At 42.1% G+C, this 72089-nt stretch overlaps 2 long non-coding RNA genes across 2 annotated transcripts; both read left to right on the plus strand.

The window, feature by feature from the left end:
• Positions 1-19817: 19817 nt before the first annotated feature.
• LOC307211420 lies at positions 19818-53660 on the plus strand. The gene is made up of 3 exons (XR_013836440.1): positions 19818-19849; positions 43378-43447; positions 53602-53660. It is a non-coding gene; the product is annotated as an uncharacterized lncRNA (long non-coding RNA).
• On the plus strand, positions 29877-36974 carry LOC307211430. Its single transcript, XR_013836448.1, has 3 exons — positions 29877-29941; positions 36495-36569; positions 36958-36974. It is a non-coding gene; the product is annotated as an uncharacterized lncRNA (long non-coding RNA).
• Positions 53661-72089: the final 18429 nt, after the last annotated feature.

Consider the following 72089-nt stretch of genomic DNA (forward strand, 5'->3'; position numbering starts at 1 on the left):
GTTTTATGATCGCTTCAAGGTTAAATACATTGATTTTTTTTTTAAAAAAATACTACTCTGAATGTCTGGCCATGTGTTGGGTTGTGTTCCAATGATGAATCTTTGTTGTATCAATTGCACTTGCATTAGCAGCATCCAGCGCTATCTGCCAACCAATGGCCAGATGGTGTGAGGAATTGACATTAAGTACATTCCCCAAGGCCCAGCATATAAACTCACTCTGCATGCTTCTTGGACATTAAACACAGCTGGGATACACATCACAACGCTTGTAGTTCAAAGACATCCAGCTTTACCGTGTGGGAAGGAAGGGACCCTGCCCAAAGATAAGCCTGGAGTAGAGTTAGCTAAATGAAACTCCTCTCCTCAGACATTCTCCCTCTCTGCATATCATAGGACTCCCTCCCAGAAAGCACACAGTAAGTGTTGGCCAAAAACAAAACAAAAAAACCCAAGTGGAGAAAGTGCTCTTTGTTCTCTGAGCTCCAGTTTGATAACAGTTTGATAGGACAGAACTATCACTCTGGTGGTGATACTTATCTGTAAGCAGTAAACAAATATTTGGCACAGCAGTTCCATGAATCGAATGGAAAACGCTCCACATTTTGCGCTTTGTCAGAAATAATAAATCAAGTTGCATCATACTGTAATTCAATTATTAAATAAATGAAGTAATAACCAGATTGGAAACTGGGGGAAAAGCCTGGTGTCACTGAAGACTAACTTTTATGCACCTGATGTGAAATGCATTCATTGGTTAGGGCCATTGGCCAAACTGGACAATACTCATGACTCTCCTGTGTTGGTATTTTAAAGTTCAGAGCAGCAGCAGGAAGGAGAATTCTGATGGAGAAATGGCTCTGGAGTTCATGCTTAACCCTTTCCCTCTGCAGTTTCCCCACATAAATCTACTCGCTCCCCCACAAACTGCTATTTGCCCAATGACCAATATACTAGTACCTCTGTGGTGCCAATATTCTTCTTCTTTGGCAATCACTTTGCCGAGTAAGATTGTCTTCCATAAACATGGTTTTATCCGTGAGTCCATAAGTGGAGGCCAATTGTGGATCCTCACGTCTTTCCACAGTGGGGACATAGGTTCCGGGCGGGTGTTGATCATGGTGAGGGTTTGCGAAGCGTGCCTTCTTCTTAGCATGTTTCTCCCTTTCGTCCTGTGTTCGAGCGTCTTCAAAACCCATGGCACCTTTGGTAAAGTTGTCGTCTGCCAATATGTTTTGCCCCATAGGGCAGATATCAGCTTTGGAGGGAAAGTTTGTGTCAGGAGAATGGCACTAGGAAAAGGTTAAATATCCTATCCTCAGTGCTGCTCTCCTGATTATAGCCAACTCCCCACTCTTCCGTGGTTGTGTGGTTGCTCTGAAACAAACACACACACACACACACACACACGAGAGAAATCCCATCACAGTCCTCTGAGCATGTTGTCTACCTTGGGTCTTAGTTAACATGTTATCAAGTTAGTGGAATTATTTCCTAAATGTCATACCTGTTCAGAAAGAAACTAAGTTTTTATATTATTAAAGAAACAGATCCAAAAAACATGGAAACTTTGACTATGCAATGAATTCCAGTTAATCTTTGCTTACATGATAAGTTCCAAAAAGGGAAATAATTTAGAGGTGTTTTAGGTTCAGCAACAGACAAAATAGGAAATTAAGCTCCTATGGCTTGAGAGCAGTACATTTGAAAAGGATCTAGGAGTCTTGGTTGACCACAAACTTGACATAAGCCAACAGTGTGACGCGGCAGCTAAAAAAGCCAATGCAATTCTGGGCTGCATCAATAGGAGTATAGCATCTAGATCAAGGGAAGTAATAGTGCCACTGTATTCTGCTCTGGTCAGACCTCACCTGGAGTACTGTGTCCAGTTCTGGGCACCACAGTTCAAGAAGGACACTGACAAACTGGAACGTGTCCAGAGGAGGGCAACCAAAATGGTCAAAGGCCTGGAAACGATGCCTTATGAAGAACGGCTAAGGGAGCTGGGCATGTTTAGCCTGGAGAAGAGGAGGTTAAGGGGTGATATGATAGCCATGTTCAAATATATAAAAGGATGTCACATAGAGGAGGGAGAAAGGTTGTTTTCTGCTGCTCCAGAGAAGCGGACACGGAGCAATGGATCCAAACTACAAGAAAGAAGATTCCACCTAAACATTAGGAAGAACTTCCTGACAGTAAGAGCTGTTCAACAGTGGAATTTGCTGCCAAGGAGTGTGGTGGAGTCTCCTTCTTTGGAGGTCTTTAAGCAGAGGCTTGACAACCATATGTCAGGAGTGCTCTGATGGTGTTTCCTGCTTGGTAGGGCGCTGGACTCAATGGCCCTTGTGGTCTCTTCCAACTCTATGATTCTATGATTCTATGAATCCCACAGAATTTGGTTTTTGTAAATGAACCTATTGATCCAAGCTAAGGAAAATGTGTACCCAACAACCAATCGCTGGTCAGAAATTGTTCCTCTAAAAGAAATGTTGAAAAAGACAGTGTAATTGTACTCTACAATGAGACCTATTCCAGCAAAGTACGGTCACATACAAGGGCTGCTGCATTGCCACAATCCAGCTAGTTCCCATTTTGTGTTTGCCACAGTAAAGCTCCAGTACAAGAACATTATTGGAATTTACTGGTCAGTGGAAGCAACTATTCCCCCTCTTCTTCTTTTTTTAAAAAAAGCTAAGAATTCAGGAAACAATGAAGGACTTGAACAATGTTAGGCAACCATTTCCAGAGGGGTAACTGTGTTAGCCTGTTGCAAGTGAAAGAACAAAAAGCCTTTTGGTGCCTTAAAGACTAAACACATGCATTATGGCACAATCCATTTCATCAGGTGCATGAACCCACCAAAAAAGCAAAAAATGCAAAACTGAAGCAAGTCCTACCCTAAACTTTATATTGTTCCATTGATCAACATGAAAGCTTTAGCTCTAGGATGCAACATGCGGCAGTGCTACAACCCCCACCCCTCAAAAAAAATCTGCAGAAATGATAGGATACTTTTGAAACAACCAAGAAAGCATGGGCAGATCAAAATTAGATATGCACAGTATATTAATCCAGCTAAAATCCATGAAGTTACTGTTTTGCTATAGATAATGTTTAGGCTACCATGATTTACATTTAGAATATAAGATGCCCAGTTTTTCATTTAAGTTATTAATGTTTGTCATAACCTAATGCCTCAATCCTGAGCTTAAGCAAGATGTTTTGCCTTCATTGCCATTATTGCAGTTCTATATCATAAGAAAGATCAGTTAAGTAACAGTTGTATCCAATCTCCACCCATACCACAGTGCAATTTTTGTAATTGTCTTTTTAAATAGAAATGGAATGCAATTAAAATAGTGTAGCCCCCTAAGGTGAAATGGCTCTCACTCCTCTAGATATAACAATGCTGGCATTAGGAATTAAGAGATTTCAGAAGAAACATGTCAGTACAGTGGTACCTCGGGTTACATATGCTTCAGGTTACATATGCTTCAGGTTACAGACTCCGCTAACCCAAAAATAGTGCTTCAGGTTAAGAACTTTGCTTCAGGATGAGAACAGAAATCGCGTGGTGGCGGCACGGCGGCAGCAGGAGGCCCCATTAGCTAAAGTGGTGCTTCAGGTTAAGAACAGTGCATGTAACCTGAAGCGTATGTAACCTGAGGTACCACTGTACAGGGAAAAACCTCATGAGGTAACTGGTGTGTTATTGTTTTCTTTCAAAGCACAGACAAACAAGGAGGCTACATGGCAGGGGAGGAATGTTTAATGGGAAGAAAAATGTACACATCACTCTCACAAAATCAAGACAAGCTCAACCCCACCCCCACCAAATTATAAAGAAATTTTAAAGTGTCCTGAGAATGAGGTGGAAAAACAGAAGCCTCCTTCATGAATGCAAAAATGGTCCAAGAAACTGAAGAACAGATTTCAGCACCACAGCATTCATTTCCACCTTTGGAGACATTGTGATGACTGGAAAGTTGGATCTGCCAGAGGTACACAGCCAGGCTTCTTATGATGGCATGACAGCATGATTGATTGTACTGCCTTTGTTTGCCACTTTATACAAAAAATAATAATTCTCAAAGTGATTTAACAACAGGATGAAATACAAACCAAATCAACTAAAAAAACCAAATAAAAAAAAAGAATTGCGTACAAAATGAAAATTTCCTAAAAGTGCCCATCCAAAAGTATGTTCAGAAGGGCAAAACCTACCCCACTCCACCATAAACCTTGCAACCTTGTGGTTAAGGGTGGACAAGGAATCAAATTACAGTGGTACCTTGGGTTACAGACGCTTCAGGTTACAGACACCGCTAGCCCAGAAATAGTACCTCGGGATAAGAACTTTGCTTCAGGATAAGAACAAAAATCGTGTGGCGGCAGCGCGGTGGCAGCGGGAGGCCCCATTAGCTAAAGTGGTACCTCAGGTTAAGAACAGCTTCAGGTTAAGAATGGACCTCCAGAACGAATTAAGTTCTTAACCCGAGGTACCACTGTAATGATAATAATAATTCTGGTGATTATTATGATTCAAAGAAGGGGGGGGGATAGTGCATTTATGAACAAAGAGGTCCCTTTGCTGGTATTAAATATGGGAGGGCAGCACTGTGGTATAGGTGCTGCCTCTGACTATCACATATGCGTTAGAATGGGTACAGAGAGCTCCTGTGCATATTCAACTTTTAGCAGGTGTGCAACATAGGAGAAGACAGAAAGAAATAATGGGAGGACATGGAGACTGGGTGAAGAAGGAAGTAAAGGTTTGTTGAGGAAATGGAAAAAGCAGGAGGAAAAGAAAAATGAGAATGGAGCTAAAGGAGAAGAGGCTGGAGGGAAGAGAAAGAAACAGAAGCAGCCGTGCCCAGTTTTCAGCCAGATGGAAATTGTTGCACGCAGCTCTTTGGGATTTAAGAAGATTGATCATCCTTGAGTAGAACACATAAAAATAAAATAGAAGTAGAGAAAAACCCCTACTCCCTTACTAATAATGTAACAAAGCACACAAATCCTCCAATCCCCAAAAAACAGAAACAGCAATAACAGTGCTATGAAAATGAAACATGCCAGCAGGCCCAATTCAACAGGCCAAACTATTGTTGCTTTCCTCGTGGCAATTGTTGTAGAAATAGTTCTGACCCAGCTGTTTATTTCTTTATTTTCTCCATTTACAGACTGCTCTGTGAAGAAGGGGGCGGGGGGAGAATTTGTCACAGTGGCCAACAGCAAGTCATCTGCAAAGTCTGTTTCAGTGACAGAAGGTAGATTGTTGCTCCCTCTCCCATTGTGTGGGCCTCTGCTTCTTTTCATCAAGGTAGACATCTCTGGAATGTCAGGATTAAAATATGCAGGAGGTCATTTCGTTTCCAACCACCGCTGCCCAGTGAATCAGTGCACTTCATCTTAGTATGGCTTCTTTCCTTTTATTCAGCTGAAAGGCATCTACAATAAGTAGCATACTTCGTCCGATCTGCTGAAGTACTTAGCCAAATCCTTTTGCACGTTTTGAAGCAGTTGCATTTCAAACAACAACAACAACACACTTTGGTCCTCCTCGCAACATTCATTTTAATCTCAGAGGACTTTCCTGGATCTTGATACAAACAGATTTTAATCTGTACAGTGGTACCTTGGGTTACAGACGCTTCAGGTTACAGATGCTTCAGGTTGCAGACGCCACTAACTCAGAAATATTACCTCGGGTTAAGAACTTTGCTTCAGGATGAGAACAGAAATCGTGCAGCAGCAGCGTGGCAGCAGCGGGAGGCCCCATTAGCTAAAGTGGTGCTTCAGGTTAAGAACAGTTTCAGGTCAAGAACGGACCTCCAGAATGAATTAAGTTCTTAACCCGAGGTACCACTGTATATCTAAGGGCCCAATTTTATGACTTTTTGTACAAGCCAATGAATGCTTTGCCCTTGCATTGCTGCACTCTCCATGAGGCAGAGCAGAGCTGGGGAGCCTCAGGCCTGTGTGTCACATCTGACCCCCCGCAGCCTCTCTGTCTATCCCTCAGGACTCTCCCCAGGCGGCACCCTTCACCAGCCCAGCTTTGCCCCCTCCTTGGATATTTTTGCCTGGCTGGAATGTGTCCTTGAACTCTGATAATGCCTCTTGCTTGCCTGGAAGGGGGGAAGTCTGAATGAACTAGCCTTCTGTTCAGAGATCAAATCTGCATTTGCCACTCCAGCCATTTTTGCCTCTGGCACTGCCCATCAAAAAGCCACCCACCCCCCAAAAGTTGCCAACAAGGGAATGTGGCCCTTGCTAGGACTGAAAAAGTGTCCCCAATTCTGCTGTAGAAGCTGAGTAAGTCTTTACTACCATGCCTGTGAGCAACATGCAAGCTGTTCTGAGATCCTCAAAGGAAGAGAAGGCAATAAGCAGAATGAGCACGCAAACATAAAAAAATGGATGTTATATCAGCCCTTCAGAGATGGCATAGCTGGTTAAGTGGTAGGCCGTCATGTTTGGCACCGGCTGTAAAGCATTTGGGCTGCCGGGCTGCCACTTGGTTGAACAAGCATATCACTTGTGGAGGGAACTGGTAGGAGAAACCACAACTGCCTTGTCTCCTGCTACACTAGGAGATTTAAAGTTGTATGCCAACCGTCTTGTTTTCAGTCTGGCTGGCAACCCTATAAAGCAGGCATTCAGAGGGGTCTGCAATTATATAAACACTAGGACATATTTTAAAAATCAGCAGTTTTAAAAGCAACATCACATAGACTAACAGTTTCCCCCCAACCCAAAATAGTAATATTCTTTCGAATATATGATGAAAAATGGTTTTGAGGACGTAGGGCTGACATATTTCAAAGAGTTAAGATCCAGAAAGTTGTTGAGCTTTCTTTAGTTTAGCCCAAAGTTGTTGAGCTATTTTAAAGAAAATTTGGCAAAACAATGATGTTTTTGAGCTATTGGGGGAGGGGTGGCAAAGACGACACTGCTGACATGGGTTGACATTTTCCAGGACACGTGTGTGTGTGTGTGTGTGTGTGTGTGTGTGTGTATGTGTGTGTGTGTGCTGATTTCTGCCCTGACACTGTAGTTGTAGTCCAACATCAGGAGACAATTCCCTGTTCCATATTTCTTAAGGCTGCTTTCGTTTGCTTGTTTTATGTCTTAGGTTTCCCCACCCACCCATGATTTTAATCATATATTATTAGAAAGTTGGAAACCCTTCTTCCTTATGTGCAATCACATTAAGATTTTGATTCATTTATCTCGATTCATGTTTGATACTAAGGTAGGCTATCTTACAAGTAGACCTTAGTTTGATCAGGCCACAAAGAATAAACACTGAACTTTGACTGGATGATTTAGTAGCTACATATGTCAATAGACTTGTATAAAGTCATTCTAAAGCCAATACAAATAACAGTAAAGTATATATCCTCCAGCTGTGTGCATCATGGGTTTTGGCAAGCAAGCCATGCATACAGAACAGCAAAATAAATAAAAATGGGTTTTTGTGTTGTTGTGGGGTTTTTGTGTGTGCATGTGTGTTAAAAAAACAATTTAAAAACACCACGGAAAATAATAGCACATAAATTTAAAAACAATACACTGATACCCATGGTAGTTGGGAAAGCTTTTTGGAACAAAAACCTCCTCATTTGTTTTCTGAAGGTGCAGACAATGGGCACCTGATGTATATTGACAGGAATGCTGTTCCATGTGGCTGGGGCAGCCATACTGAAAGTCCTAGTCTGGGTTACTGGGAAACAAACTTCTGATTTCCTTGAAACTTGCAACAGATGCTCTGCTGTTGACCACAGTGACCTATGTGGTATGTAAAGGAATAAGGTGGTCTCTCACTTCCATGATTTTCCAATAAAGGTAGGGCCTCCAACCAAATGTTACAATGTGGAGGGCTGCTGTTCACTAGTCAGTAAGGCATGGCTTCTTCCACAATATTCCCCACCCCACACATTTTCCAGTCTCTTGCCCTAGTTGGTGAGGGGAGAGTTTGTTTGTTTCCTTCTGTTAGGTTTGCCCCACCAAGCCTGATGATCATTCCCACGTGTGTGCAGGTTATATGAATTTGGTTGCAAAAGCAATAGCACTCATCTGTGAACTCGAGAAACTGAGAGAGAGAGAGAGAGAGAGAGAGAGAGAGAATCACCACTGTTATGCAGAAGAAGAAAAAGAACCACAAATACAGCTATTTCCAGTGTTTTTCAATATATTATAAACCCATTTATCAAGCTGTATGAGGAAGTAAATCACAATAAGGTAATCTCTTGATTGGTTGGAAAGAACATGAGCCAACACCTGTGTGTGCCTTCAGATAAAAGAACATATTTCATTCAGTTGTCTTCAAAAGAGGTATGCATCAGAGTTCTTAAGGAAATCCAGCTGTAGCATTTTGTGAATATACTAGACATTTTAGGATGATTTCACAGGGCTGCAGAGTTTTGCACTTTGAAACAATTACCAAAAGCCCAGACAAGTACATTAATAACTCCAAATCAGAGTTTAGCAAATCAGCAATCAGTGCTGCAGCACTGCCAGCAATCGTGCTGCAGCATTCTGCACTAACTGCAGCTTCAGGATCAAGCACAAGGGAAGCCCCACATAGAGCACACTGCAATAATCCAATCTTGATGCATGAACGACTGTGGCAAGACTTTCCCGGTCCAGGAATGGCCATAGCTGACGAACCCGTTACAGTTGGTAAAGGCACTTCTAGCCACTGAGGCTACCTGAGCTGGAAGCACCCCCAAACTGTGAACCTGCTCCTTCAGGGGGAGTGCAACCCTATCCAGGGTAGGCAAATGTCCAGTTTCTTGGACACAGGAACTGCTCACCTAGACTGAGTGGAACCCGAGCACATCTCGATAGGATTCAAGCTCAGCTTGTTTATCCTAATCCATTTCAGCACTGGGTCCAGGCAGTGGTCCAAGGACTGCCCAGCCTTTCCTGATTCAGATGTTATCATGAAATAAAGCTGAGGGTCATCAAGATGGCACCTCACCCCAAAACACCAAATGACCACCACTCCCAATGGCTCCATGCAGGTATGAAATAGCACTCAAGATGCGGCACCCCATGATATAGCTGCCAGGAGGCCGAAAGGCACTTTCCCAGTGCTACTCTCTAGACCCAGCCCTGAAGGTAGGGTTGGACCCACTGTAATACAGTGTTTCCAATTCCATTCCCTGGAGCTGGTCCAAGAGGATAGCATGGTCAATGGTGTCAAACGCTGATGAGAGATGAAGCAGGAGCAAGGTTGCACTCCCCTGTCCCACTCTCTGCAAAATCCATCAGGGCAACTAAGGCCAACTCAGTGTCATGCCCAGGCCTGAAACTAGATGGATCTAAATAATTGTCAGGGGCTGGCTGGATGAGGGGGAGTGGCAGGAGCCTTCCATCCAGGAGCCCCCCAGGGAGAACAGGGAATATTATGACTTAAACTCCAGGTCTTGATTGTGGGACTGTTGAGATTTCCATTCCACCTTCAGGAGCAGACGTGTGGAACTGTTGCGTGTCACATGTCTGTTTACATTCCAGCACAGCTTGCTGGGAACTTCTGTTGTGTGTATAGCTTTTGCTTTTCCCTGTGTCTCTGAGGAGACAAAGAGAGAGAGACATGTTTCTTTGTCCTGATTTATGATTAATAAATCTGTAGTTGTAGTATACTTTCACAAGCTTCACGCCTATCCTGTGTGTGCAGTTCAATCTGCTGATAGTGTGCTCTGGCGTTGAAGCAGAGGCCGATGGGTCTTTGCAGCGGGACAGCTGGAAGGAGGCAGCCCAGCTGGGGCTAGCCAGCTGGCCTTTGCAGCCCTCTGCATGTTGACAGGGACAATAGAGAGGAGTTTGGGGAAGGGACGAGCTGGGAGATGCTAGAAGCAGGAGATTGGAGCAATCAAGGGGGGCTCAGAAGAAGAAGGCCCTTCCAGGACAGGACTGGAGGCTGAGTGTCTCATTGTGAGCGCAGACACAGACAAGGAGGAATCAGAGGACACACCCGACATCCTGCAGCAGGATGGTCTCAGTCCTGCTGGCTCTCCTCCTTTCACACCTCACTCCAGGAGAGTCTTGCATGTTGCCGAATTAAGTTGTACGAAGAGTAAATCCATTTGAATCAGTGGACTTGACTAACCTCAATCTATCAATTTCAGCTAATCTACTCTCAGAGTGACTTAGCTGAATGTAACCCATTGGCTGAAGAACACTGTGAGCATGCAGAAAGCTGATATTAGCTCAATGTAGGTTTGCAGTTATTGACTCACTGCAAAGGGTTTTCCAGAGAAAGAAAGAAACAAAGAAAAACTGCACGGGGCTGCTGAAGGCTAACCATGCCAGCTTCAACTTATCAGATGAACTTGCATTTTTGCAGGTTTTCTGCTTGACTTGAACGCATTTGTTGAATCCTGGCAGAATCCGTGCATTTTCTCTTAACAAGCATGTCAATATTAGCAGAGCAATAACCACTGAGTCTCATCATTTTCCATGGAAAGTGATTCTCCTGGTATGTGGTATTTATATTATTTTTCACAACAACAAAGAATTGAAAAGTTACTCATCTGCGGAATAAAACAAGATCTTGTACTCAGTCCAATGGCATTTTAAAATCTGTGTTTAACCATCTGTAGTAGCATAGCATCTCTTCAGAAATCCATTCTTTAATTCTCAAAAGGCTGTTTTATGTGTAAATGGCATGGAAATAACATATTTCTATAGTACAGTGCTATTTAAAAACAACAACCTGGAAATGAGAATTCTTGAGAATCCCAATTTCTGTACCCCTAAATTAGCCAACTCGTTTATATCTCAAAAACTAGAAGTAAAATAAAATTTCAATTCAGAATGAAATTTCAATTGCTCGGTCAATTGCAAACAAATTAAAAAGAAAACAGCTAGTATTAGTAGCCAACAAAGACCGCAAAAAATAAATGAATTTTTAGGAAGCACAGAGTTTAGAAGAAAGAAGTTATGACAAAGAAAAATATAGTACTATCACTAAGAGAAATACTATTGAGCAGTCTAGATTGGTACCCAAATAATACTTTATTTGGGAGAGATTGTAACAAAAATTAATTTAAACCTTCTTTTAAAAATTTTGTCATCAACTGAATTTTTTAAATCAATAAACTACTTAGAAGCTTATTTTGGCCTTCAATTGTCTATAAATTAATAAATAAGACTAAATTATTATTTTTTAAAGTTTTAAAATGGGGTTATGAGGTTGGGGTACCACCAACAAAACACGTTTTTGGCATCACAACAGGGGACCTACAAAATCAGCCAATGATTATTTTTTTTAATTAAATAACAAATTTTGTAGGATCTTGGCAGGGGCACAAAACCCTTTTGTGGGCCTGGATATGCTGGTGAACATGCATGTGCAAAAGAGCCTTGCACTCCTCAATTCTAAGGGCTGCGTCACATGGTTTGGTTTTCAGATTCTGCAATGTCAGAATCTCCTCTCTAGAATCTCTTCTCCTGGTTTCCTAAGGAGACCACTAATACCTTCTGCATTCTGATGACAGCAGAAGTAAGGTTGAAATACTCCTTCTTTCATCAGCTTGAGTGTAATAAAACATGTTTACTAGTCGCTGTGCTTATGGGAAGAATTCAAGGTCACACTAATGTGATTGTTCGGTCAGGGCAAGCATTTCTTGCTGCGTGCTGCTCAGAAGGTGCTCCTGACCTCAAGCCAATTTCAGGGGTTGTGAGGGAGTGGGGGAAAGCCCCATTGCACAAGCAGAAGTCCTTGCATAGGGCTTCTTCTGACAGACCCACTAGTTGAATCCTGCCCTCAGTATCTCAGAAGATGATCATTTGCTCTTTCGGGCACAAGAGTAGGAATGCTTTCTCACCATATATCCTATATATGTGTTGGTTGATCTCCATAAAGAATGTGTGGTCCAGAGGTTGCTGGACTATAAGTTCCATCATCCTTGACCAGTGGTCAGACTGCTTGTGCTTGATGCAAGTTAAAAGTTCAGCAACATTTGGAGGACCATGGGTTCCCCAGTCCAGCCACAGTCCATCTCCTCAACCACAGACCCTCAACTCCCATGCACACCACTCTCCCACATGTTCCCACATGCTCCCACACTTACTGGTTATTAATTTCAGCACATTCAATTTTGAGTACAGCTCCATTTCTAAATCAGAGTCAATGTGAAAAAGATAATCACTTGGTTCCAAGCAAACGGGTTAGGAACAAATTCTGAGATGGGTACGGTACTTGAAATTTTACTACATGCAAGCTCCTGCTTGTAATTCTGTACTTCACCCAATAAAATATTGGAGTGGATTATGCTCTTGGGGACTCTGAAAACAGAAGGCGCCATCATAAATTCCCAGACTTTCTTTCAATAGAACTTGGTGTGATGTTTGGCTTTCAGGGAGATCAAAATAAAGGCCACATCTGATCTGGGCAGTGGAATTCACAGCACTTACACTGTTTCAGCACCTTGATATAAGAACTAGGCATGCCATCGCTAGGTGGGACTGTCATACTCACTGAACAGTAGGGGATGGGGATATGCAGTGGTGGAAGCTTGTTATCTTCGTGCTCTTCTTGCGAACTTCTCAGAGATATCTGACCGGCTGCTGTTGATTCAGCAAGGCAGTTCTTATGGTCTTGGGTGTCTGCCAAAAATAAATACAAAGAGGAAACAAAAAAGAGGCATTAAGAGGAAAGAGTAAAACAATTTTTACCTGATAACTGGAAAGAAGCCATACTAGCTCCTTCATTTATTACAGATCTTTGATTCGTTCTTTCAGAGGTGTGAAATACTGATCATAATGTTAGCTTTAAAAAAAAAAAAACAGCTGGTGAAGTCAAGGTTCTTATTACGCAAAACCAAAGGGATAAATAGCAGGCCGTCTTTTATGCATATTCAATGGATAGCTACTTCTTTTCCTTTGAAACAGAAAATCTCGTGTTGGTCTCAGGCTCTGTGATCATTGTGGACAACATGGGAGTTTCATGCAAAGCTTGTCAGTTGTCATACATAAATTTTGCTTCACTTTTCTGAGGAGAAATTAGTACTCCACAGTTTTTAAACCAGTTCATAAAAGGCCTTACTAAACCTGTTAACTCTGAGAAGACACAATCAATGTGTTTTTAACAGTTTATTATACAACTAGGAAATGCATGCATATATCTCCAGCTCTTCTACATTGCTATAGAAATGGCTGAATGCATCAATGTGAATCTATAAATGTGACTGAAGGCAAAAGATAATGACTTGTTGTTGGATGCAGACTTAGTTATGCTGATAGAAGACACACTATAAACAGTGGGATAGCTTTACAGTGGTACCTCGGTTTAAGAACAGCCCTGTTTACGAACTATTTGGTTTACGAACTCCGCAAAACAGGAAGTAGTGTTCTGGTTAGCGAACTTTACCTCAGTCTACAAACAGAAGCCGAACGGTGGAAGGACATCAGTGGCGGGAGGCCTCATTAGGGAAAGCACACCTCAGTTTAAGAACGGCTTTGGTTTAAGAACGGACTTCCGGAATGGATAAAGTTCATAAACCGAGGTACAACTGTACAGGCCAGTGTTGGCACCAGAAAATTGGGGGGGGGGGGGATGAGCACAGAAGATGAGCACAGAAGGGGCAAAGTATGTTAATGACAGGAGTTCAGACTTGGGTACAAACCAGTTGGAAATAAGCTAAACAAACCATGGTTTAGTGTTACATCCAAACACAGTAAATGAGGGAGAAATGGTATAACAATACGGTGGGGCTAGGGATAGCTTCAAAGGAGTTTGTGTGGGACATGGACAGGCATGTGAAGTCAGTGAAGGGCTCTGAGGAGGTGCAATGTTCTGAGCAATGGGAGAAGTGAATAATTTGACAACAAAGTTTTGGAGAAAGGTAAGAGGAAAGCCAGAGAGAAGAAAGTTGCCATAATTGAGAGTGGGATCTGCTGCTATTTCTAGATAGATTATTCTCTACTGAACAGCTCGGGGTGCACAAGCAATCAAGTGTATTCATGCAACGATGAGGAAAATATTTCCTCTAAAATGTTTGGTTAATTTATTTTGTATGGAAAACCCTTTTAGTAAGCTAGTGGTGTGGTTTTGTGCCCACTGAATTCAAAAGGAAAAGAAAGATTTCCTTCTTAGAATCAGGAATGAGCAGGGCCAAGATGACCAACTCATTTCAATATGGGGACCACAAAAATTTGTATGGAAGGATAGACACGCTCTTCCAAGGAAGTAATACACACACACCCTTTCTTGTTATTTTAGATAATCCAGTTTGTTATATTACAGGATAATAAAATAAAGCACCTTCTCAAAACAATTAAAAGCTGTGTGAAAATTAAGCCTACATTAAATAATAATGCAAGGTAAGCAGGGAAATTCCAAGATAAGCGTCGGTAAAAATAATAATCTGAAATCTTCATTGATACACGGAATATTTATCCATTGTGGAACTGTCTATTGCTAATGCCCAAGGGTAGTCTGATATTATATATCTGTGACAAGATCAAACATAAATCGAATGGCATAGGCCGTGATTTTTGCAGCTCTTTTGAAACAAATCCTGCAGCAGCAACAAAAGAGGTTTTGTTTTACTCCAGTATATATGCTATTGATTTATTTAAGTTAAATTACAAAATAAATAGAATCATTTTTCCTCCAATGGATAGGCTCCTGCATGTCTTTGTGTCATTATATCTCCATATCCTGGTAGTTGTCAGCAAGTCAAGATGAGTTGTCTCCTGCTTTGGAATCCCATAATTACATATCCCATATCAACATATCATCATATTAATTTATTGCATCAACACTGTGAAGGAAATCTCTGTTCTTCACTTTGGATCAAGGGACTGAAAATTGTTTTATATTTGGGAGGATGCTTCCCATCATGTTCCATCCCTGAAATATACAAATGGAAATAAATGTTGTCAACAGCCCATCATCTCCTGTATTGTCATTATCATGGATACTTTCTGAAGATCAAACCACTGATGAAATCCCCAAGCCAATGCTAAAACTATCTGTTTGATCTAGATCTCTGAAATAAATGGGTGCTATATAATACAGGCTTTAGTACTCTTCTTGCACAATCTCCATTCATTTTAGTGAGACTTTCATTGAAAAGCTTCCTTTTTAAATGCAGCTATATAGTTTTTTCTCGAGGGCAACTCCATGAGCCTCGCTGAAGAATGACCCATTTATTCTTTTAGATTTTTATATACTGTCCTTTCTCTCAGGCTGGCAAACAAAACTAAACTAAACAAAAACTGTAAAAACTGTAAAAACAACACAAACATTAAAAAACTATCACGTATCCTCACCACTAAATAATTTGAAGGTTTCTAGCCACAATATCTTTTCAGCCATCAAATGCTGAATGGGGGTGTTTCTGAATCCTGCCTAAGTGCTAATCATGAGATGAACGGATGCACCTCACCAAGAAGGGCAGAAGTGGTAAAACTGCAACAGATAAGGTCCTATCACAAGAAGACCTACAAATGTTCTAAATAAAGTGTTAAAAAAATATCATTGGAGGTGTTTATATGCAGCACAAATCTGACTGCATTGCAGCACAATTCTAGACATGTATACCCCAAAGGCAGAAGCAGCCATTGTACAAGCAGAAGTCCTTACTCAGGGCTTCTGCTAACAGGTCTCATTAAGTGAATTCCCACCTTCTCATATTTGTATGGAGCACACATGTTTTCTGGGTGGCTCACAATAATGTTTTTTAAAGATACAATATTCAAAATACAATATACACAAATATATAACTCCATACCCTCCAACATTTCTCCAGTGAAAATAGGGACATCCTACAGAAAAGTGGGACATTCTGGGATCAAATCAGAAATCGGGTCGGGATGGCTTCTCAAATCAGTGACATCCCTGGAAAATAGGGACACTTGGAGGGTGTTCAATAGTGGGCCCTGCATGTACAAAACAAAAGCTGCATAAAATTGTGTACTTTCTGACAAACTCATAGGCTCAAGAAGACCAGATTTAAAATGTAGGTAGTTTTCAAGGCCTGAATGAATAAAAATGTCTTCATCTGGTGCCAAAAAGACCTTAAGGCAAACCCCTCTGTGGAGATTGTCCCCAAACCTCATACCCTGCAGGTGTCCTGGAAAATATGGGATATTCCATTTTCTCACATGAAAGCATGGCAGCCATTTTGGGCTCCGTGATCTTGCATAGGTGGTAAGACACACATCTGGTTTCAGACTCAATATGTTGGAGGGTATGCAACTGGAGTGCCATCACTGAAAAGGCCCTCACTCTAGCAGGCAACTGTCTCACTTCATTTGGTGAAAGTAATCAGAGCAGGGCTTCAGACAAGGATTTCGAGAATCAGGTAAGAAAATACAGCAGGAGGCACTCTCTACTCACAGGAAGTCTGAATCCAACCCACAGAGTTCAGTAGGGCTTACTCGCAGGAAACTGGCCATAGGATTGCAGCCTTAAAAACTTTTTACAACATCTCTGCAATGAATTTAGAGGGCCCATTTATCTAAAGCCAAAATATATGTCAAGTCCAGCTTCAAAAATACATGCCACCCTTAATACATGCCACCCTTTTCTAGCATTTAATGAAACCAAACAATTAGATAACTTATCAGGAATAACAGTTTTTATTTCCATGGAGCCACAGTCACTTTCCAAGAAATATAGACAGCCTTTCCACATTTCCTTCTGTGGGCTTGAACTTGGGGCCAAGGAACTTCACATTTATGTTATTTTTTTAAAAAAATAATTCATTTCCTTATTCACTTTGGCCATAACTCTGGCATACCAACACACACGCAAAACCCGGTTTACAGTTGCACAAAGGCCTTATACACAACATTTTGCATGAGACTATTTAATGCTGTCGTAAATGAACGGTGCTGAGAGACTCAAGTCTCCATAAAAGCCATGCCTTTGGACCTATGAGGAAAGTGACTATCTTCCCATTACCAGATAGGTGAGGACTGGTTACAACAAGCAGGAAAGGAAAGGCTGAAAATTTGCATATTGGTTTGTAGGGATTCCGCATTAGTCACAGACATATTAGGAGCAGCTTTCTGCTGCTTCCAGGAAAAAAAATATTTGCCAATGGTTAGATCTGCAATCAGTGTCATATCTCAACAAAGCCATGACCTATAACTTCCTCTTGTGGGTGATACACATTTATGGGTAGAAAGACAACACTGACTGCTTTCTGAGCCTTTCTACTGAATAAAAACGTGGAGAAATATAAAGTTCCCCAGATCACATTAAATACAATGTGATGACAATGTGATGTTGAATTAATTACTCCCCAAGAGCTCCTTACTCCCTCTTTACTATTATTTCACTTTTAAGAGCAGTCCGGAAGGAAGAGGAAACTGCTCAACATTCCCTAAAACCGCATCTGGATGACAGCCCACCTGCACATGAAGCTTCCTTATATTGCGTCAGACCATTGGTCCTCATAGCTTGTTATTGTCTCTCCTGACCCTCCAGGGTCTCAGGCAGGTGCCTTTCATGGCCTACTGCTTGAAATCCTTTTGGCTGGAGATGCTAGGGACTGAACTTGGAGCTTTTTGCAATCAAAAGAATGCACTCTGCCACTGTGCTACAGCCCCTCCCAGGGCCAGCCCATGCATGAGGCCAGGTGAGGTGACTGCCTCAGGCAGCAGGATCCGCAGGGGCAGCACATCTTTCTTTCCCCCTTGTTTTCGATGATATATAGATATTCACTCACACCTTCTTTCTTAGCGGGGAAGAAAGCACCATTTTGTGGTTCACCGTCCTCTCTCATGGCACCTGAAGAGTTTGCCGGGCTCTGTAAAAATCAACTTTTGCTCTTTTGAAAGTTATGTTTTGATATCACCAACCTGGTTACAGAAATAAGCTTAGAAGCATAACAGCAAAAATCTGAAAAGTCTAGGGGACATGTAAAAAGTCAGGAGTGCCAGTTAAGTTGATTCTCAGTTTTCTAAATTTCTGTCAGAATTCTATAGGTTCATATGACAGAAGGAGGGTCATTTCACACACTTACCATATTTTTCTGTGTATAAGATGCCCCTATGTATAAGACAACCCCTATTTTTTTAACCCAAAATTAGGAAATCAAGTTGTTTAAGGTTTTTTGGGGGGAGGTCACTTTTGCCAATCGCTCACCCACCTCTCCGCCACTGCTGATCGCACACCTCACCACAGCCACCAATTGTCTGCCGGCTCGCTGCTACCAACAGCCCACCTGCCCACTTGCCGCAGCTGCAGCCACCAATCACCCGCCCAATCGCCGCTGCCAATCTCCTGCTTCCTGCTGCCATTCATTGCATGCCCCCCCCCCTTTGCATTCACTATCCATGTATAAAACAACACCCATTTTTTGCCTTTTTTTTTTTTTAGCAAAAAGCATCATCTTATACACTGGAAAAATACGGTACTTTACTTGTGCTCTGAGTTGCCTCCAGGTTCGTGCTCATTAAGACAAATGATTATCACAGAGATAATCCTTAGATCAGAGGTTTTCAACCTACATTCTTTCTGCAGCTCCCCTGGGGCTCAGGAGCCCAGCTATGTTACCCCTTGCCTGCAGAGCTGGCAGCCCCTCACCCTTTTTCGAACACCCTCCCTTGTGGAGGGTTCCCTCAGCCTCCTCTTCTCTTCCCTCTCCTTGGGAGTCCTCCAGGCAGCTGCTGCTGCTGGACCTGCCCCCACCCTACCCCAAAGAGAGGTGCTCCCAGAGACACTATTTGCCCGCAGAGCTTATAGCCAGGGCTGCTGCAATAAACAGCTGTGCAAGCCTTTGGGAGGCAGAGACAAGAGAGGGCATGAGAGGAAGAAGGAAAGGAAAGAGGGGCAGAGGCTAGTGTTGCCCGTGGCACCCCTTGACCATCATTCAAGGCACCCCAGGGTGCCATGGCACACTGGTTGAAATCCACTGCCTTAGAGTATAGCAGGTAGAAATACAGTGGTACGTCTGGCTGCGAACAGGATCCGTTCCGGAGGCCAGTTCGCAACACAAAAAGAGCGCAAGCCACAGCGCACATGCGCAAGCGGCAAAACCTGGAAGTAACCCTTTCTGGCACTTCTGGGTCACCACGTGACGTAACCTGAAAGAATGTAACATGAGGTATGACTGTTAGTGCTTCTGTATTAGTAGAAACACATCCATGATTTCACAACTCTAATGTTATGTTTAACCACCTAGGAGAGTAAGTGATTGCATGCGTATTGGGGTCATGCATAGTGGGGTCATGCATGTTCATAGCTGTGAAAAGAGTGTGTACATACCAATGCTGTTAAACCATGAAAGTTCAGCTCTTTCTTGAATACATAGGCCATGAGTCAATGTGCTTCTGGATCCCACATTTTACCAATTTATGGTGGAAATTCTATCATTGTGGTGTGGGGTGTATTACTAGTAAATTATGGCTTAGAATTAAACCAAACAGTTTGTACCATCAATGGACCAGAGAGAGCTATGGAGAGGAACATAAGCATGAAAAAGATGAATAGCTTTGAAACAGAGTCTCTGCTAATGAGATGACAAAAACATACCCTTTGCATATTTTGTGGGTTTTGGTTTTGATATTCTACTTATGTCAAATATATGTAATTTTCAACCCTCATTTTATGAATTCATATACTATTCTGTTTCCTGTGTGGTTAGTAAGCATGCCAAAATTGACACTGTAGAAGTCTTGGAGATTTTCACGTCCAAGACATATTTTCAGGGGGATGGGATTTCTAAATCTGGCTTCTTCATTTTAGAAGATACCAACGGATATTTGGCTCAGATGCTTTCCAAGTTGGGGTGTCTACCACAAAAGATCAACAGGCAAACAGAAAAGTGTAGTCATATTTTTGGAAACTCGGGTTTGCTCCACCTAAAAGGCAAAAAAGGTAATGACTTTAGCAGATTTAAATCAAATGCTGCTGGACAAACGTATACAAACTATTTCCTATTAGAAATATTTTCTAGTTGGCTAAGCTTCTCCATGTTTTATTGAAAAAAGGGGGAATTGGATTGCTCATTTTATATCAAAAGGTGGGGGGGGAGCATACCGTATTTTTTGCTCTATAACACGCACCTGACCATAACACGCACATCGTTTTTAGAGGAGGAAAACAAGGGAAAAAACATTCTGAATGAAACAGTGGATATATCATTTTTGTGCTTCATGCTGTGGCCACAGACATGTGATCTGATGGTGAATTTGGGGTGACCCAATGCAAAAATCCTGAGAATCCCTGTGGATCCATGCTTTGTAACCACGTTTTTGCACCATTGCAGCCCCAGGCAACAGTGGGTGCGTGATTTTTGGGGGGCAGGCTGTAGCCATGGACATGCTATGTGCTCTGATGGTGAATTTGGGCTGACCCAATGCAAAGATCCTGAGGATCCATGTGGATCCATGTTTTGTAACCATGTTTTTGCACCATTGCAGCCCCAGGCAACAGTGGGTGCGTGATTTTGGGGGGGCAGGCTGTAGCCATGGACATGCTATGTGCTCTGATGGTGAATTTGGGCTGACCCAATGCAAAGATCCTGAGGATCCATGTGGATCCATGTTTTGTAACCACGTTTTTGCACCATTGCAGCCCCAGGCAACAGTGGGTGCGTGATTTTGGGGGGGCAGGCTGTAGCCATGGACATGCTATGTGCTCTGATGGTGAATTTGGGCTGACCCAATGCAAAGATCCTGAGGATCCATGTGGATCCATGTTTTGTAACCACGTTTTTGCACCATTGCAGCCCCAGGCAACAGTGGGTGCGTGATTTTGGGGGGGCAGGCTGTAACCATGGACATGCTATGTGATCTGATGGTGAATTTGGGGGGACTGAATGCAAAGATCCTGAGGATCCATGTAGATCCATGCTTTTTAACCACGTTTTTGCACCATTGCAGCCCCAGGCAACAGTGGGTGTGTGGTTTTGGGGGGGCAGGCTGTAGCCATGGACATGTTATGTGATCTGATGGTGAATTTGGGCTGACCCAATGCAAAGATCCTGAGGATCCATGTAGATCCATGCTTTTTAACCACGTTTTTGCACCATTGCAGCCCCAGGCAACAGTGGGTGCGAGATTTTTGGGGGCAGGCTGTAGCCATGGACATGCTATGTGATCTGATGGTGAATTTGGGCTGACCCAATGCAAAGATCCTTAGGATCCATGTGGATCCATGCTTTTTAACCACATTTTTGCACCATTGCAGCCCCAGGCAACAGTGGGTGCGTGATTTTGGGGGGGGCAGGCTGTAGCCATGGACATGCTATGTGATCTGATGGTGAATTTGGGCTGACCCAATGCAAAGATCCTGAGGATCCATATGGATCCATGCTTTTTAACCACATTTTAAGTGGGGAGGGAAGGAAAAACACAGAAGGGACAAGGAGCAGGAGAGGGGTGTGCAGAGAAGCAGCTGGCTAAGAATGCAGGAGAGGGGTAGGGAGAAAAGGAAGGCAAAAGTTTTCCCTCACCTACCCACCCAAGCCAGCCAGCTCGTGCTCTCTCTCTCTCCCTCCCTTCTGCATGTTTTCAGCTTTCCCCTCTGCTTGCCTGGAGGGGAGGGGCTTTCCCTGTTCTTTGTTCCGTTTGAGCAAACACAGCAAGGAAACAGAGGTGGGTGGGCAGTAAGACCCTGAGGCAGAATGCTGGAAAGCAGCTGCTTCCTCTTTTCAAGTTTCCCTTCTAGGAGACGCGCGGTTTGATTTTTGCCTGCTTTTTTTTGCCTCCCCTTGCACTATTTGGCTCCAGGGACCACGCATTCGCTCAATAACACGCACAGACATTTCCCCTTCCTTTTTAGGAGAAAAAATCTGCGTGTTATAGAAGGAAAAATACGGTACTTCAAAATCAATAGAGCGATCCTGAGATATGTTATTGCTCAGTAAAATGTGGTGTGTCAAATAAATATACTTTATTATAAGACATCTCATTTTGAAATATCCATTGTAATTGTTCAGTACTAGCAAATCATAAATTATCCTTGATACCAGTTAATCTGAACCAGATATATGTCTGGAGCAGTATTGAAGCATGTATGTGTTATGAAGAAGATCAGATTTGCCCTTGGTTGCAGCAGGAGATGCTGAGGAAGGCAAGAAGCCAACGTCAAAGTCAGGAAGGTAAATCCAGATTATCACTAAATAAGAAAGGTAGTACAACCATGAGTGAAGACAGGTGGAGGCTATATGCATCAATGGAAATAGGTGCAGGAATGCTGTGTTCAAATAGGCAGGAGCAGTGGTCAAAAGAGTGGGTGGGGCAAACGGGTCTAGCATACTAGATAGTCATAGTGCCATTTTATGTAGTGTTATGAATTTATGGAAGTAGGCTATATGCCAAACCTCTCTAATCCCTAGATCCACCAAGTGCTAATTCCAAAAATAGCCAAGCTAGCTTCCTGGTGAGGTGGGGGGGATTAAGGGGGTCGGTGTGAGACAGCTAATGGGTGGGCCCCCTCCCTGAGCAGAGAATGCCAGAGTTTGGAATAAAGTTTTGCAGTGATGGGACCTAGAAGTAAAACAGCAAGCTGGAGAGGAAGAGCAACGTTTGAGAGCAATATTTTATTTCTGTTTGAATCCAAGGCTGTGGCTATTTCAGAAGCGAGATACTTTTTGCAGATGGACTAATAATACAGACTTAGCTTCAGGGTTGTTGCAAGGATTACAACTAGATAATGTGTATGAAGCACTTTGAGAAGTTGAAAACATTGTGCAAATACTAAGCATTAAAAACATGGGTATATTTGCTATAGTGAAAGTAGAGATGATAATGATGATGATGATGCAGATTTAGAGGGGGGGAAATTAAAGCCAACATTACCACTAAATATTTGCCACTGGCAACTTTGGGTTGAGTAAATGCAAATAGTATATCTCAGTCTTTGCAACCAAATGCCTGGAATGCCCTCCCATGGGTAATTCATGAGGTGAAGACAGTAATGACTTTAAAATATACCTGTTTACCCAAGCTTTCCTGGACTCTGAGTCTTTATTTGTATTGTTTTGTTTTGTAGACTACCCAGTTTTATTTGAGATAAAGGGTTGTTTTTCATTTTCATCTTATTTTAAGGAAATTTTATTGAATGTTGTGATGTGTGTGTTTAACTGCTTAAGGATTTTTATTATATTAAGCATTGCAGTGATAAGGCTGTAATCAACAAACCACTCAATTACAGAAGATTCCAATGAGGGCAACAGGACTTCCCCTGCTCTCAGGAGAACCCCCAGAAAAGAACAGGTGGGGAGGAGAGGGGAGATTGTTCTGTGAAATGCTTGCGCCGATAGAATGACCTTCTTAGCACAGCTAAGGGGTGGGGAATCTATATTTAATAAATAATTACAGTACATAAGTTTCATGAGTAAATAGATAAGATGAATTCAGTTCTCTCTTTCTTAAGAATCCTAAAGTTGTAACCCTAAACACACTAGACAGTAAGCTCCGATGAAGATTGTGGTGCATACTTCTGAGTATAAACAGGATTTTGCTGTTAAGGTATTACTACATCTTTAAATATCTCTAAAGTACACACCTGCATACGCACCCAATTTAAATCAGCAGGTGATCTGCTGTCCCACCACTGGTGAAATTAATAATAGTAATCATCATCATCATCATCATCATCATCTATTCATACCCAGTCTTTTTACCTGACAGGACTCAAGGCAACTTACAGATAAAAACAAGAACAATTGAAAACAGAAAATGGGACCAGCAGTCTATAACGTAAAGGACTGTACAGTAAGACATCTGTATCAAATGAAGTGGGGGGGCAGAATTCTTATATTTTTATCTGCAAAAAAGACAAAGGCTAGGAAACAGTGATGCAGACTCTGCAAATACACCTTAATTTGACTGTAACTTTGAAGTGGCTGTAGCTTTGAAGCCATTTCCTCCCCAGAGTCTGCTCTGCTAACCATGTGACATGGCTCTCGCCTTGAAAGTCTATCAAGTTACATAATCCATCTAGCACATTCCTCACCATTCCTGTTTTTAATGACCTAGACCGGATTCAACCCAATGGCCTCCTTAAACATTCCTGCGGCTTTCTGTCACTTACAGTATCGAGTTAGGAGCGTGTGTTTTGTGTTTGCTTCTGCACTATTAAATAACACAGCGGGACATGAAGATGTTTCACATATTTATGGCTTTTTCGTTATCTTCCCGGTTCAGATTCCTTTTGCACATGGTGCCAGTGGGTGAGTGACTTCCCCACATCCATTCTAAAATTCATTTTCCACTATACTGCTGTAACCTTTAACCTGTCAAGAAAAAACTCTTGTTGATTAAAAGACACAAACATTTAAGGGTCATGTGATGTCCTGGAATTCCCCCTCCCCACACCCTAGTTCTGTCAATGTCTCTCAGTGATTTCGCCAAATTTCTGCTAAAAACCCAGCCAGCACCTGTCTTTCCTGATTAGTTTTTTAAAAGAAAGAAAAGAGATGGAGAATACAGGTAGACCTGGAGACACCTGATCTGATTTTTTTGAGGGTAACCAACAATCTGATACCTGTGAGAAGCAGGGCACATCAGTATGATCTGCAGGTGGCTTTTGCAGTATCAGCACATCTCTAATATTACTGGAGATTTTTGTGCGTGTGAAGAAAAGAAATACATTAACAAGACCTGTACTGGACAAAAGACATGGGATACAATGGATCTGTCAAGTTAATCCACTATTCTGTCCTCCTTATCCCCTGACGGTAACCAATATCCCTTACATCGTTAAAGCAATTTGCCATTTGTAGCCCTAAAGAGGCAAACATCTTCTTTCCCCTCTTTGTTATAGGGACCACTGTTCCTAGATCTAGAAAACTGCGGTAAAGATTCCACTGTAAACTCACTTTGAGGCCTTCCCTGGAAATAGGGGTGGAGAAGACATTTGGACCTGTTCATATTTAAATGCGGACCTATCTAATTTTGTACTTTCTGAAACAATATGAAAACCAAAACACAGCTCTCCTTTGAAAGGAACCTTTCTCTGAATTTTGCAATTCTGTTCTCCAACCAAATAATGTGTACAAAAATGTGTTCATTTGGGGAAGTGTGCATAAAAATGCATTTATGAGCAAAAATAACTTAGAAAATGTGTTCCTTTGGTAGACATTGCATGAAAAAATGTACATATTGTGGAAAATATGGACTAAAAACAATTGCAAACTGATGCAGGGCTGTGGAGAACTGAGGACTGGAAAAATGAGAAACCACTATTGACATATTTGTCCATCCCTAACTATAAATAAGCAGAATTTAAAAGGACAACATGTTAATGTGACCATCTGGCTTACAGTTCTATTGTGTGGTTGTTGGGCAGGGGGAGAGGCAAAGAGTCTTGACTCACAATAGACCCCATTACAAAACATATCAGTTAAAGGGCACATTCTCACTTTGTATGATTGCAATAAAACATGGCATGGAGGGAAAAAAGCACTTTGGTGACTTGTCTTGGTGCTATTTTCATAGGAGAGTTTTGAACTCCACAAGTACTTTCATGCTCTGTTAAAATGCTTAGCTTGACATCTAAAAATCATTACGGCTTCTCATGTTTTAAAAACCGTTTTAGATACTATTGACACTTTATGAAGAAAGAATATCAACTTCAGTTATGCCCTGAGTGTGTGTTGGTGGGAAAGAGGGGTGCTAATATTCTTGACTGTCATTTTTCAGAAAGCCCCAGAAGAGGATGAAGGTTCCATGGATTATTACAAAGAGTAATAAATATTCAGTGAACCATTTTTTTTTTAAGCCTAAAGAGCTCTGGTTTATGGAAATGCAGTGTGTTGCATGTTACTACTCAAAATAACAGTAAACCAGGCAAGATGGATTTATATTCAAGCTGCCGTTCTTAAGTAGCAGCTGAAAAGAAGGAGCACTCATGTGCTTCTCAACCAGTGAAGGAGGAGTGGGTGCCATTCAAGTGGTACAACCATAGAGACACTCTACCTACAGAAAGGTCTGTGTTAGCCTTCAAATGCTGATTACGGTACATCAGCCACTCAACTGCTGAATAGTAGAGTTCTATGCAAATACAGAGGGACGCAGGTGGCGCTGTGGGTTAAAGCCTCAGCGCCTAGGACTTGCCGATCGAAAGGTCGGCGGTTCGAATCCCTGCGGCGGGGTGCGCTCCCGCTGCTCGGTCCCAGCGCCTGCCAACCTAGCAGTTCGAAAGCACCTCCGGGTGCAAGTAGATAAATAGGGACCGCTTACCAGCGGGAAGGTAAACGGCGTTTCCGTGTGCGGCTCTGGCTCGCCAGAGCAGCGATGTCACGCTGGCCACGTGACCCAGAAGTGTCTCCGGACAGCGCTGGCCCCTGGCCTCTTAAGTGAGATGGGCGCACAACCCCAGAGTCTGTCAAGACTGGCCCGTACGGGCAGGGGTACCTTTACCTTTACCTTTATGCAAATACAGTGGTACCTCGGGTTACAAGTACTTCAGGTTACAGACTCCGCTAACCCAGAAATAGTACCTCTAAAGAACTTTGCTTCAGGATGACAACAGAAATCGTGCGGTGGCAGCGCGGTGGCTTCAGGATGAGAACAGAAATTGGACAGCAGCAGCAGGAGGCCCCATTAGCTAAAGTGGTATCTCAGGTTAAGAACAGTTTCAGGTTGAGAACGGACCTCCAGAATGAATTAAATTCTTAACCCGAGGTACCACTGTATATAATTTTTTTCTTAGATTTTCTCTTTTACAATTTAACATACTCATTTTACATCATTAAGATATCAATAACTTCCCTTCTTATCTTTCCATGCTTCATTTTACATACCATAAATCCCTGCATATTTTACAAAAATTATACATTTCAGTATTCCATTATTGCATCCATCAAAACTTATTTACACTATTGAATTTATCTTAATGCTGCCAGCATTTTCAGCTGTATAGTGGTACCTCAGGTTACGGACACTTCAGGTTACAGACACTTCAGGTCACAGACTCCACTAACCCAGAAATAGTACCTCAGGTTAAGAACTTTACCTCAGGATGAGAACAGAAATCGCATGCCAGTGGTGTGGCAGCAGCAGGAGGCCTCATTAGCTAAAGTGGTACCTCAGGTTAAGAACAGTTTCAGGTTAAGAATGGACCTCCAGAACAAATTAAGTTCCTAACCCAAGGTACCACTGTACAGGGTTGCAGTGTTTGGACTACTGTGGTGAGTTTATTAGACTGTAAAACTGTAAGCTGGGACAGTTGTGAATTTCATTTCTTGGAAAGCACTATACATTAAATAATAAATGAGGAAAACAATGAGAAAGCAATCCAGATGGAGAGGAAGAGGCGTGAGAGGTGGAATTAAAGAGCCATACATTTATGGGAGGGGGTGCCACATAATAGCACCCCACTTTCAATAACATATGTGTCTGGAATACGCCCAGGGTTTGTTTGTTTTTTACAGTTGTTCCAAATCCACAATGATTTCTTCTCAATCAATTTATATTTTATTCCTCATCCTCTTCCAGAGGAGGTCCATGGATCCGAAAGCTTCTCTGCACAGTCAATTCTCCACAGCTCCTAACATACTTAAGATTCCTTCAGCTTTGCTCAACCCAACTCTGTACCGCATCCATTTAAGATGATCTTTGTATTGTTCATTCTTGGCAAAAGTAGAGCCCAGTCCATCTGCCTTATGTTGGGGATGCAGTGCACAAGGGACCATTCTGTTGCATATAATCTGGTGGTTAGGACTTAGAAGCTGAGAGGCAAACCAGCAGTTCAGCATGCTCAGGCAGGGCTAAAATGCAAAATATTCATGGCTAGGTCACAATTTCTACTGGCCAACAGTTTGGCATCAAAAGGTAGAATTCAAATCTCCTAGCTCCAGCCTACCTGCTAGGCAGAAGTTAGGAGAACTAAGGAAGGCCTGTTGCTCAGTGGTAGAACACCTGCTTTTCATGCAGAAGGTCACAGGTTCAATTGCCACTACCTACAGTATAGTTAGGCCCAAGAATGAACCCATAAGAAATCCTGAAGAGTCACTGACAGTCACTGCTCAGCTAGATGGGCCAATGGCCTGACTGCATCCTATGTTCCTGTAATGTTTTCCCATTCTCACTATCTCAGCCACATCCCGCAATTCTCCTGGTCAAAACTGCCTCTTCTGTTCTTGTTAAAAGTGAAAATCCGGAAACAAAAGTGGTTGAGGTGTTGTTGCTTTTTGCATGTTTGTTTTGGGCCAAAGTTGTTGAGCGTTGCAAAATCTCAAAAAAAGAAAAAGAAAAGATGTTTTGAGCTGTTTTTAAGGAAATTCGCCACATTCTACACTTCCAACAAGGGTTGCCAATACATCCAGATTTTCCCAAACATTTCAGCGATTTCCGCCCAGACACTGTTTCTGACGGCCAAATCCAGGCTATGTCTGGGAAATTCCGGACATATGGCAACCCTAATTTAACTCAACTTCATGCAGGAAATAGTTTCTCTTCAGTGAAAGCTGTTTTTTAAAATAATAATTAAAAAATCCCTCTGAGTAGGAGGAAAAATAAGTATGGTAGCCCAGGGTTGATTTACTCTCCTTCCTATTTGGGGAAACATGTCAGGGGAAGCAGGAAGGCTTTGGATCTAGCAGATCCAAGTATCCCTCAATCTGTATCCTTGTCAGTTGTCAGAGTACTGACAGTCAGCAGCACCAAGGCCATTTTCCCCATGCTGGCTGGGAAGGTGCTTCATTTAAGAGAACTCCCTCTGTGAAGGTGGAGCTTCTTCCCTACTTGCAGAGCAGACCTGCAAAACTCTACCATGCCTAGGATGCCCTCCCACAGACCATAAGATTGTGCCTCAAGTAAGTGAGAAATAGTTCTTTTTTATTGGAACGCATGCTGAAGCAAATATGCCGAAGAGGGAAATTCTGGTTTTATTGTTAATTTCTATCAGAATGGGTTTTTTCCCTTTTGCACTTGGGTTTGCCGTTTTGAATTCCAGCTGGATAAAGTGTTTCTTTTTGTCTACTTTCCATTATGTGTGGTGTATACCTTTTCAAATGTCAAACCCCTCAGACATCAGTGGTTTTCTACAGTTGAGGACAAAGTTACTGTTGTAAGAATCAAAGTATTCAACATGACCTTTGTATGGATGTCTAATGGTTAATTAATGAATTGATTCTTTTTGCAGCTAGAAACCTCCTGGACTGGCGTATTTTTTAAACCCAATTTTTCATATGTATATTTAAATGCATGTTTAAATATCAGTTTCTGAGACCCTAGCATATTTTGCACAGGGTTTCTGAGCATGTGCTGTTGAACACTTTTTAGAGGAGACTCTAAACTAAACATGGAAAGGACTAAGAAGGAGCCTGCATGCCCAGGGACCCTGGCAATGGGGCTTTCTGTACAGACCTCTACCCTATCCCCAATTCAAGCCCTTGCATATATAGTCCAATGCCTGAACCAGGCTTAGGTTATATAGCATTGTGATGTCATTACATTAACTGCATAATCCCTCAATGACTAGGACAAGGGCGAATTTCAATGCACTGCTGACTTTCCTTTGGCCTGTAGTGCTTGGCTGCTTCCAACATCACATCAGGTTGGGGTGCTTGCTTCCTTCCCTTGCCAGGCCTCTCCCAGGAGGGAGGGAGGAAGAGATCTGGGGTATGAGAGAAAAAGAGGGGTGTGCTCAGCAGAGAAATAGAGGGGCAGATAGCAGAGGAAGAGCGGTGGATTGGGAGAGAGAGAGCGGGAAAGAGAGAAAGGAGAGAGAGGAGAGAGAGTTGTGGGAAATTATAGGCAGATAGAGGGATGCGGTCAAAAAGAGAGAGGCAGGGTGAGAGTGTGAGAAGAGTTTTGAAGGTGTGGATCAGCCAACCCAATCTGTACTTTCAAAGGCATCCCTCAATGGAATGCATATGTTGATGAGCTGTGTCCTATCTCTGCTTCATGCCTCTGACAAATTCTTTTCCAGGCAATAGCTTTGAACAACCCAGTGACGCCATATCCAGCAATATTTCTGGCAAAGCAGCCCTGGAAGTCCGCTCTGCACCAGCAGGTCATTTCACACAACATAACTCTGTACTAGCACAGTGTTGATTGTGCATAAAGCTCATGCCCCCAAATCAAAAAGATGTGAGCAATACAGTTAGACAGCAGTAGAAAAATGGTGTTGAATGGACAGGGTGTTACCATTCCGTTTTCTGTTGTCATTTTCATAATCCACAAGAGTTCTTACCGCATTCACTGCCCTGAAACAATGCAAAAAGGAAGTATTGGGCAACAGGAGAAAAGAAAGATTTATGGGCTCTGTTCCAAGTTATTTCATAATGTTTTTCTTGGATCAGTTTGAAACAAATGGGAATGACTATGCCTCTGTTATTATTACTTCATGCACCACTTTCTGTGGAATCCGTAGAAAAAAAACATTATTAATCAACATGTGTGTGTGGGGGGGGGGGTTGCAAATCAAGTCTTTCTGAGATGTGCAAATTGCAGCAGTGCCATAGGCCTTGGAGGTTGGCACTCTCAATATAATCCACACTCCTTGGCACCTTCATTGCTAGCAGTTACAAGAAAGGTATGTTTTTAATATACAGTAGTACCTTGTTTTGTGACCAGGATCCATTCTGGAGCGCTGGCCACTAGCCGAAAAGCACGCTGGACAAAGTGCTGCGTCTGCACACATGTGTGGAGCGGTTTGCACTTCTGCGCATACGTGAAGCATGATTTAGCGCTAATGCACATGCACGAGCGGCGAACCCAGAAGTAAACCGTTCCAGTACTTCTGGGTTTGCTGCGGACGTTAGATGGAACGGGCGCTCAACGAGGTACCACTGTATGTGATATTAGTCAACCTTTGCAACTCCAGGCTAGCCTCAAAAAGCCAGTTCTAGACACTAGTCCCTGTTTGGTCTTCAGTATGAAGGCATGTTTGTCCAGCAGAATACAATTATTTTTTAAAAAAATAATTTTAATCATGCCTAGAATGTAGCACCTTATGGCTTGTTCCCAATACTGTGGTGAAGTTTTCAAGCTGTGGAGTCAAGCACATAGCAGCACAAAGCAAAAAGGAGCAAGAGGACTTTTTGAGTAGTGTAATGTGTCATAGCTTCAGCATGGTGCATTATAGCACAGGAATCAACTTGTGTGTTATAAAACACTAGCAGCCTTGTTCCCGGCATTGCTCAGGGATTCTCAGAAACAAAAAAAAACAGAAAAATCACCTCAGTTTTGAAATCAGTGGCTAAAATCAGGCAGTGGCGTAGCGTGGGGGGTGCAGGGGGGGGCGGCCGCACCGGGCGCAACATCTGGTGGTTAGGGTTAGGGGGCGCAAATCCACGGGTTAGGGGGCGCAAATTACTTGCCTTGCTGACAACCCACGCTACGCCACTGAAATCAGGGCAGTTTTTGAAAGGATCAGTCCACCCTCTTGATTCAAAATAGTACCCAACTGTATCTAAACCTAGGCAAAAGCCTGCTGCATGATCTCAGGAACTATAATGTGAAATTTGGTTATGGTATCTTGAGGTGCCCAAATGAGTGGCAAAGAAACAAGCAGCTTCTCAAGATATATGGTGCATAATTGGAGCTCTTGCCTGGGTCTGTAATCTATCGAAATCTCCTCTTACCAGTTTTGACATGAATGTGTTTGTGGCTCTGTTGCTCTTAAACAGATAAAAGTTGAGCTGACATACTTGGCTCATAAAGATTGTTCCATCAATGCAAGCATTTCTCTTTGCCCAGTAGAACAATCTTCCCTCTCCTTCCCCTGCACACTGTTCTTGAAGGTCAGATTTTGGGGAGCTAGGGCGGAGTGCAATCGAAGCCCCACTGTGCTTCCCTCCTTGCACTGGCTTCCACTTGCAGAACAGGCCACTTGAATCCCACCCAGTACATTTGTCTAAGCAATGGAAGCAACGTGGGTTTCTGTTTGAAGTTTGCACAGTTCTTGATCTTATTTCTTTGCTGATTTTCATTTTCACATAAAATTAAAAACACAAACAGAGAGAGGAAAAAGCATGTCCAACTGTTTTATTTTGATTTGGGGGATTCATTTTTGCTAACCTGAGAGCCAACTTGAATCTACATAAATCAATCAAGAACTACAAAACCACAGTAAACAGTCAAAGGACTGTAAACGGCAAATTAACAAAATACTGAGAATGCTGTAGGGGGACCCAGTAAACACAAAGAAGCAGGGCCAGTAAATATAGAAGACACCCTCCCCCCCCAAATTTTTTAATGCATTTTATAACACAAATAATAAACACAAACAGAAAAGACAAACAATACAAACAAATTCTTGTCATATCCTTATTTTTCTAAATATTGTTAAGTGGGTTTCCCCAAGTCCCACTTATCTGATTTTCATTTTACTTCATCTTTAGCAGTTTACATATATCATAATTTCTAACCATCTTTTTTCCCCCACACTTTCTTTAACCATAAAAAACTTCACATTTTATCACTTATAAAATACACTTTATTTTACTTCTAACCCTGCCGCCTATATCCACTTCCAAAGATTTAAATATTTACATATTTTTTCAAATATTCCTTAAACTTCTTCTTCCACCCTCTCTTCTCTCTGGTCTTGGAATCTCCCGGTCAGTTCGGCAAGTTCCATATAGTCCATCATCTTCATCTGCCATTCTTCGATAGTCGGTAAATCTTGTTTCTTCCAATTCTTCGCTAGCAATATTCTCACGGCTGTTGTGGCATACAGAAAAAAATGTAGAAGACACCCTGCTTTGCTTCCTTTTCCCATTGTCATTTCTTCATTCCTCATTCTCAGGCCACATCCTCTCTAGCCTGACAATATCAACCTGGCTTATACTGAGTCAGACCATTGGTCCACCTAGAACAGTACTGTATTCCAGCTGGCAGCTGCTCTTTGGGGTTTTAGGCAGAGACAACTTTCACATTACCAGGGGCCTGATTCTTTCAGCTGGAGATGTTAGGAATTCAATTTGCTGTATGTAAAGCATTTGCTTTTCTAAAGAGCTGTAGCCCTCAAAGCAGATGGTCTATATACAGTGGTACCTCAGGTTACATACGCTTCAGGTTACATACACTTCAGGTTACAGACTCCGCTAACCCAGAAATAGTACCTCAGGTTAAGAACTTTGCTTCAGGATGAGAACAGAAATTGGACGGTAGCAGCAGGAGGCCCCATTAGCTAAAGTGGTACTTCAGGTTAAGAACAGTTTCAGGTTAAGAACGGACCTCCGGAACAAATTAAGTATGTAACCAGAGGTACCACTGTATGTCAGAGAATGAAGTAACAGGGTGGACTCTCCCACTTCAGACCGCAGGTGTGTGGAGGGGATGTCACCTTGCTGAATGCTTCTCTGCAGTAAAACAAACAAACAAACTTCCAGAAAAAAAGAAAACAGCATGGCAGGCAAAGAACTGCTGTTTCTTTTCTATTTGCTGGAGAGTTTGGGAAAGTAGAGGAGGAGAGTTGAAAACCATAATCTACCAGCTGTTGTCCGAAGTGGTACAATCCAGCCTAATCCCTCATCCTTCTTCTGCCTTATTTATTTGGAAGAGAAGCCTCTTCCAGGCCTATGGTGTGAGTGGAGAACCATTCAATAAAGTACTGGTTGTTGTAGCAGCAACAGTAGAAGTAGCAGAAATACTAGGATGTTTATTTGCTTAACATGTGATCATTACTAAAAGGGCTTATCTTGATGTATTTTAATAGTGTTTAATTGTACAGTACAATATTATGCAGTGAATCACTGAATGACTGTATAACATGGTTTATCCATATATGCCAAGGTAAATTTGGAACTACGTGCTCTGGCCTGATCACGTCGATTATTTTATTTTCTCTGCGGCACGTGAAACTTGATAGGTTTCCAAACAGAAATTGAAAAGTTTCTTCTGCCACTTTATGAAAGCGCAGTTTCTGGCTTTCCAGTTGGCACAATGCTGTTGTTTGCCTCCTAATCTGTAGTCTGTAGAAATTACGGGAGTCAGAAGGAAATTCAGCAAAAAGCACTTCTTTCCCCGCCTATAACAGTTGACTAGACTCTTATCATAACTTTTTGCTTACAGTACTGTACTATGGCATTCTTCTTAGCCTACAATTCAGGCTAAATGAAAGATAAATGAAAACAGAGCATGTAGATACCAAATGCCACAGCCCAGGCCATCAGCAGCACTACTTCTGGATTACCATTCCCTTGACAAAATACACCAAAACTCTGTCATATATATTTGCAACAATTCATTATTTTACACATTACCTAATACCTTTAAAAAGGTAAAGGTAAAGGTACCTCTGCCCGTATGGGCCAGTCGTGGGCCAACTCTAGGGTTGGCGCTCATTTCGCTCAAAAGGCCGGGAGCCGGCACCGTTCAAAGACACTTCCGGGTGACGAAGCTGCAACTGGCGAGCCAGCACCAGTGCCACACACGGAAACGCCGTTTACCTTCCCGCTATAAAGCGGTACCTATTTATCTACTTGCACTTAGGGGTGCTTTCGAACTGCTAGGTGGGCAGGAGCTGGGACCGAATGACGGGAGCTCACCCCGCCGCGGGGATTCGAACCACCGACCTTATGATCAGCAAGTCCTAGGCACTGAGGTTTTACCCACAGCTCCACCCGCGTCCCCCTAATACCTTTACCACCCCCCAAAAAATGACCCCTGAATTTTTGAATTTTATTGATATTGATGCTGCATTTTATGTTGTATTTTATGCTGTTTTATGCTGCTTTTAAGTCACATTTTAATTAATGTTTTATATTTGCTGTTAGCTGCCCTGAGCCCGGTTTTTAAACCAGGAAGGGAGGGGTATAAATAATTTATTATTATTATTATATAAGTTGAAATACAACCCCTTTCATGAGTAATATCTCACTTCCCATAATGGATTTGTCCTCCAAATCATGCACCCTGGAATACATTACCATAGCAACATAGAGGGATGAGGAGTCTGTGGTTCTCCAGAGGGTCTTGCTCCAATTAGCCCCAGCCAGCATGGCCAAAAGTCAGGGATGATGACTAGAGGGCCACAGGTTCCCCATAAAAGAATGAGGGACAATAGTTCCCTCCCCAGCCCTTGTGCAGCTGGGCCATGCACCACCCTGTTAAACTGATGCTTCTGTGGGCATCCAGGTAATGTGAAACGGGGACTGTCCTCTGCACTCCCGAAATGACATGTTTCTGGCACATTCATAAGAACACCAGAAGGGCTCTGCTGGATCAGTCCGATGGCATCCTGCACTCACAGTGGCCAACCAGATGTCTGCGGGAAACACAAGCAGGATCATCATCATCATCATCATCATCTTATTTGTATGCCGCATTTCCATAGTTAAAACAGTGCTCAAGGCAGCTTACAACATGACAAGATTTACATAATTACCAACATAACAAAAGTCATAAACAATAAAACACATCAAAAAGTACACAACCAAATAAAAAACAATTTCCACATAAATCACAAAATCTAAAACTAAGAATACAGCATTAATATCAATCACAATTTAAAATGACTTAGATAAAAAATAAAAGCAATTTAAAAACAAAAAGAAAACAAAAACAAAAACGGAGCCCTCTGTGTTAGAATTCCTGCTCCATGATTGCAGTCATGGGATTGTTGTCTATCACATGGCGGTGTATGTTTTGACTCCGCAGAGTGGGAAGTGACAGAGACAGGATGTTTGTGTTACTGTTTTCCATGAAGAGGAACTATTGTCCTTTGTTCTTTCTCTATTTGCTGTCTGATGCTGGGGAGAGAGGGAGCCATGTTGCAGTGCTCCATGTGTGTTTATACGTAAATAAATAAAGTAGATTAGCCAAAATGCCGAGTTGCTGAGTTCTGTCACACAAGCTGCGAAGACTCTGCCAATCCCTAAGTGTGCCGATGTCTGTTGGCACCGGTCGCTGTGATGTTCGGGCTGAAGAAAGCTCCTGAAGCTCCTGAACAAAAGACCAGGAGGAAAAGAACATGTGAGTCGGGCATGTGTCTCTGCCAGGGTCCTACTCGAGTGTAGGATGAGCTCCTGACACTCTCTGCCCAGCAGCAGCAGCAGTCCTTTATGGAGCCTGTCAGGCTCCGCCCCAAGCCAGGTGGAGAGAAGCAGGGCAGGGCCCTTCAGGCTCCCAGCAGGTACGGCCTCCATAAAGAACTGTGACAGTCCTCCATAAAGGATGTGAGCACAAGAGCACAGAAGCATTACAGCCTCCAACTGCAGAGGTAGGGCATAGCCATCGCGGATAGTATCCACCACTAGCCTTCTCCTCCATGAATATTTGTGCGGCATGCTGGAGGCTTTCCCTGTGTAAAAACACCTTCATACATTAAGGAATGGTGACACGGTCTAAATGAGTGATGGGTGCAGAAATCTCTTCTGTGTGCTCTTCTGTGTGCTGATTACCCTTTCCGGATTCTGACGTGTTATTTGACTTGTAACAGTCTTTTGGCATCTGCTCTTATTCGATAATGACTGAAAGTCTTTCTGATGCAGGAATGTTCTAAAAGTTAAGCCTGCCTAAAGGTCTATGTTATTACATTTTGAAATGCTGAAGAAGAAGACAATTCTCCCATCTTAAAAAGATGCCACCCAGATTCCTTCGCATTTGTCTGTCTGCAGGAAGAATGAGAAGCCCGTGGTCCTCTGGATGCTGTTAATGTCATCTCCCATCAGCCGCAGCCAGCATGGCCAATGGTCAGCGATTAGGGCAGTTGAGTCCAATAACTTCTGGAGGGTTCCCTATTCCTGGTGTGCATTTTTGTAATAAGCACAGTATCCTAATAAAAATAGTTACTGTGAATCTTTCTGCCTACAGGGCGAATTCAATTTTAAATTTACATTGGCACACTCCTTGATTGGGGGGGGGGGAATAGCAACAAAGGAAATATATTGAAGTCTATTAAGAATTATTACATTTTTTAGGGGAAACAGTTCCAAGTATTGCACATAAAATCGCTCTTTGTTCCTTGCCAATCTTTGTCTGTAGAGCATTGTTGTCTTATCCACCCTCTTCAGAAAGAATTCAGGAGAGAGAGAAAATTGGCCTCTCTGAACTTTCCCTCACTTGTTGTCTTTCTTTCAGCTGCAACTCTCCATGTGACAGATCCTGTGTCATAAATGCTGGCATAAGGATGCTATAAAAGGCAGCTGGGCTACTTTGAGAAAACATCTGGCAACCCCCTCCCCCCAAGACTTTTTCTTAAAGAAAGAGGAGGATTGGGATCTTATCTGAGAGCCGTTGTGCAACAGAGGATTGTGTGTTGGTGTTGGACTAGGACCAGGGAGACCTGGGTTCAAATTCCTTCTCAGCCTTGAAGTGTACTGAGTGGCCTTGAACTCTTTGCCAAAAGAAGAGACAAAATATAAATGGGAGAAACTACAGCTGCCCCAATGATGAGCAACCCTCTACACAGACAAGCAAATAGTGCTTCAGGTTATTAGAGGTGCATGTCTCTCTCTCCCAAACCAATATACCATGGGTAGGCAAACTAAGGCCCAGGGGCCAGATCCATCCCAATCACCTTCTAAATCCAGTCCATGGATGGTTCAGGAATCAGCGTGTTTTTACATGAGTAGAATGTGTCCTTTTATTTAAAATGCATCTCTGGGTTATTTGTGGGGCATAGGAATTCGTTCATTTCCCCCCAAAAAATGTAGTCCGGCTCCCCACAAGGTCTGAGAGATTGTGGACTGGCCCCCTGCTGAAAAAGTTTGCTGACCCCTGCAATATACCTTAGAATTTTTCTCTCATTTCAATACTTTACTTTCTTAGGGGAGTCTCCCTAGCTCCCTGCAATTCCAAACAATTAGTGGGAGTGCTGTAGATCAGTAATGCTTTGCATACAGAAGTTCCCATGTTCAATCCCTCGCATTGCCAAGTAAGTCTGGGAAATGCCTGTCTGAAAAACAGAGCCCCTACCAATCAGGATAGTAACAGTGGTAATAATTACAACTTAGAGATCCTTTGCAGCTGAAGACCATTGGAAGATCTGCCATACAGAGAGCAAGGCAGGATTTCCTTCCCCAAAACTGTTTGAGATTTTAAATACTGACATATATTAGGGGTGGTCCAAGCTAGCAATATCTATAACAGAGGTGGGAAAGCTCAGGCCTGGAGGTCAAATGTGGCCCCCAAGCCATCCCTGTCTGGCCCTTTGAACCCTCTCCAGACCACACCCCTCAATGGATCTGCTTTGAACTCTCTTGTTTCCAGACTGGAATTTGTCTTTGATAATGCTTGCCTGGAGGAGAGTACATAAGTGTATGTAGGAACCAGCCTACTGCACAGTGGTCAAATGTACAGTTGTTGCTCTGCTCACTTTCATGTCTGGTCCAGCCCACAACTGATATGCGGCCCTTGGAAGCTTGCCCAGAAGAGAGTTGGACTGAAGCAGGTTCCTGGCCCCTGAACTATAATGACCCTGGATGACCACTGGCAATGAAGGCATAAAATTTGCAGGAGCTGATTGGTGTCGGATCATAGGTGACAGAGGATATTCAAAACAAAATAAATAAAATAAAATAAAATAATAAAAAAAATTCCTTCCAGTAGCACCTTAGAGACCAACTAAGTTAGTTATTGGTATGAGCTTTTGTGTGCATGCACACTTCTTCAGACGAAAGCTTATACTAATAACTAACTTAGTTGGTCTCTAAGGTGCTACTGGAAGGATTTTTATTTATTTTTTTAATTTTATGTATTTTATTTTGTTTCAACTACGGCAGACCAACACGGCTACCTACCTGTAAGAGACTATTCAGAGAGACTGGCACAGTCCCAAGAGGTTTAGAGGGTATAGGCTCACAGGGGAAATTTAAGACAGAGTTTGAGGAGAAGTTTCATTCAACAGCAGGAGTTTGACATTATCATACCTACAACCATCTATATCTGACATTGGTTGGAAGGTAAACGGTGTTTCTGTGAGCTCTGGTTTCTGTCATGGTTTTCCATTGCTCCATAGGCATAGTCCTGCTGGCCACATGACCCGGAAAGCTGTCTGTGGACAAACGCCGGCTCTCTCAGCCTGAAAGCTAGATGAACGCCACACCGCATAGTCGCCTTTGACTGTCCTTAACCGTCCAGAGGTCCTTTACCTTTTTTTATATCCGACAGTATCTGATAGTAGACATTTAGTAGCGGTCAGATTTGAAAGTATCTGCTTTACAGTGGATTTGAAGATATCCAAACAATGATCAATATTTGACATGAGACATGCAGAAGCAGCCAGTACTGTAGTTTACTATATCTCTTTATCAAAATTTTCTCAATTTATTTTCCCTTAACCAAGCGGTTGTTATTCTGCAGGGAACACCAAGTTATCATGTGGGAAAATTAAGGCCGTTGTAATGGTTCTAGGGGTTGCTCATGCGTAAGCCGGTGCCAACACCTGGCTGGGTTGCCTGCGTGAACCTTTTCTGTCCGGACAGCCACTCACCCGTGGCTGTCTCAATCGCTGGCAGAATCCGTCAATGGGCGTTTCTTAAACTTCTTCCAGCAAAGAAGCTCTTTGACGCCTAGTCTCCTCCTACTCTCCCTGCGCGGAAGCCTTCTGCGCAAGGAGGGCGTAGGCAGCGGAGGACCCTTACTCTCCCCACTGGTCCCCGGCAAGGAGTCATGGGACCGCCTCGCCAATTCCCCCATCTGCCCCCCTTCTCCACTGGTGCTACGCTGATTCTCTTCCCCAGAAGATGGGCTGCCTCTCCCCATCCCGGGACGCTCTCTGGAATCCCTCTGGAGCTTGCTCTCTCCCTCCGGCACTGATGGCAGTTCCCTGACAGCCGTCCTCTGGCATTTTTGTATGCCTCTTCAAAAATGAGGGAGAGGTTGTTACTAGGGAATCAAGAGTACAAAAACATAGACACAGGGACTGTCACATGAAAGCAGGAACAGCTCAATAGAAGTGGCTCTACTTGTGAGTGTGACTGCTTGGTTCATCCCCAAGGGAAGCTGAATTGTCTGCCTGAGGAAAACGATAAATGCCAGAACTAAATTAAGAACATTAGGAGACTGAAGAAACAATATTTAACCATTCCTGTGTAGAACTCAGCAAAAAGAAGCCAAACTTCCCCAAAGGCTGGTTGAAAGCACATTCCTGGTGATAATTTGATTTGGATTCATTTCTTTTTTTTAAAGTACAGTTACTTTTAATAATCGCAGGTTGAACAGTCGTGCGTCTTTAAAAATGGGAACAAACTAGATTATAGAGAATAAGTGATTTGCCACAGTACCAATGACTTATTTCTAGGCTGTGTATCAGAATGATATTCAAATGGAGAAATAATAAAATAAATTTTAAATTTTCCTCTACTGGAATCACATACAAACTTGTGTCCTGTGATGCTTCTAGATTTCATTTCTGATGCACCAGCAGGATTTCTGCAATCCTTCAGACACCTCTTGAGGGACTCTGTCAATCATCAAGCACTTGAATGACACTACTGTGCAAGGATTTGCTTCAGTGCCAGATTTTGGTACCTGTCTTGAGGATGCTCAAAGCAACTGAGCAAATTCTTAAGAAAAGCTATTGAAGCAGCTGTCAAACTGTGGCATTGCTCCCTGCCAGAATTTGCAACCTGAGCAGGATAAAGAGAGGCAAAAGGGGGAAACAGAGGCACAGTTTTGTCCAGTTTAAGCAAGCAGCTTCCAACCTCATCTTAAAATGACTTGTAATGGGCAGATTTCAGACAACTGGAAAACCCAGACAGTCTGCTCGAAAACAGGAAGGTAATGAGAGGAGAATATTAGATTCAGGAATTACAAATATCTGATGCCCCAGAGAGAAACGGCCAGGTTATTCTATCTGTTCAGATGAAAATGATACAAAATCTGGGATTGAAAACAAAATTCTTCATTCAGATTCTGAAAATATGACTGTCCTTACTGGAAGGCGCCACATTTGGAGTAATGTGAAATTGATGTGAAAGGCTGCAAAGTTTGACAGGATGTCTGCCCTCGGAACTCCTAGCCCAGATGATAAATTGCAAATCTAGGAGGCAGGCTCTGTTTGTCATAGAGTGTTCACACATGAAGGGGGCACATGAACACTAACAAGCAGTAAACCCCAGGTGAGAAGAAAGGAAGAGATTTCCCCAGGCCTCTCAACCTCAGAATGTCTGTGTATTCCCTATATTTTGCAACCTCTGAGCAAAACATAGCAGAAGTGTGACCACAGATGCTGACAGAGATGACTGGCCCTTGTCAGGTCAGAATGTTAAATTAAGGCTCTGGCTGCATTCACCAAGCATTTTATTCTGTCTTCCCAGCATTCCCATACCTGTTAATTTTCACATTTTATGTGATCTTTCACACATCATGTAAAATCCACTTCTGGAAATCTTGCAGAATACATCAATTTCTGAATACCACCTGCCTATCCCAGATTCCATGGTATCTTTTAGGTCCAAGTTTGAGTTTAAAATTAATATTTAACATTGAAAAGATGACTTTCAGGATGAACTAGCCTGAAGTATATTTGTGGATAGAAAATACATTCACAATTTTCAATCATAGATGTTCAAAGAAATGTTCTATGTAGAAGGGCTCTGTTTATTTTATTCTAAACGTTACACTGTCCAGCAGTAACTCTGGTCATAATAACAATGCAAAATGTGGTGTGAGTTAAATGCTGACAATACTTTCAGAACATACATTATTTTTCAGATTTGGAAGTGTCACTCAGACTTCTTGTTTAGGGATGTTTAAGGAAAATCGTTAAACAAAGCAAGTGCCATTATGAACGACTTCCAGTGGATGTTGTTAATAATGGCACTAGGCCATTATATCTTCCGACTGTTGCAATAATAAAAGCAACACTTGATGAATAATTTTATACTTTCAACTGTTTTTTTTTAAATATAACATTAGCTGGCCTTAGCTACAAGCAAAGAAGTATTTATATCTGTAAGGCAGCCACACAGATGTCAAAAACTATGGATGTCTCTACTGCTAAAGTTCATAGGAATTTTGTCTCTGATATAGGCAGGAAAGGGAGACCCAAAGCACACATAAATATATTTGACAGTTTAAATTTATTATAGTAGCTATGTGGTACCTATTACATCAGTAAATTCTTATGAAAGGAAATGTTTATTTCAGAATGCCTGAATGATATTAATGTGTTTGCTCTGCCAGATCAAAATGAAGTGTCAAGAAATCCTCAAAGAAACATAAGCCATCAGAACAAACCATCAGGACCAATAAAATACTTCTGCTGAAATGAAAGTGTGTTAATGATTCTTTCCAAACTCTAAAGTGATGTTGTGCTGTTGTAATTGTAGGTGCAACTCCATAAGGAAGGGAGAGAAAGGCAGAGTCTTATTCACTGATCTGAATAACTGGGATGAAAACATGCTGGAAAAAGCATGAAGTCCAGTGCCGAGGGCCTTCTGATGGTTCCCTCGCTGTGAGAAGCCAAGTTACAGGGAACCAGGCAGAGGGCCTTCTCGGTAGTGGCACCCGCCTTGTGGAAGGCCCTCCCACCAGATGTCAAAGAGAAAAACAACTACCAGACTTTTAGAAGACATCTGAAGGCAGCCCTGTTTAGGGAAGCTTTTAATGTTTAATAGGTTATTGTATTTTGGTGTTCTGTTGGAAGCCGCCCAGAATGGCTGGGGAAACCCAGCCAGATGGGCGGGATATAAATAATAAATTATTATTATTATTATTATTATTATTATTATTATTATTATTCCCTGATATTTTGGTGCTCAAGTTTCTTGGTATTCAGGCTTCTGAAAATGTACCGAATATGAGATTCAGATCCTTAGGTCCATCACCTGGAGTGCTGGAGCAACTTAACATTTGTCTAAAGTGCCATTGCAGATTATCTGCATAACAGGTAATTATTTGGGCTTCCAGTCGTTCAACTATTTCAAACTATCCTTCATTACATTCAATGCAAAAGGCTAAAGTCAACACAAAGGGATCGCGATCACGATTGCTGAGCTTCAGTATTCTTCGTGGGACGTCCTGTTCCCTTGTCTTCAAGTTGTTTTGACATTCAAATAAGATCATCCCTTTAAAAAAAGGAAGGTGATCAACGCCAAAGAATGCTAAAGCAATTTGTGTGTGGTAAATATTCATTAAAGAGTTTTCATTTTCAAATAATAGCTTTACCATCTTAACCTCATAGTTGAGCAAGGGACACTGCCCTTTCTTGAATTTTCAGTTAGAAATATTTGCTTGAAGGTTACAGAACATTTTCTTTACACAGACATGTAATACAAAGGTTGTGAATGCTGAAGCTTCAAAATAGAAAGCAAGCAAGCCATCTGGCACTCCTCCCATGTTTTGAGGCAAAGACAAGATTGCCAGCATTTAGCTGTGGCAACCATAGCCGCATTTAGGCATTTCTTAGGAAATCCAAGGGATATGTTTTCTGCCAAAGAAGGATCATGTGCTATAATAATTGTTAATCATTAGGTATTTGGCTACAGCCCACTTGGGCAATTTTCTTTTTAATAAATTCTAGTAGCTGATTTGAATATGTGCCTCATATTTCAGTCACTGACTCACCATCAACAAAATGCCATTCAAGTTCATACCGGAGAGAACGCTGATAACTATAGACAAGGTAGGCTTCACATTTGGGAGAATGTAAGTAAGTCTGAATCACTGTTCCGTCCAACAGCCAACTGAGTGACAATCAGTTTGGAAGTGAAATGGGACCACACAAAAACAAAACAGTAGTTTCTTCATTTTACTTAGGGGACTTGCTAAGTAAGGAGAAGCATATGTCTGTAAATCAATAGGTGAAAAAAATAACTCCAAAATGGCTTGACACAAACCTGAATTTCTAGGAGGTAATGGACCATTCTCCAGTGATACCCTGCAATGTGTTTTTGCATGTTGTGCTTTTAACTGTACAACCAAGGAAAATTTCAGCTTGTGCAGAATGTGGCCAACCATTTTCTGATGGGACCAAAGCCCCTGGTTGCTTCTTACAAGTCTCCTCCTCACCCACCTACCTTTTGCCCGGGTAGACAAATATATTTTGAAATCTGTTTCTGGATGCAGATTGCCTCTACTGAGTTGTGGCTTAAATTGGAGAAAGATTTGGAAAATCTTGCCGCAGCCACTGAAAGTAGATGTACCATCAACCGCACTTTCTACACAACCCTGTATGTTGCTAAATTCAGCCTTAAGTGAGACATTAAACTTGTTGGCAAATGAAACTGCATCCGAATGGGCTCTCTGAAACACAATGCATCAGTAACAAGGTTTTGTTGAGCAATGAAGAGAGACTTAATTTAATGTTATAAAATTAAGGCGGGAGTTCAGTACAGATTCCCCATTGACTCTGGTATTGTTTGCTTGGCTTTTCCTACAGCATCTTTCTTGGGTCATGAACAATCTACAGCTATCTACTCTGCAAGCACTTTTCTGAAAGGGCACCCTCGCACTGTGACCGCAATGATGTGATAGTTTGGTCAGTTAGGCAGTACTTCATTGCAACACTTACAGTCAAAAACAACGCTAACCACATGATTTCACATAATGTGTGGCAGACATTACCTTTGTGAAAGTAACGTAGACGGGGTGGTCTTCTGTTTCTTTCAGCTCTATAAATCTATGTCATTCTCCCTCCTGACCAGTTCAGTAACTATTTTGCAGCATGAGTGCTCGAAGCATCTAGCACAAGTTTGTATCAAGTGCCTAATGGTGCATTATTCTGCTTGTTTTCCTCATTTTCCTTCCTACTTAGTGTTCTGTGGTTTATGAATGACTTTACAACAGCTCTTTGATGTTTTTTTTCCAAATTCATGAGGTTATTTTTGTCAATGTTAGTCTTGTTTCTGTGGCTGCTGCTATCATATGCCAGGTGCAGTAAAAACACTGGAAGGTTATTTGCACAAATACCAGTGCAAGGAAGAGGTCTTTCATGACAATGGGGTTGTGCCAAGAATGGAGAAGAAATTTATTTCAGTTCACATTTAAAGGTGAACCTTCCTAATTCATACTTTCTGAAATGATATGTGAACTAAAACATAGTGATTCTTCGTGGTTTGCACTTTTTTCAAATTTTTCAATGCAGTTCTTCAGGCAACTAACTAATGTATACAGAATTGTATTTACTAAGGCAACATGAATGTGTGAGTTAGAGAACAACATGCAAAATATGGAAACTTGGTTTGGAAACATGTATATTAGGCAAAATTGGATAGAAAAATGTGTATAGTAGAAGAAATTCATACTAAATGCTGATTGATTTTCATGAGGGCTTTTTTTCTAAATGCAAAATGATGTGGAAATGTAGATAACTGAACTTAAGACAGGAAAAATGAGAACCAGTAAGAGGTTGAAACTGAGAGATTCATCCATCCCTAACTGTGCCCATTGTTATTTAGCATGCAGAAAAGAAATAGTCACCCCAAACAACTGCCAATTCTCTTCCCCATGCAAAACATGGATAAATGCCTCATTTGCCTTCTTTTTGAAGGCCTATGCAGTTCTATTGCTATCAAAGAAAGGACAAAATGCATGTGGTTTTGTAGAATTTACTGTGGTGTTTTTCCTCAGTTGGAGATTTCACTTCAGTGTTAGCTCCTTCTCCTGTTTCTACCCAAGTTTAGCAACTTAACACCGTCATTGGCAGTTCATTAACAAAGCTGTTAATTAACAGAGCTGTGGGAAATTTCACAATGTTTTAAAAAGAAAAATACCATGTGTGGAATTCCTACATAACATTGCAATCTCAATTTCCATAACATAAAAATTACTCCCCCCCACCTCACTTTTTGTTGCAGAAACACTTTCCAGTTCTTTTTTCCATACTGACCCAACTGGATCAAATAAGACAGTTATCTCTCTTTGTGTTAAGCAGAGCTAGCTGCAATCTGATGAGGCGAATGAACAAGCTCCATATGCCCACAACTGTGTAGGAACAACTGGTGCCACTTTACTGATGCTCTGTGTCAATCATGGCAGAAAGGACAGTATTGGAGTTTGCTGAGAGGCAATCCAGATTGCTAATCCTTGAACTACTAGCTAAATCCTGCCTCCATGGCTGAAATCTATAGGCCCACCTAAGCAATTCTAAGTCTAGGAAAGTAAATGCGGGAGTAGAAGATGATTCAAAGTCTTTATGCAAATAAAGGCTGCCAGAGGGACATAGTTTATCAGCCAATGCCATCTATAAATTGATCTGCATCCTCAAATAATTAGAATATAAAAGGCTGAACCTTTGATGTTTCGCCTTTCTCTGAAAATAGGCTGAAATATTTACCAGACCAAACTTCCTTAGTGATTTATAATAGTAGATGCTCAGATAGTTCCCAAGCATAGTCACTGGTTTGGACTCTGGGGAATTTTTGTTGATATGATTTTATGATGTTGAACCAGTTGAATCACTCATTTCTAAATAGAAAAACCAAGTCCATAAACTTTAGATCCCCAGAAATAAGCATAAGGTTTTCCTGGGAATTTACTATGTGTAATAAGTTTATACTTGTCATTCATTTATTACATTCTGTATAAGTAAATTGTTGCCTTAGTCTGCCCTTTTCAGTGGGTTAATCTGTTCTTGTATAATTTGATTATTTGCTCAAAATAGCCAGGGAAAGAGCTTAAAGACTAGAATCTCTATTTCATAAAACTTAATTATCCAAAATTCTTTCCTGGGAACAATGTGTCTTATCCACATATACCCCTTTTACAGAATGACCACTGCTGAAAGTTACTGAAATTGAAAGGCAAATGAGATGGTACATTAATTTTAATGTCTGCTACTTTCAACAGTGAGGATAAAGACTTTTTTTTTACTGTTCAGTGTTTTCAGTGTTCATAGTCTTGCCTGTATCTGCCTGCTAGATTTCTACTTGCATGTTAGTCATATAGGCTTCATTCACATGGCCATTTATTTTGTTTCCCCCAACATAGGTAAAGGGTAAAGGGACCCCTGACCATTAGGTCCAGTCGTAGCCGACTCTGGGGTTGCGGCGCTCATCTCGCTTTAATGGCCGAGGGAGGCAGCGTATAGCTTCCTGGTCATGTGGTCAGCATGACTAAGCCACTTCTGGCAAACCAGAGCAGCACACGGAAACGCCGTTTACCTTCCCGCCAGAGCGGTACCTATTGTCTACTTGCACTTTGACGTGATTTCGAACTGCTAGGTTGGCAGGAGCAGGGACAGAGCAACGGGAGCTCACCCCGTCATGGGGATTCGAACCGCCGACCTTCTGATCGGCAAGTCCTAGGCTCTGTGGTTTAACCCACAGTGCCACCAACATACCCCTCTGTTAATTTCCACATTACATGTAAGCATTCACACAATGTAAAAGCCACTTCCAAAAATCTAGTGGGATCTAGTGGATGTTTAGTGCACATTTCTGTGTTAATTGCTTCCATTAAAAAAAAATCCATTTGGAACCCCATTAACCCCCAAAATTGTGAGAGTAAAGTGACAGAATTTGGGGTAGTACTTTGGCAAACAGTTCTTTCCTCCCATTTTCATGAGTGAACCACGGGGAAATGAAAGCACCCATGTGAGGGAAAATGTGGGGAGTAGTGATGTTCTCCAATTATGTTTATTGTTGTGTCACACCGTGGCCACTGATGTCAGTAAAATTTAGTGCTAAGTGACTGGTTGTTGTTCTTTAATCGTTTAGTCATGTCGAATTCTTTGTGACCCCATGAACCAGAGCATGCCAGGCACTTCTGTCTTCCACTGCCTCCCGCAGTTTGGTCAAACTCATGCTGGTAGCTTCGAGAACACTGTCCAACCATCTCATCCTCTGTCGTCCCCTTCTCCTTGTGCCCTCCATCTTTCCCAGCATCAATCTTTCCCAACATCAAGGTCTTTTCCAGAGAGTCTTCTCTTCTCATGAGGTGGCCACAGTATTGGAGTCTCAGCTTCAGGATCTGTCCTTCCAGTGAGCACTCAGGGCTGATTTCCTTCAGAATGGATAGGTTTGATCTTCTTGCAGTCCATGGGACTCTCAAGAGTCTCCTCCAGCACCATACTTCAAAAGCACCAATTCTTCAGCAATCAGCCTTCTTTATGGTCCAGCTCTCACTTCCATGCATCACTAGTGGGAAAACTATAGCGTTAACTATACGGACCTTTGTCGGCAAGGCGATGTCTCTGCTTTTTAAGATGCTGTCTAGGTTTGTCATTGCTTTTCTCCCAAGTAGCAGAAGTGATGGTATATTGGTAAGCCACACCTCCATAATGCAACATGCACCGCAGCATGAAATGAGTGTTAGAAACCAGGATAGAAGCACTAACATTATAATAAAGAAAACTAATGCAATATTCCCTGTGTCTGAATGCACCCATATTTGGCATCTTTTAAATGATAAATGTCTGTGCAATACTCTCTGGAATTCCCTGCCTATTCATACTAGTCAAGTGTCTTTGCTGTGCCGTTTTTAATGTCCCATCCATAGGCTAATTCAGCCTTTTCTGTTAAATCTCCAGCTTAGACAAAACATCCAAAGGCAATTTATTTTACTACCTAAATAGCCTTAAAATGGGAAAGGTCTTTCCGACCATTTAATTGGAACCCGCTTCCTGTAATGTAATCCCATTGATCTTTGCCGTAACCTTAGTCAAGTGTTCGGAAGAGAGCCCTGAAGAGGATAAATAGCTGAGACGCTATGACATTCAGAATTAAGTAGCAGGAAGGTGGATTATAGGCAGATATGGGATTATGCACGTGTAAGGAAAATAATTATGACTGGACATCTCCTTTGCCAAATGTCTTTCGTCAGCTACTCATCTTGCATTAGAGCGAGGATATGAGCAAATCCAGATCAGAGATCATGAGCATATTATAGCAGAGTCTTCCAAATGAGGTTAACTTGGAGGTTTGGCCATAGAAGAATGAGGGCTGCCATGCAGAAGCAGAAAGACTTATTATAATTTACTCTTTATCCCATAGAGAGTTTCTTGAAACACTCTGCTACCACATAGGCCAAATTATGCGTCAACGATCTGGCTGATTCTCACTGATATTGTGGCAGGCTGACATAATGTTTTCTGTGATATTGAAGTCGATGATTGAATCCTATGAGAATGGAACCCGCAAACTGTTGAGAAATAGAGAAGGATTAAAAAAAAAAAAGACATAGGCAAATTACAGCCCCTATTATTTACAAAATCCAAAAGGTCATCATGGAGGAGAAACTGTAAATGTCTTGATGCATTTTGGATCAGGAGGCTTCGGGAAAAACACACAGTTGGGCCATCTAAATGAAGTGTGATGTCTGGTTGCTGTTAAATCTATGGTTATCATCCATGAAAGCCACAAAGAAGTCTGGCAAAATCCAGCTGCTTCTTACTAAGATAATCTGACCAAAAAAAAAGGTGCTTTAAAAATGCCAGCATCCTTCTTCTCTCAAGCTGTTTGGCATCAAAGACATGGGGGGTAAGTCGGTCGCAAGCTCATTTTCAGAGCGTGAGGTGAATTAAGCAGAACAGCTGGATTTGCTTCTGAGATACAAAGGCGGGGCTCATCTCTAGAAATGCACGTAACTTTACAAATGGACAGTTTGTAAAGGGTGCTGTCATGGGCAGAAGTCCCTCCCATACCATTATTGTGAAGAATATCGTCTAAGTGAATGCAACTGACAGAACAACACACATCACACACAGTCCACTCTTGGCCAGAGTCCCAACATACAAACTTCAAGGAGATGTGTGGTACAGTGGTACCTTGAGTTACAAACACCTCAGGTTACAAACGCTTCTGGTTACAAACTCCGCTAACTCAGAAGAGTTACCTCAAGTTGAGAACTTTGCCCTGGGGTGAGAACGGAAATCGTGTGCCGGCGGCACAGTGGGAGCAAGTGGCCCCATTAGCGAAAGCAGGCCTCTAGTTAAGAACAGTTTCAGGTTAAGAACAGACCACTGGAACGAATTAGGTTCCTAACTAGAGGTACCACTGTACAACTCCAGCTCTGCAAAATGGACAGATTTAAGGTAGCAAAGTAGGGAGGTCTGCGACAGATCCACACTTTTTGGCCTAAACATTCAGGGTTTGTAAAATACCTTTTTGCCCAAATGATGCACGACATGCACCAGCCCTTCTGTCTTACTCACAGGCAGATTAAGTGAGAGGGCTAATTGGTTTAGGCATTTAAGTTCCCCACCTTTCAGCACAAGTTCTCAGAGCAGCTTCCAATGTAGACATAGACAACACTAAGATAAAATGAACAACATTTCTAGGGAAAAAACAGCTTGACCAGCTAAAACCCACGTTGAAACAGAATTCTAAAAAGCTGAGGTGAAATTAAGGGACTTTTCCCTAGAGCTGAAAAACAACAGCAAACACGGTTTTATCATCGCCTGCCATTTATGCCTGCCAAGCTTCTGCCACTATTTTGCTTCTCAGTCATAAACCTACCCTGTTAACAGATTATATTTTATTACTATTATTAATTTTATGCTTGGATGAAACTGGGAGGAAATAGTTTATTAATGCAGCATACAGGACCGGTCCAAGACATTTGGGCACCTGGGGTGAACCATAAAATTGCACCCCGTACCCCACCAGGGAAGATGGGGTGAGCGAAGATCTACATCAGGAACCTTTTTCTGCCAAACCTTTTTCAGGTTCTTTGCCTAAAGAATAAAAAAGAGAGAATTAAATTGATATCATGTGAATTGTTCTCATGGCAAGAAAGCAATGGAAATAGTATTTGCAATATCTAATGGGCCCTAACTCAATTTTCTGGTCTTGGTTCATAGAATCCTTGTTTTCATTCTGCAATACATGTGATATGATAAGTCACTGGCTTTGTTCCCCAGTCCTAGGGCAATAAATTATACTGAAAGAATTTTTGTAAATTTAATTTATAGTAGGTTTGGCTTCACCCAAATATGGATTGTTATGTTTTGTTTTAGCAGTGAGCTTTAATATGTGATGTAATTTTTGAACAAGAGATATAGGTATAATGTTTGAATCCTTCATTTCCATTAGTCAAAATATGTCCAAATCAGTGTCCTAACATATTTAAGAAATAAACACAACAGCCACGGGCACAATTCACTCGTTGGTTCTCTTGCACAATGAAGTGAATGGGAACTAAGCAGACCCCATTTATTTCCAAAGGGCTCCTGAATTCTATGATTTTATGGAAAACCTTAATGGCAATGTAAAACAACGTGTTATGATTATAATTATATTTGCTCCAGCTCGAACAACTTCAGATGAATGAAACTACTGTATGCTTAAAACTAGCTACATTTCTCTTTTCATTCAAAAGTTTATAGTAGTTGTTGGAGGCTCAACTTATCATTAAGATAAATCAAGGTGCAATTGCATCTTCTTCGTCAATGGGAAACTAGGTAGGAGAGTTGGGGCAGCAGACTGGGAGAGTAACCCAGTGGCATTGAGGGCAGGCACAAATTGATCAATAATTATGTGGAATTTTTGGAGGATACAGACTATCTGGTTATCTAGTTCCATTTAAAGCTGGGTTCAGACGCAGTTTGGGAACTGAATATTTTGTTGGGAGCCGTCCAGAGTGACTGGGGGAATTTGTATCTGCTTCTGCTTCTTGGTGGCTGGCTGTGATCATTCAGAGTTTTGGGGCAAAGTCTCAACAGTATACTGATGATATGCAGCACAACTTCCCCATAACATCTGAGTCAGAACATGCAGCGCATGATCTAGACGATTGTCTGCGCACAGTGGTGGAGTTGATGAAGGCCAATAAACTATGCTTGAATCCTGGGAAGACGTCTGTGGGTTGGTGGTTCCTGTGTACAGGAGACTGGCCAGTTGTGTGTTCTGGATAGGGTTGCACTCTCTCTGGAAGAACAGGTTCAGAGTTTGGGGTGCTCCTAAATTCATCTTTTTCACTGGAGGCTCATGTAGCCTCAGGGCCTAGGAGTGCCTTTTACCAGCTACAGATGGTACGTCAACTAAGGCTGTTCTTGAACAGGGATAGTGATTCGTGCATTGGTAACCTCAAGACTTGATTATTGCAATGTGCTCTCTCTGGGCCTATCCTTGTGCCTAGTCTGGAGGCTCCAGCTGGTGCAAAATACTGCAGCTGGACCCCTTAGCCTGAAAAAGTTGGGAAACCCCTGTCTAAATTTAAGAGCAATTGTTTAAAAGCAATGGACCTAGATGCTTTGATACACTGTGCAAAATATATCACTCTTTTGAACTTTTATGACCATTCAAATTATCAAATTATGGAAAAGGGAAGGAAAACAAGTGTGTCTTTTCCAGTAAAGCACCACAAATTAGCCTTGTGATGTACCAGTTCTAGGAATGTTATTCTTCAATAGCAATGGACTGTTTTTTATGGTGCTTATTTTAATATATCCTGCTGAAAATACATTTCTAGCAAGAAAATGGATTGATTGAACTTCAGTACACTTTCCAGGCACTACATTTTTTTCACCTCAACTTTACCATTCAAAAACTATTCAGAAAAAAAATGCTGGAGTCATATATTCCTAATGAGACTTTGCTTTTCAGAAACTGGACAGTATTAACTTAGAGGCCAGATTTCCGCATTACATGAATTGACATTGGAAAAGACCTTTCTTAAGAGAGGAAGAGACTTTGTTGAGTCTAAATGTTTTGGACTTGCACTGCAAGGTTTGTATTTACATCAGGTACCTTGCTGTTCTTATACAAGAAATTGCAGCAGTAAGTGAAATTCTTCACCTGAGTTATGTAAAAGCTCACCACATTTCAAAACATTTTAAAAACAAATACAAACTTTATTTATTTATTTATTTATTTATTTATTTATTTATTGGGGGGGGGGGAGCTATTCAGTAAGCCAAACCCACACAGAGACTCCATTTCATAGATGCACTGGTTGTGTTTGTACTGAAACATAATTTAGTGCTACATGAACAAGTCTCAGGCTCATGTGTTAACTCTTCCCCTCTCTTCCTCTGACACAGTTGTGAGGAGACTGGAGGAAACGATGAGCAGTTAGTTGAAAATAGAAAAGAACGCTTCCAAATGAATTTTGACTCTGGCTTGCTTGAATAAACCATAGTTAGAGCCAACCACATCTGTGGTTCAGATGAAATGATAAACTGTGGTAAATTGAAATTAGAAGATCTTCATGGGCCCAGGCCAGAAGTCCACAGAAGCAGAGTTATCCAACAGCAACCCTGAGAAAATGGATCCACTCTATGCTATGTGGAACCACCGGCACCAAAGCCCACATCTCCTTCTCTGAGGAGCCTCCTTTCCTAATTTCAAAATATATACAACTTCAAGATATACCATAGTCTCAAGGAGCTAATAATTATTATGTGGCTCATTTGTGCATGTTTCCACCATTCACTGTTGTGTTGCCGTTAAATGAAGATACACTTTCTTCTCTTTAACGTGGAGCGAGATAATTGAGTTCCAATGCTCACCCTGGAATTTACTTCTTAAGCAAACAGATTCTGCAGGCAGAACCATAACAAGAAATGAAGCCATTATTTCAAAAAGAGTCAGAATGAAAAATTTCAGGTCAAAAATATATTTGACACTTCGGCCGGTTTACCTTAAAGCGAGGGTATTTCAATCACAAGCACATAGGGCAGGCTTCTTTTTAAGTAGAAAAACATGACCAGGCCATCATCCGAATTTTGAGCACAGTATGTCCACTATGAAGGAAATTCCAGCTCGCTGAGGCTGAGGCATTTGTTCCTGCATCGCTTGTGCTAAGTGATTTTCATGTGAAGAGAAGGTCCTGCTTGTGTGATGTTATTCATATTTGTCTAACTCCTGTGTTTTCTTTTCTGGGTACACTTTCCATTAGGAGGACAGACCACTAAATTTATCATTCATCTGTGGTCGCTGTCAAATCAGGACAGAGACGTGGCGCAAGCGGAAACGCCTAGAATGTTGCATAAATAAATACAAGGAACATTCTTTTTGGATGCTCTTCCAGTCATGGAAAGGGCATCGATCCAGAAGAAGCATCCATGAAAGGAAGCCCATGACTGCCCTCCCAAGAATCCTTCGAACTGTAGTTTCTTAAGGGTGCTGGGAAGTGTAGCTCTCTGTGGGGAAAATGTGTTGGACACGCTTTTAAAGGTACGGTATGAATCTGCCCCAAAGGTCCCATTCATTCTCTTTTTCCTTCTGATTCCTTCTACTTACCTCCCTCTTACTACTTACTCCTTTAATGGTGGGACCTCTCTCTTCCTTGATCTTCAGGACCTCTTTATAAATAAGAACTCCAAGGACAAGCTATTAGAAAAGGCATCTAGAATTATTCAGGTTCCCAAGCAATAAGGAAAGCATACAACGTTATCACTCATAATGACATCAATAAAGCCTCTCTTCAGCAGTCTGAAACATTTACAGTGGTACCTCAGGTTAAGTACTTAATTCGTTCTGGAGGTCTGTACTGAAACTGTTCTTAACCTGAAGCACCACTTTAGCTAATGGGGCCTCCTGCTGCTGCCACGCCGCCGGAGCACGAATTCTGTTCTCATCCTGAAGCAAAGTGCTTAACCTGAAACACTATTTCTGGGTTAACAGAGTCTGTAACCTGAAGCGTATGTAACCAGAGGTACCACTGTATCTTGTAATAAAAGCATCTAGTATTCCCCCTCCCCAAGTTGCATCAATCACTGAGCCTAGTCTATTTAATTCAGGCGAAGGCAATATAGCACCTTCCTGCTGGTGTTAGACTCCAAATCCCATCAGCTTCAGCCAGCATGAACAATCATCAGGGATGAACGGGAGAAAATATTAGTTCATCTAAGCCTGGGGCAGCCAATGGTGTGTCCTATACCTGTTGTTGGACTACACAGCCCCTTATCTCTGACATCCCATTATCCCTGGCCTCCACTGCCAGAGGCAGCATGATCCTGAACGCCAGCTGCTGAGGGGAGTGCTGTTGCAATGGGGAGTTTCAGCTTGTGCATGCTGCCACTGTTTTCTCTCTAAGAAAAACAAACATCTCCATGGTTAATGGAAAGGGCTGCCATCTGAGAGGACAGGAGCATTAACTTTCAAATACCATTGAGCACCGTCTCTAATTTAGGAATTAAGGCATAACACATGGCATGAGTTCCCGAATCCATGTGTTTTCAAGGACAGCAAACACATTTCACACCCACTGCTAAAAATCCAAATAAAGACATCAAAGCTTTCAAAATGTCAGGGAACACTTGCTTCTTGTTGCAAACAGGCTCCCTCCACGTCTCAGTGAGTCAGTAATTTTGTCAAGTCCATAAGTCATCAAATCTTTAAAAGAAAACAAGTTTACGATTCAATAAATTGCTGTATCATGCAACGTAAAAATGATCGATTCCAAGTTTCGCTTCACATTTTTGAGGTTTCTTGGTTCTGCTGTAAAAAGGGTGGCGGAAATTACCATCATTTTATTAGCAAGTAACTGTTCAATCGTTTCTTAACTCCCAACATATAATACCACTGGGTAGCTTACCAGATAAGTGAGTTTACCTAAATCCAGCTGAACAGAAGTATCATTTGAGACACATGCATACCATTTACAAAGAAGCAACCTGGAAAGACCCTCAGTACCAGCTAATAAATGGGGCCCTTGTGTCATCTGTTCAAACAAAAACAACAAAGGGACTTATGGCACCTTAAGTCTAGACCCAGGGGCAGAATTCAGCCCTCCAGCCCCATTTGTCTAACCCTTTGGACTCACCACAGGCAACACCCCTGCCTGGTCCTGTTTCACATCCTCCTCGTGAGTTGTGCCAGGTTGAAACTGTAATCATGCCTCCTGCTTATCTGACAGGAGAGGTTCGTGTCTAGAGGCCTCTTTCTTTTCCCTGACTGGAATGCAGCCTGTTGTACAAAGCCACAGCCATACTCTGCCCACTTTTGCCTCCGGCCTCACTAGAGATGGAGCAGAAATATGCTTCAGTTTGAATTTAAAGGCGATTTTATCAAATCCACACTTTCAAAACAGTATGAGAACTGGAACACGGCCATTCTTTGAAATTTGCACTGCTCCAGATTTCGCAATACAGTTCCCCAACCAAGCTTTGTTTACAAACAAAAAAAAATGTATCAGGGGAAAGTGTGCATCAATATATTAGTGAAAATAACATACACAAATGCATTATGTTAGGAGAAATTGCTTGGGGAAATGTGTACATTACTCAAAACTGTGTCTACTAGGAGAAATTTGCACTAAGATGCTGATGAATTTTCATGAGGATTAAAAAAAAAAAAGCAAATTGCTGGGAAATGTGGAGAACTGAATGTAAGACAAGAAAAAAGAGAAATTAAGAGGACCAAAACTGACAGATCTTTCCATCTTTAGGCCCCACCAATATCTTGCCTCTGACTCCCTCACCACTGGAATGACCATGTCACTCAGGACACTTCATGTATCTGACAAATTATCTGTAGTCCATGAAAGCTTATGCCATAATAAATGTGTTAGTCTTATCACGTCGCAAGGCTTTTCAGTACCTTTCAACCTAACCAATTTTATAATGTTGCTATGAGGCTAACAGCGCAATACTATGCATATCTAATCAGGAGTAAGCCCCATTGAGTTCAAGTGCCATTGGGTTCAATGGGATTTACCCTCAGGATAGTGTGCTTACACACTCACCTGGAAATAAGTCTCATTAAACCAAGCGATGCTTACTTCTGAGAAAATACATGTAAAGGATTACACTGTAATCACCACTTTCAGCTTCTTGGAAGAAGGGCAGGTACAGATGACCCAATAAGAAGGATGCTTCACATTTATGTTAGTTTTCTAAAGTGCTAGTTCCTTGCCTTGTGTCATTTTTAACTATTAGACGCTACCTCACACACATAAAATGATGTTGGACTTGCTTTTACACACACACACACACACAGAGAGAGAGAGAGAGAGAGAGAGAGAGAGAGAGAGAGAGAGACATCTGGCAGTACTTACATATTGCCTTGATTTCAACCATGGACCTCCCCATCCCCCCACTGTATCATAAGTTTGTGACTTGTTGCCATGCTATGCAAAACATTTTAACTATTCATTTAGGAAAATGTCAGCATTCCATAGTTACACTGGAATGCTTTGCCGAGGAAATATGGGAACTGGTGAGACATTAAAGGGAAAATACAAAAATGATGAATATACTCTATTACTGGATATTATTTAAAATATCCTGCCCATTTTCAAGTGGGGAAAAAATTGTGGGTTTCAAAAAATTTCGTGCACGATGACCTTTTCTTTTCACCTACTACTTCATTATTGACACGTTGCAGAAAGCACCAATGGTGAAATGGGAGAAAAATCTCTCTTACTTCTATTACTATTAGCAAGACAAATGAAGTGCCTTGTTACGACTGACAGAGGCATCCTGAAACAATTACATTTACTTTTGCAATCTGAATGTATCACCCTGTCCCACTCATTCGTAGCATGAGGCTGATCTCACTCAAATACAGATGTGAGGAAGGGTGCATTCCATCAATGTCAGGGCAACATGGCCATATAAAACTGGTGTGATGGATAAGAGAACATGGTCAAGGATTTTTGGGGGATGACTGGATAATTTACCGCAACATTTAGAATGTAAGGCTTTTGGAACTGAAAATTCACACATGCTGTGTTACCGATTTGGAGACCTACAGTGCCCAGGTATTGATATTTGTTTTTTAAAATGAACACAGGCTCTCTACTCCAGCCTCTGTCGCAATGTCAGCATTATAAAGCCCATATCAGGTCTAGACTGGGTTGGGTCCCTAGCACTGCTAGAAAGGGGTCAAGACCTTGTTCTCTTAGAATGGCAATAGTGCCCACCTGAGAGGTGAGCTCCAGTGAGCTCCAGCTGAAAAAAAACCCTGCCTATCTGGCACCTGCTATTGTTTGTTTGTTTGTTTGTTTGTTTGTTTGTTTGTTTGTTTGTTTATACCGCACCCATCTGGCTAGGTTTCCCCAGACACTCTGGGCGGCTCCCAACAGAATATTAAAACAGAGAAAAACATCAAATGTTACAAACTTCCCTAAACAGGGCTGCCTTCAGATGTCTTCTAAAAGTCAGATAGCTGTTTATTTCCTTGACATCTGATGGGAGAGTGTTCCACAGAGCGGGTGCCACCACTCTGCCTGGTTCCCTGTAACCTCACTTCTCGCAGTGAGGTAACCGCCAGAAGGCCCTCGGACCTGGACCTCAGTGTCCGGGCAGACCGATGTGGGTGGAGACGCTCCTTCAGATACAGTGAATGTGTGAAGGGGAGCAGGATCACATCCACTGGCCCGACCCCTGATACTGATGTGCCCCCGGTGGCTAAATGCTTGGTGATATTGAGAAAGGGTCCTGTGAACATACAGCTGTACACTTTGAGGTTTCCTCCATGTGACCAAGGCCATGGGCCAGTCGGGGCTCCTGAAGGGAAGGCTGAGTCTTGTGTTCATGCATAGGGTTCTTTCTCACTCATACAGATCTAATTTACCCAGCTCTTCTACCATTTTCCAAAATGAAGACAAGCATGCAACCTGATAATAACTATTTAAAACAGGTCAATGAATGCAAATGAATAAGCAATCGTATAATAAAATTAGGATGTGAAAAACAGTTAACAGCACAAGTCATCACTGTGCAGCTCAGCAGTGACAGACAGCACTGCAACTCAGAAAACAGCTGCCACCATTTAAAATAAATTGTACTTTTATAAATGTGCAGCCCACAGGAGCATTGCCAGTGAATCCAGGGCTGTCTTAAGCATATACGGTGCCGGAGTGCAAAGATCTGCCTGACTCCCCCCCCCCCCCGGTTGCCCAATCCCAGGCGTGCAGGGGGTGGAGCCAGCTGGCTGCCTCAGCGTCTCGCTGGCTCGGTCGCCCCCAAACTCGTGGCGCAGAGGCGCCTGCAACAGAAGAGCCTGCCGTGGCACTCCAACCAACGGACGGGCTCTTTCCCAGACTCAACTCTCGGGCCCTGGACTCTTGGCCTGACATCCCTGAGAGCCTGGTGCCCAGGTGCCCTGCACCCCTAGCACCTATGGGTAAGACGCCCTTGAGTGCATCAGCATGCTGCATTCCCTATTCCTTTCCCAGAGTTACAGATCTCAGAGTGGTTTAAAGAATCAATCCATCTTCCCAAGGAACTCTGAGAATTGTGACTTTGAGGAGAATTGGGATCTCCTAACATTATCTTAGCCCCCCTTAAGAAACTACAGTTCCTAGATTCTTTGAGAGAATCCCAAGTTTAAAGTGGTATGATACTGCTTTAAATGTATATAGATTTTATCTAAGACTGCAACTGTATACAGACACATAATCAGGTGAAAGTCCTGGACCTCACTTCTGTGTAAAAATGAATAGGCATAGGCATGGGACTTTCTTCAGAACAAACCGATTGTGTCATGAGTCTCATACAAAGGACCTGCACTAGTCTAGTTGATTTCAAAGCTATGTTTTATTTCCTGTGAACCCCATATTCCCCTATCATATCCCAAATTGTGTTTCAAACCTCCCTAAGTTTCAAAAGCAGTTTGTAGATGGCTGCTGTTTGAAGAAAACCAAATCTAAAGCTTCCACTGGTTTTGGAACAAGTCAGACTCAGAAGAGACTCTAGAAAGACATTTCCTTCCAGATGGGGAACATGTGGCTCTTGAAAAATTAAATATTAAACAGACAGACGTGCACAAAGAATCCCAGTTTTTCTTTTCCTCTTAGCCATCCATACTCACGCTGTAGAGGAAAGTGAAGAACCTGACTAAATGACATGTTCAAAAAATGTCAAACCATCCCTGTACTTTCCCAATCACACATTTCATTTCACGTTAATAGTCAAGAGCTTAAATCCTGAATATTTCATTTGCAGGATATATATTAGACTATTTCCAGTAACAGTTTGTCACGTTCTTCCCAAATGTGACCTGTTGCAACATGTTTTGGCATGAAGTTTAAAAGAAAATAGCCTTCTCTAGGAGATTTGTTTTGGGAGAGCATGTGTTGCCATTATACAGAGAAACAGAGTGTGTGCTTAGAAAACTGGGCTCTCCCTTTGAAGCATCCAGCCTGTCTGGGGGTGGAACCCATTGCTTGAGGGCAGCAAGAGGCAAAAAGGCCAGGCCTACACATGCTCAAACTGCCTGTAGGGCAGAGGTGGGGAACCTCAAAACTGTGGGCCAAATGTGCCTCTTGAAACTTTCCTTTGGCCACACCCCTCACTCTCCCTGCTTTGCACCCCAAGTATTTTTGCCTGGCTAGAATGTGTCCTTAAGCTTTGATAATGTCGCTTGCTTGTCTGAATGGAGGATAGAGAGGGAGGTGAGTATATGTAGAAACCAGCATAGTGTACAAATGGCAAAAAGTCATGTTACTTCAAACACTGAATTCTTTCTTCATTTAATTTGGTTCCTTCAGTCTGGCTGGAGCTACCTGCTTTCCCACCCTTGGGGTTTTGACTTTTCAAAACAGACCTTTTCTGACCCCCCAGAAAAGTTTGTCTCACCTTCTTCAGCCCCAGCATCGTCATTATTTATAAAATTTATATACCACCCTTCATCCACACTTAGATTCAGAATCTCGACCAGCAAGGGACAGTACCAAAGAGAGTCTACTAATAGTTTGTTTCCCAAGTGCCCACAAAAATCTGGAGCCAGCCCTGAGTTTGCCCTTCCTTTCATCCCAGCAACCACGTTGCATCTTTCCTGTGGTGGTTTCACTTGAGATCAGGTACTCTTCACAAGTTACTTTCTGCAAATACAGAAACAATGCAAATGTACAATAAATGCAAAATGTGAAAACGTTACACAGAGGCTTAGGCAAGTCTCCTGCTGTACAGGAGTTGAATTCTAGACACGCATTAAGAATTCACTGCATAATTAAATTACAGTAAAATGCTATACATAACAGTAGCCACTCAGAAGCACACATATTTGAGATCAATAGGTCTTACTCCAAGGTAAGTGGATACAGGATTGTAGCCTTGGTTCTCCTGTGAGGAAGTGGCAAAACTTAAATTCAGGCACAAAGTTATTTTATCCAAGAGGGGTATAGAATCAAATAATTTTAAAACAATGAATTTATTAATAATAAAATAAAATAACATTTTTACTGCTTTTGCTGTTGTAGCAGAAAACTGGAAAGTGGGAATGGGTTGATGAGGTTTTTTACTAAGCACTTAGGAAAAATAGTAACTATGCTTTACCTTACTATTTTACCTGAACAAGAAATAAAGAAAACATTTTGAAAATGAAATCTGATGACTTTCCTTTCCATAGTCCCCTCACAGCAGCTGCAGGCCTAAAATAATTCCTTAGGAATCAAGCGACGTACACACTAACCTGGGAGTAAGCTCAACTGAATACAAGCTGACCTTATGCACCTCAACTACAATATCATAGTACATGAACAATGATTACTGAGGGGGCTGGATAGGTGAGAAACAGGGGTTTGGATAATCTGAGCTGGCTACGCGTTGAGTGGGCTCATAAAACATGCATCTCCTTTGAAGCGATCTTCAGAGTACAGAGAACTTCACTGGCATCCCTAACTAATATTCCAGGAAACGATGATTCCTCTCCAACTAGCAAAGTAAGACAGGTTAAATTTAAACTTGACATCACGTCCCGAGTGCAAGTTTGCTGCACACCCGTCATTTCTGTATCATAGTTTGGAACTTAATTCTGAGGATTTCCCAACTAAGTTGATATCAGCTCACGAAGTCTGACTGTTTCAATGTGTCACTGAAAACAATGTGGATGCTCTCCAGCAGGGAAAATCTCTGAGTTTGGGTCAGGAGAACCTCTAATAATGCATGCGCATAGAGAGCCGTGCTGGAACTGGAATGTCTGAATCACTGACATACTGGGGAGCAGATGGAGGACAAGAATGCATTAAATCTGTCATCACGCCCTACTGTGCCATTCCAAAGTTACAACTGGAAGAGGGGAAAACTACGTAATAGGTTTGGGGTTGATTACACAACAATCTGAGCAGCCAAGCCTTGTGATATATGTATTCCAAAAATCAAATGCAGCCCTGGCTGTTTTCAGGCAAGTATTGTTCAGTCCACAATCTCCCCAAAATTTCTGAAGCATATCATTATAATGGAAGCTTTTGTGTGTGTGATAGTACTCACCAATATGCACTGCCAGCACCTCTCTCTTTTTTTGCTGCCCTTGGCAGACACTTTGTACTGGCACCCAAAACACTTTTGTCAATATGTGAGTACTCATACCTCATTTTTTTACCAAAAGAAGCACCAGTAATAACCAATGTACATAAATGTCCCACTTTAGATTCCTAGGGTGGTGGATGTTTGTTGATGGCAAATCAGCCATTGTTAACTGTAAAAAGCCAGCACACATCTTGTGACCCACCATACTGAAAGCATGTGTGCATTTCCTCAGGTCCGTCACATATAGTGGATTAGCAAGAGTTTGATCAGTCTCTCTTTTCCCACCATTCACCTGTGATTCCTCCATGGCAGGAGCTTAGACTTGACCCTTGGTGTGCTTTCCAGCTCTATAATTCTATTCTTCTAAAAGCAATGACAAACCTAGACAGCATCTTAAAAAGTAGAGACATCACCTTGCCAACAAAGGTCCGTATAGTAAAAACTATGGTTTTCCCAGTAGTGATGTATGGAAGTGAGAGATGGACCATAAAGAAGGCTGATCGCCGAAGAATTGATGCTTTTGAATTATGGTGCTGGAGGAGACTCTTGAGAGTCCCATGGACTGCAAGATCAAACCTCTCCATTCTTAAGGAAATCAGCCCTGAGTGCTCACTGTAAGGACAGATCCTGAAGCTGAGACTCCAGTACTTTGGCCACCTCATGGGAAGAGAAGACTCCCTGGAAAAGACCCTGATGTTGGGAAAGATGGAGGGCACAAGGAGAAGGGGACAACAGAGGACAAGATGCCTGGACAGTGTCTTAAAGCTACCAGCATGAATTTGACCAAACTGCGGGAGGCAGTGGAAGCCAGGAGTGCCTGGTGTGCTCCATGGGGTGTCCATGGGGTCACGAAGAGTCTGGTGCCTGGTGTCCATGGGGTCACGAAGAGTCGGACACGACTAAACGACTAAACAACAACAAATATGATGCTGGCTCTCCCACTGCCCAGCCAGTTTGTGAATTGTGGAGGCCTACATTGAGATTTGTGGATTGTGGAAGCCTACACTGAGATTTTGTTCTGTGGGAGAAGCTTGTCATCTGTTGGATGTGGGCTTTTATGAGCCCCCAAAATATATGTCCATGCCTGGCTTAGGAGAACGTCACTATCAACCCTGATGTATTTCAGGCACTGTTCCTTGAAGTCAACCTTTTCAAGTCTGCCTTCATTTTCTGGGAGAACCAGTGCAGTCTAAAACTGTTCTGTGTCTAAGCTGTTTGTAGAAAGAAAGGTGTTCCCTGTACCCTCTTCCAGACTACCTACACCTTTCTAACCTGCCATATGGGTGTGCCTCAACTTAGATGTCATTTACTGCTCTTTGTAACTTGCTTCGTTCTCCCGCATGAATATCACATTATTATTTTTTTCTACATGACTATTTTAAAATCAGATTGTGCTGAACAGAGTCGGCCACGGTGGAAAAGATTTAACTTGGCTGACTTTAACTGATGTCTTCCTCACACACTAACCTTTGCTGTACAGCATGCCTACAATGCTTCATTGTTTGACTCCTTGTCAGTGATAATGCAGCCGGCATTCAATTCCCACCCTTGAATGATTTCAGCGAGCCTTTTAAAAGGCCCATCTGATATTCCTGGTATTAAATAACATTCTTCGTTTCTGTGCACACAACCGTGTGTTCTTGTCAAATACCTTATCTCTGGGTTCGCATTAATAACTAAGCATGAGTCATCAGACATCTTTGTGTTTAAATGCAGCGCAGGCCACCAATTTCCCAACCCCCAATGATTTCTCTACTGACTGCATGTCAACATGCTAACTTGATTATCACTTGGGTGGCCCTTCATTTACTTTGGAGGTGGCTCCAGCCCGTTTGTGTCTGCACACAGTTCAGCATTAGGCTGGAAATAGCAGAGATGATCACAATCAGATTGCATTGAACAATCGGAAAACCTGCTCGGCCCAGAGGTGCTTAGAAATGCAGAAGTCTAGACTCTTGGAGCTAATAAACAAACTAGAACTAGGATCTGCAAGGCACACAGCCTGTCCTGCCTTGAAGGATGTGCTCCTATCTGCTGGTAGATCTTTGGGTGACTTTCGGTAGATCAGCAACCATTTCTGACTCCCATTCTGCTGTAATGAAGAAAGCTTGGGAGTACCCAGGAATGGAATTTTATGTAGAAGGATTGTGAGCTCAGCTGAGCTATGGGACTTAGTAAAAAAACATCCCTGTGTTCAGCAGCTATTCAGAGGCACTGTTTTTAAAAGCCTAAGCATGGATGGAGTCTTATGAAAATCTCAATGTCAAGTTACAATATGTATAAAAGAGTCAAGCCCCACTTGGTACTATATTTCAGTAGCAGAATTTGGCATATAATTTTGCATTTTAGGAGAGGTTTGATAAAGATACACTGCTTTCAATAAATTTTCCATAATATAATGCATTTTTGGGGAAAGGATATATTTTATGTATCATATGCATAGTTTTATAAATACATATGTTTTTGTATAATTATACACTGTCGTATGTGTTTGTGTATGTATGTCTTGTTACTTTAGGAAACCTGGAGTGTATATCCTTTTAATATGGTATAATAGTATAATCCTGCATATAATAATGCCTATCTGAGAATAGTGGAACTGCATATAGTGTATGAGAATTGTGGAGAAGCAACTCATTTCTTGTTGAGATCAAGACATGAGACAAGAGTTAGAAAAAAATCAATGCAAAAAATTCAATTTAGGCAAGTGGCCGCTTATTGGTGAGCTCGTGCTGTCAAACCCAGGACAGCCAAGTTAGTGGTACATCCCTCTGTTGGACAAAGATACAGGTGATATATTGACATGGGGATTAGCCAATTGGTACTAGATTGAGGGCTCTTCAAGTGACTTGTATTTCAGCATGCATCTCAATTTGCTTCTGCAGTGGTTAGACTATGTCCATTCTTTATTGGGCATTCATTCTGACTTGTTTACGGGTCACAGTTATATGACAATGAATATTCATCATATGGGTTATATGGGGTGTTACGGGAGGGGTAGTACCTCTGCTGGGGGACACATAATGCTCCTTCTGGGGTAGTTTCTCCATTTTTGGTCCCCACCCAGCAGTCAGCTCTCACCTGTGGCTCCTAGAAACTGTCAGCATGCGACAGTGGACACACCCTGGGAACAGCTTCAAGGTAAAGGTAAAGGTACCCCTGCCCGTACGGGCCAGTCTTGCCAGACTCTAGGGTTGTGCGCTCATCTCACTCTATAGGCCGGGAGCCAGCGCTGTCCGCAGACACTTCCGGGTCACGTGGCCAGCGTGACAAGCTGCATCTGGCGAGCCAGCGCAGCACACAGAACACCGTTTACCTTCCCGCTGGTAAGCGGTCCCTATTTATCTACTTGCACCCGGGGGTGCTTTCGAACTGCTAGGTTGGCAGGCCCTGGGACCGAACGACGGGAGCGCACCCCGCCGCGGAGATTCGAACTGCCGGCCATGCGATCGGCAAGTCCTAGGCGCTGAGGTTTTACCCACAGCGCCACCCGCGTCCCTTGGGAACAGCTTCAACTGGCTGGCTAAACCAGATGATGGTAGCCAATGGGTTAGGGACTTCCCCTACATGCAAATATAGGCTCTGGAAAACTGAGCAGATGAACCAATAGTGGGCCCAATGGTCAAGAAGGCAGTTTCTGCACGTGCTGTAGGGGGGGCAGGGGGGGCTCATCAGACTGGGAAGGTAGCACATATAGGAGATGGAAAATTCTATCCTAAGGCTCTTCTGCCTTTTGGGATATCTTTGGGATAAGAAAAGGCTATGGAGTGAACCCCACACAAATCCGGAGTGGAGTCCCTAAGATGGTTGGATGGAGCTTTGTACACCTCCTTCCAACAACCCCTATAGCCAAGCAAGTGCCAAACAAATTGCTCTGCTTTCCTTTGGACCACATCAGCAAGGCCGAGAGTGTGGCATTGTCATCTGGGCAGCCCAGGCCCTCCATACACACTGCCCAGTCTTGCCCACCATGGAAAATCACTTCAGTGCTACCAATGCAGCAGTTTGACTTCACCCCCAGAGACACACTCCATAGTCTTTCCAGACAAACGGATGTCAACACTCACCATACATTCATTCTGATTTGCTTGTGGGGTGTCTTCATGCCTTCCTGTTAAACATTTGTTCATCCCACATTTTTCAATGCATTTGCCGTTACTTTCCAAACCACAAGAGGTCCATTTGAGAAAAAAGGAAAAGGGAAAAAAGTGGATTTGTTTTGATAGGGCAGCACAGCACTTTAATCCAGTTTAAATGTGCAAACAGAATGTTCCGGTATGTCCCTGAATCCAGCAAAATACTCACAAACTGCTGGAGGCCCTTTGAAGAATGTTCTGAATAGGGAGAACCATTGGAGAAGGAGGCAGACTCTCCCTTGCAACTCTGCCGCTAAGAATGCTGCAATCCTGATGTACTTCCAAGGTGAAATGGCAGTTTTTGATTCAGGCAGAGGCAAAGGAAGACAAAGAAAACTAAGTCTGGACTCTGCTAGGATAGGTTTTAGCACCACTCTAAGCATTCCTACAGACAGCACAGACAGCCAGGGTCTGTTGTTACCACATCCGATCTTCAAGAAGACAATAAGCACCCTAAAGAGTCCAGGTTCTGGGTGTGAGTTGTTGCCCAAAGCATCTGTAGGGCACATGGCTGGCAAAGGTGGGCTTAAAGAGCAATCATGATTATTATGATTATTACATTACACACAAAGTGAACTTGCTTAGGAAATAGTTGTTGTTTTTTAATCCAGAAAGAATCAGGGTGGTTTTTCCCTCCCCTGAGAACATTCTCACCAAATGGAAAGCCAGAATTCTTTGTTTTATTTTATTTTTTAGACAAGCCCAAATGTGTTTGTTTTAGTCTAGGAAAGGGAAAACTGAAGAAAAGTTCAAGGAAGGCCCATAGCCTTGCTTATCCTGATATGTTTCTGAATCCCAAAATGTTTATGTCGCCAGGCCAAGAATTTTTAATATGCTTTTAAGAGTTAAGCGTCTACCAATGTGTACAGAACAAAATCTGACTTTGTATGGGATCAGTATTAAAAGCTTCAGCTGGGCAATCGTAAAACAGCTGCACTCCCCCAAGTGACAGTTGACACAGACTGAGGGAGCAAAGCAGGCTGTTTTCTCACAGTTTTACGATGTTGCTTCAGTGTGGTTTGCAAACTTTGCTCCACACAGCGTTATATCTACTTGAAAAGGAAGGGTTAGGAGCTTTCTGTACCCGGTTCCATGTTGAGATTGAAGAGACTTATTCTGACTGATGGTTCTTGGAAGTCCTTTGTTTAAGATAAATTTCTGAGGTCATTCAGCATATTTCCTGTGACGCTCATTGCAGTACCAATTTGTCTCGGATGAGTTTCACTAATACGGAACTTCAAGAAGCAATAATTTAAATGGAAAGTGCTTTCCTTATGACGGTCAGTTGTATATAATTGTAACACTCACTCCAGATCTCAATGTGGTGAGACGTTCCAGGAGTACAGCATTTATTCAGGTTTGGTTCCCTTTGGAAAGCCGAAGGCGTTTTGTAAAGCTTTCATTTATTTTCACATGTACCAGTTGTTGTTGATGATGATAATTTTATTCATTCATTCATTCATTCATTCCCTGCCCATCTGGCTGGGTTTCCCCAGCCACTCTGGGTGGCTCCCAACAGAATATTAAAAACACGCTAAAACATCATACATTAAAAACTTCCCTAAACAGTGCTGCCTTCAGATGTCTTCTAAAAGTCAGATAGTTGTTTATTTCCTTGACATCTGATGGGAGGGTGTTCCACAGGGTCGGCGCCACTACCGAGAAGGACCTCTCTCTGGTTCCCTGTAACCTCAATTCTCACAGTGAGGAAACTGCCAGAAGACCCTTGGCACTGGACCTCAGTGTCTGAGCCGTGTGATGGGGGTGGAGACACTCCTTCAGGTATACTGGGATAAGCCTGAACATTCCAGGAGCTAGCCAAAGTCCATTGGTGGCACATCAGTTCTCCACATCAGTTTCCCCAGCCACTCTGGGCGGCTCCCAACAGAATATTAAAAACACGAAAAAACATCAAACATTAAAAACTTCCCTAAACAGGGCTGCCTTCCTATATCTTCTAAAAGTCAGGTATTTGTTTATTTCCTTGACATCTGATGGGAGGGCGTTCCATAGGGCGGGGGCCACTACTGAGAAGGCCCTCTGCTTTGTTCCCTGTAACCTCACTTCTCGCAGTGAGGGAACTGCCAGAAGGCCCTCGGCGCTGGACTTCAATCCACATTTGTAGTTCTTTTCCAGGAGCTCTTCCCACTCTGGCAACCTTATTGGTTCTGCACACGGAGTTACTATTCCTGTAAACAATTAATTACACTTGCACACTAGGGGCACAATCCAGTAACTTTTCATAACCCACCAATCCAATCCTGCATTTGCTATTCTGAACACAGTGTGACTTAGTCAGATACAACCCAAAGGCTTGTTTACTTTAGAAAAAATGGGGGAGACTAAGGGGGGGTTATGATAGAAGTCTACAAAATAATGAACAGTGTGAAGAAACAGTTGTTCTCTTCCCCTATTAGACATGTCTAGAAATTCTAGAACTAGCATCTGGAGGCAAGTAGATTCATTTGCACTACACTGAAGACAAAAAGAACTTCATAAATTTGCAAATACATAATTGACCAGAATCTATCACCACAAGATATGACCACTTATGGTTTTAGAACTGAACATTTAAAACAATGGTTGGAGCCTTGCTCATTCTCAACACCCATTGTGCAAAACCACTTTTATCTGAGATAACCAGTGTCACATCCACACCATACAATTAAAGTACATTTAAAGCATGTGGCTCCCCACCCCCCAAGAACTATGGGACCCATAGTTTGTTAAGGATGCTGTCAACTGTAGCTCTGTGAGGATAAACTACACTTCCCAGGATTCTTTGAGGGAAACCACACATATGGTGAGGATGTGTCCTGGGTTTGGTTAAAAGCAGAAGTAGATACCTGCCTTCTCCTCCTCCAGCATGCCAAAGAGCAGAAGGGAGCAGGGAGTCTGAGAGCCCAAGGTGTCCCATTGCATCTGACCTGGATGGGCAAAGGGGGTAATCACTGAGTTACTTTATAATTATAGAATGTCCCCATGAATCCACAACAATATATCTGAAAGCCAAAGTGCACATATTCTGTCTGTGTTGAGGTGACTTCTGTACATGGTACTAAGCAATAAAGGATGAAAAGTGATCTAGGATTTTCTTGAATAGATGCTACATTTTTGAGTGCTTTGCTTCAGTCCAGGCAGAGAATGCCGAAATCCTCACTTTGTTTTTCTCAGCTGCATACCATAAAGCCTATAATATTTAATGGTGGCCAGAAGGACTAGTGCAGTGTCTAAACATAGTAACTTGCCTCCGACCATTAGATCATTTTAGACCCACAGTAGTTATCAATCTCTTCCCTTGGGTGCCATTTATTGTTTTTATTACTTCACAACTAATTAAAGGTTCCAAAAGTGCATTCTTTCAATTGCAAGAGACAAACCTCTGTTTTTAACTTCTCTCTATTACAGTGTTTGCGAATGTTTTTCTTTGAGAAATATTTCCTTTTCCTTTAGACATTTCCCGCATCTTACAGTGGCTCATTATGACATTCTGAAACCATCTGTAAGGAACCATTACTGCTTGTGGTTAATGGTTATTTTCTTTGCTCTTTGCTTCTTGATTGGAATTAATATAATAAACTTTTTTTCCCACTTACAGTTACCATCAGTATTTATTTTTCTCTGCTATTTACAGTGCTCATTCTTAAAAGTAAATTTGGTTTCCTCCCCCCTCCCAATTATTTCCTGATTATTATTTTTCTAATTTGAACAGTTTGAAAGTTGTATTTCCTGTGCCCACATTGCATCTTCCCAGAGCATAGGACTGACTTCTCAGGGCTCTCAAAACTCATGCAAGCATTCTCCCTGCCTTTCCCTTGTTCCAAATCTGGGAGCTGGCACTACCCTAGGGATGTGGAAGGAATTCAATTTCCCAGTTCGCATTCACAGGTGAATCTATCAAGTTCACCCTTTCTGAAACAATATGAGAATCAAAACACAGTCATCTGCCAAAATTTGCACTTATCTGAATTTTGTAATGCAGTTCTCCAACTAAGCAATGTTTACAAAAATACATCTATTAGGGAGAAATGCATAAAAATGAATATGTTAGTGAAAATAACATACACAGTGCTTACAAAAGTGAATTATAATAGAGAAACTTGCATATTAGTCCAAGCTGCTTACAAAAAAATGTGTTTATTGGGGAAAATTCATATTAAAATGCTGTTGAATTTTCATGAGGATGTTGTTTTTAAGCAAATTGCTGCAGAAATGTGGAGGGCTTGAATTAAGATAGGAAAGAATGAGAAACAGAGAGAACTGAAACTGACAGCTCCTTCCATCCCTACCCTGAACCAAAGTGGAAGCAACCATTGGCACTGATTTATAGGAGCAAAGACCTTACAAAATACAGCAACACCATGCAGGGCGCTTTTGGGGGTAAAAGGGCAACGAGGCTGCTTATAAGCCACTTTCTATCCCAAACCAACTTTTGCAACCCAGGGGCACATTTTAAAATCTAAGAACACCTGCAAGCTTTGTATTTACAGTGGTACCTTGGTTCTCAAACTTAATCCGTTCTGGGAGTCCGTTCCAAAACCAAAGCATTCCAAAACCAAGGCGCGCTTTCCCATAGAAAGTAATGCAAAATGGATTAATCCGTTCCAGACTTTTAAAACCAACCCCTAAAACAGAAATTTAACATGAATTTTACTATCTAACGAGACCATTGATCCATAAAATGAAAGCACTAAACAATGTACTGCAGTCACACAATCAATCAATCAATCAGTAGCTGAACTGGGTTCCACACAGTCACAAAAACAAAAACAAAAAGCATCAAAAACAAAAATGCAAAATAAATAGCAAAAACAGACAGACCTCAGCGTAACACTCAAAACGGAAGTGCAGCACTCAAAACGGAGCACGTTCAGCTTCCGAAAAAAGTTTGCAAACCGGAACACTTACTTCCAGGTTTGCAGTGTTTGGGTTCCAAGTTGTTTGAGTACCAAGGCATTTGAGACCCAAGGTACCACTGTATGTATAAATGGATTTGTGTATGTAATGTATTTTTATATTGTAAAATCCCCTGTGATCCTTGGATGAAGGGTGATAAAGAAATATTATCATTAGTAGTAGTAGTGGTGGTAGATGGCAGCCATGCTTCAGAACTGAATGCATGTTTAGTACAAGACTTTCTGGAGGAAGGTATTTGTAGATACCATAGATTTGATCCCAAGATAAATGTCACGTATTGCAAAACCTTGGATTGCTCTCTGCAGGGAGGATCAAAGGCTCCCACTACAAACCTGCTCACATTGAAGTGGCGCATACTATATGTTTTTCCTAACCTCTGAATCCAATTTGGCATGGAAGCAAGAGAAACTGCTGAAGTGGCCATACTTTTCCTTTCAGGTAAACCATTGCCTCTGGTTGTTTTTGTATCCAGTTTAAAAGAGGGAAACGCTGTGCTCTTATTGACATATATCATATGGATTACTATTTGAAGCAGACTGTTTGAAGCAACACTCCCATTTTTTAAATTGTAGCCAGGAGGCATCTCAAATTACAGGTCAATGCATAGAAGCAACCCACTGAACTTGAGTTTGGTAAACAGATTTGTCCAAGCAAGAAAGCTTGCACAACGAGGAATATACAGAAGACCATACTGGGCAGAAAATATTTCCCCCGTCTCTGTTAGATTTTGAATGTACATGCAGCCTATTCTCTTAGCAGAAGCAAAATGAATTTGATTAACTTACAGGTTGTGTTCTATAGTCAAACTCACCTTTACCTACCAAGGGGAGCATGCAGTAACTGGCTTTTCAGAGTTCAAAATTTCCTGGAGAAGAGGAGAGGCCTAAAAAGGGCTGTGTGCCAAGACAAGAAAATGACGCCTAGCAGTTAACTTGGGGACCAGATTTCTGAAGTCCTCTTCAGTCATTCCAAAGGCTGGTGTGTCCTATGCCCTTTCAGCAGGTGGAATTTATGAACAGCTGAAGAAAGCTAAAAGGAAGGTCGCTGCCTCATACAGTGCTCAGAAACCTCAGAAATATGTGGCTAGCCACTCTTTGTTTTAAAAGCAACTTGTTACAAAAGTGTACACGTATAAA

Source organism: Podarcis cretensis (assembly GCF_951804945.1).
Source record: "Podarcis cretensis genome assembly, chromosome: 1".
NCBI lineage: Eukaryota > Metazoa > Chordata > Lepidosauria > Squamata > Lacertidae > Podarcis > Podarcis cretensis.